At 41.6% G+C, this 72,089-nt stretch overlaps 1 protein-coding gene across 1 annotated transcript; it reads left to right on the top strand.

Moving 5' to 3' along the window:
* Positions 1-297: 297 nt before the first annotated feature.
* On the top strand, positions 298-44,348 carry RAB38 (RAB38, member RAS oncogene family). The gene is made up of 3 exons (XM_075197911.1): positions 298-580; positions 23,627-23,907; positions 44,163-44,348. The coding sequence occupies exons 1-3, from the start codon at positions 379-381 to the stop codon at positions 44,313-44,315; spliced, it is 636 nt and encodes a 211-aa protein (XP_075054012.1). The 5' UTR covers positions 298-378; the 3' UTR covers positions 44,316-44,348.
* Positions 44,349-72,089: the final 27,741 nt, after the last annotated feature.

Here is a 72,089-nt window from a genome sequence, read left to right on the forward strand (position 1 = left end):
GCACAAACATCTGAGCTTGTGGCTTAGGTTGATCTGAGCTGGGAAATCTAAGTTTGCTAATTTCAGACACCCATCTATCTGCCAGTTCAAACTTATCTTGATTTCCTGTAAACCACACATGCATCAGTGTCCTCTGATCTTTACCATTACAAGTGTACTTTTTTTTTTCTTTATATAACATTAAACGTTTATTGTCTCTTCCAAACTCAAGTTGTGTCATTATTTCTGGGTCTTGGATTTTTTTTTTAATTTTTTTTTAACTGTCCCTTTCTTGCTATTTGTGCTGTTCCCTCATCCCTCCCCCTTTCCATCCTCCTGACCCTGGCAAGAATTCACTAGAGAGCATGGGATTAGTCTGCTAGGAGTTTGGGAATCAAGATGCAAAGCCATCACACAGAACACCTCTACAAGATCCTAGTGATCGGTGATCTCGGGGTGGGCAAAACAAGTATCATCAAGCGTTATGTCCACCAGAACTTCTCACCGCATTACCGTGCCACCATCGGGGTAGATTTCGCCTTAAAAGTTCTGAGCTGGGACTCAGACACTGTCGTTCGGTTACAGCTATGGGACATTGCAGGTGAGTGCACCAAGGTCTAGAATTGGTCGTTGTCTAAATCTAATTCACTATAGGTCATGATGCCATTGGTACAGAACGTTGTCTATTATTTTATTTTACCGTAAACATTTCTGTTCAAAATATTTCATTATGTAAGACATCTCAGCAATTGCTTGAATGCCCAGTGCAAGAAAGTGTTCTTTTTCCAGTACTGAGATAGCAAAGTTATATTATAAATAGAAATAGAGTAAGAATGTTTCCACTACTTTTTGGAGAAAAATTGGATTCTAAGAAAAATAGTTGTCCTATGAAGATAAAATGCTTCTAATTACATTATTCATTTAACTTGTCTGAATTTGTTTTCTTCAATTAGTATCAGTAAGTAAATATATTCTGCACTAAGTCTAAGACAGCTGAGTCTGACACAGCTATTTGTAAATAAATTGACATGAATATGTTAAATATCACATGCCAAGTACAAAATTCACTACAGATTGTCCCCATGTCCGTCTTTAATTAGCACATTGACTTTGTGGATTTAAGAGAGAGACTCAATTTTACCATTAGATATTTGAAAGCTTGTGATTATTTCATGTACGCAGATAGAGCAGAGTTTAGTGCAATGAGTGATGTACTATGGCACAGAAAACATTTGTGCACTTAACTTAAATATACAGAGCAAAATCTGAGATAATCACATACCTGTCACAAGATATTACGGATGCACTAATTTATCCTCAGCAATGGTGCATTGCTCAGTGCAACAAACTCTGCTCCATCTGTAGCTAGTAATTAAAGTAATTACTTTCACATCACTTGTGATTTAAAAGTGATGTTTTTTTTAATTTATATTAGTGCTTACATCACTTATCTATTTTATGGCCAAAACCCTTTTTTCGTTTTATGCCAAATCAATGAACATACCCTGTAGGAGAAATTTGAAATTGACTGGGCAGTGGCTGTGATTAGCATATTGACTGGGTTAATTATCATTCTAAACAGCTCACAAATCACAACTTACTTTTGCATCATTTGTTTAAGCGTTTACTTTTTCGCCCTTGAATTATTCCTTGGTTTAGCGTCAGTTAAATAATCACGAGAGTAAGAGGACATTGGGACCGTCTTTCTCACTTTTGGGGGTCTTGATGCCTTATTAATGTGTCTAGTCAAGCGCTATCCTGGAAAAATGCCTTCCATTCCGCTGTAAAGGTGGGCGTACTTCTGCAACTGTAGGTGCATGATCAGAAAAGAGCATTTGCGTTGCAGTTTTGCACTTTTGCAATTCGTAAATTACATTTAGCTTGACAAATTTAATTTGTGTAACTAGATATCCCTTTAGGCATACTGATGGCATAAATGTTCATGTTGGGAATTGAACAGAATCAGTTAATTGTTATACATGGATTGTACACAGTACTGTACACGGGCCCAGTCAAGCTCTATCAGTGTCTAGGACACAGGAAAACAAAGCGTATGTTCAAAGATCACAATAAGCTCACATTGGAATTCCAACGTTTGGTATTGTTATATAATCAGTGTATTGTTTGTGCTAATAACTATTAGTTGCAAAAATTTACCTAGAGAACAATGGCCTGCCTGCCAAAAGTTCCGAATGGAAAATTTGGAAAAATTAGGACACTAAGGGCTAGATTTACTAAGCTGCGGGTTTGAAAAAGTGGGGATGTTGCCTATAGCAACCAATCAGATTCTAGCTGTCATTTTGTGGAAAGTACTAAATAAATGATAGCTAGAATCTGATGGTTGCTATAGGCAACATCCCCACTTTTTCAAACCCGCAGCTTAGTAAATCTAACCCCAAATCTGCCAAATCTAAAGTCCCATTTGACAAGAGGTAGCACCACTTTCTTGACAGACTACACCCCTTTTGTATATATGGCTGTAAACAGGGAGTGCCAAAATATAGCACAAATTACCCAGGATTACCTTGTGAGCCCGGGGGGTTTGTGGTATATATTGGAGGTGGATGGGGGACAGCTTGGGGCTCAGGGTGGTCAATAATTCCAACAATCATCTGCCCCATCTGCATTGGATTATGGGTGGGAGGAAACTGGAGGCAGATGACTGTGTGGTCCAGTAGCATGGTATTGGTCTCGGAGGTAATAACGCAGTATCAGCTTTTCCCTAGCGTACAAACTTATTTACCATACAGACTTAAAAAGACACGTGCTTAAGGCAACACCGTTCAGGAGGAAGTAAGGAAATAGTTGTATGCAAAGTTGCGCTTAGGGGGGTATTCAATTGTTCCTCCGGCAGCGCCCAGAGGAACAATTGAATACCCCCCTTAGAGTCAGAGCACCCTTTGTTGTCACCCTTCATCTTCTACTGTCTGTGTGTCCCCAGTGGACAGGGGTAGAATAACCTGGAGTACATCATATCACATCAGTACAAAGTACTTGTGTAGAGGACAGAGCTGATCATGTGGGGGCAGTGACCTGTCTACGGGTGTCTTTATGTTAGTGAGGATAGGTCTGCATGTGACAGGGGCATTGTCAGGATGTGGGGAGGGGGATGGGGAGGATTGCCAGGAACAGCACAATGTAATGATGTGAGGGTCCTGTGATAAAGTGCTGGAAGATTGTGGGATCATATGGACCTCTAGTTAAAATCTCTTACGTAACTTGTTCCTGTTGGTTCGGTGCCATTCACCCATTCATGTAGGCAAAATAAAGTTGAAATGGGTATGTCTGCGTGCGCAATTATTATTTTAGGGTTATTCATTTACCATATGTATATTGCAGAAATCCTAAATATGCCTCTTAGTGTATTTATTCAGCTGTTTTGTGTAACCAGATAGTAACTGGTGCACATCGTTACGAAGATCAGGAAAAATAAAATTAGATAATATCTTTTCACACAATGTAGACTTGTGTTAGATGCCTCAGGTCATGTGCTGTCTGATCATATGATGCAGCTTCCTGCTCTAACTGCAAAGTAGATAATTAAAAAAAAAAATGCTAAAAATTCTGGGTATTCGATAACAAGTAGAGGGTGATGGCCGTGGAAGGAACATTCCATCCTCAGAGAGAAAAGACGTTCTTCAACAATCTTTTAGGCTTAAAGTGGAACCGAAACACCAGATTGTAAACATTTATTTTAAAACTCCATATAAGTGACCACCATTCACACAGTGGCACATTTGTAATTGTCCTAAGATCTCGACATTTGCTGTTGGGCAGAGTCATGATGTGAACTATGCGGCATAAAGAGGCCTGTTTGTCAAATGGTAAAAAGGGCTTGTTTTCATTTTGCGTATATAGTAATGAGTTTATTGTCGGGAATAACCCTGTTCTCTTCTCCCCGACGAAGGCATGTACTGTAACTAGGGTCCACAGCAGCCCTAAATGTAAAAAATAAGCCATATTTTGCCCAACTGGCCACAAAAAAATGGGACAACGTTATCAGAAGGGGGAAAATATAAGATAGGAAGGTCAGTATCTTTCCCAGTAACGGCAACTCTACCTGTCAGTAAATAAAAGTAAATATAAAGGTCAGCAAAAGAAAAAACGGTCTCCCTCTTGGAACTATAATACTACACACAGTGAACGACTTTCCTCCTTTTGAAAAATCATTTAAGGGAGATTGTACAAGTAACACCTAGGCACTGAAGGGACATGCCCTGCTATGCCCAATGGGCTTATCTATCTCTAGTGGGCATATCTAGTGCTACCCATGGGATCTATGAAAAGTGGAACTATATAAATGTATGAGGCAGGCTCCTCTCACACCTCCCTTCTCCCCCCTAACCCTTCTCGTCATCTTTCCCACACTTTCTATCTCCCCTTCATCCACACACCCTCTCACTCCCAGTTACTCCTCTTTCTTTGTCCCCCACTTTTCTTCCCCCCTGTTTTCTTCCCCTCTTTCACCCCCCGTCTCTCTTCACCTCTACATTCCCTCTCCCTCCACTCTTCCCCTCTCACCTCCTTCCTCTCCCCCACCTTCCCCCTCTCTCTCCCACTGGGGAGAAGAATAATAAATAAGCAATGATTATGCACTGTGCTGGTGAGCATTGGTTCGTGCTATAAAAAAATGTCCGCTGGTCTCCAGCAGTAGGAGGTGTGCTACAAGGAAATGGCCACCGCTCTGCAACACACTCCCCAGTGTTTCCTCTGTGGTGGCACTACCCATCGCTTCTTGAGCATGGCTTCAAGGAGGTTGCCAGATACTCTCAGGAATCTGGGAGATCACCCACTCTTTTGGGAGCTGGCAAGTATGGCTTAAATCAAGGTGCAGTACCTATTATAAATAAGTAAGGAATCTGGACTGGCTTAGAAGTAGGCTATATGAGAGGTTTTAGATCTGACCAGAGTTCAGTGTCGTATTATTAATAATGTGGTTTGTCTGTTACTTTAAGAACAGAACATTTTGAAAAGTGAAGACATGAGATGGCTGCTGTTTTCAGAACATGGTTACCTATAAGGCTCAGTCCCTACAGGTGGGTGGGTGGTTACTTCTAAGACTTGGTGCCTATCGGAGGTGGTGATGCACACAGTACCCCTCTGAGCGCATAAGAATAAAGCACTTTGCAGAGATCCACATCATCTTGCCCCATTGGAGCACACACTATGGTTATTTTTGGCAGAGGCCAAATAGCCTACTAACCCATACTAACATGGGGAGGACACACAAATATCATTCTTACACCAGGGGTGTATTAATACATTTCTTAACAGGCATATCTGCGTATGCATCTAAGCCTACATTGGTCGCATTTACTGGAACAACCCCTATCGTGCCTTGTCTATAATTGCACGCTCCGTGCCTCCCCCAGTCCATATCCATAATGGAGATGGATTACACGACTCCGTATGGAGTATTGTATTGTGTACACAAGATGCAACTTTCAATCATCACTCTCTTTTGTGGACATGCACAGTAGTGAAAGTCCGACTCTACGTGAGGCCTTTTATGTCTAATTTTCGGGACTGTAAAACTTATAAATATATAATAATCATCATTAATGAATAACATGCATAATAATAATGACATGATGAAAAAGAAGAGAAAAGATATGAACTTTTTTATGGGGCCACTAATATGGGGGCTAAAATATGAAATCTTTATTAGTAACTCAGCATAACTTGTCAGATGTTTTTCGATAGGGCAGGCGATAGGTGATGTCAGGATGATAGGCAGAGCCGGAACTAGAAATTTTAAGGCCTGGTACAAAAAAGAAAAAATGACATCACCTAGCCCTAAATTTTGATGAATCCAGTCTAAAATATTCCTTATCTTGCGCCCCCTTCTACGCTGCTCTCTGGGATGCTGCCCCTTGCGCTCAGCCGTAGATACGGCACTGGTGATAAGGGTGGATGTCTTTCTTATCTAATAGAATACTACCTACCACCATAAATTATCAATAATATCTATTCGTGGCAGCTGAGCACGATGATACTGGCTGGGCCCTGACTTTGGCTTTGGCTTTCTGTTCCGTATATATACATATATACATATATATATATATATATATATATATATATATATACATATATATATATATATATATATATATATATATATATATATACATATAAACAGTATATATATATGCATCTATGTGTATCTATCTATCTATCTATCTATCGGTAGTGTCAATATTTAAGATGGCCACAGAGTTTTTTATCTAGAGTGTATGTTGTCATAACAACATCCGGAACACACCATCTGGTCAATGAGATACAATTTCAGATGACTCCATGTGATCTTGTGTTACATGCGCATTAGAAAGTGGGTCCCATTGCGCATGGCATAATGGCGGATTGTATTATAAAACCTGAGCTATTCAATACTGAGTAATCGATGAAGTCTTGATTCAAAAAGACGAAACACATTGACATTGTGCATTATTGTACTCCTGTTCATGGACTTATGTGTAGAGAACTTTTGCTTGGACCATGTGCAGTATCATTTTCCATCTGACTTTTGGATGATCACCAGTACCACAAACTGGCGTGTAAAAGTCCTTGTCAGGACTCTTGATCAATTAACCATCACCGCTCGAAGATTCCGCCTGCCACTATTACCTGCTGTATCCTGTGACCAACAGCTAAGAGCTTACACTCTAATCTGTTCCCCGGTTGTCCTGTGTTGAACCCAGCATCTCTGTGTCAATGCTCTGCCCAGCGCCCTACAGTCCTGATCCATAGTAAGCGGTCAGGAGGTACCAGCCGGCCCACAGCAAAGAAGCTATACCAGCTACCTCAGAAGTAAGCGGTTCTGGAGGCGGCAAAGGACTCCAGTGGTAGCAGCCGAATTCTCTTACAACTAGTGTGCAGTTGGCGAGTGTTTGGTGGTGAGCTGACACAAGTAGGAGTGGTCAGTAACAGTTACTGATGGTGAGAAGGAAACCAAGATAAATTTTCCAGGAAGAACATCAGTATATGGACAAAAGTATTCGGACGCTTGACCATTACACCAGCAGGGACTGTAATAACATTGTATTCAAATACAACATATACTTTAAGATGGAGTTGGTCCCCCTTTTGCAGTGATAACAGCTTCCACTCTTCTTGGAAGGCTTTCCACAAGATGTTGGAATGTTGGAATGTTTCTGTGGGAATCTGAGCCCATTCATTCTGTAGAGCATTTATGAGGTCAGGCACTGATGTTGGACGAGAAGGTCTGGCTCACAATCTCCATTCCAGTTCATCCCAAAGGTGTTTAAAGGGTTGAGGTCAGGGCTCTGTGAGGGCCAGTCAAGTTCTTCCACACCAAACTCATCAAACCATGTCTTTGTAGTCCTTGCTTTGTGCTCTGGGGCACAGTCATGTTGGAATAAAAAAGGGCCTTCCCCAAACTGTTACCACAAAGTTGGAAGCATAACATTGTCCAAAATGACTTGGTATGCTGAAGCATTAAGACTGCCCTTCAATGGAGATAAGGGGCTTAGCTCCAACCATGAAAAACAGCCCAATACCATTATCCCTCCTCCACCAAACTTCACAGTTGGCATAATGCAGTCAGGCAGGTAATGTTCTCCCGGCATCCGCCAAACTTAGACTCGCCCCCATCCAACTGCCAAACAGAGAAGTGTGATTCGTCACCCCACAGAACACATTTCCACTGCTCCACAGTCCAGTGTCGGTGTGCTTTACGCCACTCCATCCTACGCTTGGCATTGGTCTTGGTGATGTGAGGTTTGCATGCAGCTGCTCGGCCATGGAAACCCATTCCATTAAGCTCTCGCGTCACAGTTTTTGTGTTTACAGTAATGCCAGTGGAAGTTCGGAACTCTTCAGCTATGGAATCAGCAGAGCGTTGGTGACCTTTATGCACCATGCCCCTTAGCAGTCGTTGACCCCGCTCTTGGATTTTCCGTGGTCTTCCGCTTCATGGCTGAGTTGCTGTTGTTCCTAAACGCTTCTACTTTCTAATAATATCACTTAAATTTGATCGTGGAATATCCAGCAGGGATGAAATTTCACAAATCGTTTTATTGCAAAGGTGGCATCCTATCACAGTACCACGCTTGAAGTCACTGAGCTCTTCAGAATGGCCCATTTTGTATCACAAATGTTTGCAAATGGAGACTGCATGGCTATGTGCTTGGTTTTATACACCTCTGGCAACTTCTCTCTTTGAAACACTTCAATTAAATAAATAACAGGTGTGGGCAAATACTTTTGTCCATATAGTGTATATATACTGTATATATAAACTTTCATTGGTTTTCTTCTGCTATTGCCTTACAAGAAGTATTGAGGTAGTGCTTGTACCATCATGATCCTTGTTAAATGGAGAAGATCTCGTTGGTGAGACCCGGCTAATATTTTCACCAATGGGGTTACTGCCGCCAATAGCACTGCTTTCACCAGTGGGGACCCTTTGATAGATAGAAGAAAGAAAAATGACTTTTCTATGGTTGATAAATAGAGCCGTTAGAGAGGCACCAACCTGTGTCTCTCTAGCTGTTCCCCTATAGCCAGCGGCAGGCTGGAATGGTGGGCAGGGGGGCATCTACTAATCATCATCATCATTTATTTATATAGCGCCACTTATTCTGCAGCGCTGTACAGAGAACTCATTCACATCAGTCCCTGCCCCATTGGAGCTTACAGTCTAAATTCCCTAATATAGACACACACTCACACACATAGACATACATACAGACAGGTAGAGACTAGGGTCAATTTTTTGATAGCAGCCAATTAACCTACCAGTATGTTGTTTTTGGAGTGTGGGAGGAAACCGGAGCACCCGGAGGAAACCCACGCAAACACAGGGAGAACATACAAACTCCACACAGATAAGGCCATGGTTGGGAATCGAACTCATGACCCCAGTGCTGCGAAGCACAAGTGCTAACAACTAGGCCACTGTGCTGCCCCTAGTGGGCCATAGTGGGCTACATTGGGCTGGGTCCCTGGGCCACCTGCATTTTTTTCCTTTAAAATGTTGCTAATAGGCTACTGAGCAGAGTCTTGTCCCCCCTGGGCTAAAATTTGCCAGCCTTCTCCTGCCTATGGCTTCATAACTGGCAAAAGTGTGACGTGATACCATGGCACATGATTTGGGATTCTGTGATACATTATCCATGAATAGATTATGCAGAATATTGAATATTCCTGCTCTATGTGTAAGTACTGTAATACAGTGTTCTACAATTTATCACATGACTCTCTTTTTCCGTGTTAAATGAATAGAACAGCACATTGATGTGTAAATGGGGAAAAACAAAACATGTTCACATAAGACTGGTATTATTTCACATTTAAAGAAAAAAAAAACCTGTCAGATTTCCAGGACGAGGCGTCGGTAAAACTTGTGAATGAAAATGAATTCCGTTCTGACAGATTAGCACTTTTTTTTTTTCTTTCCCATACTTTGTGAAATTCTCCTGAAGGATTACATTAATTTAAGCAAATAGCTGAAAGTATGTTACACATTTGTTTTGCTACAATGAGTTGTATTAGTCTGAAAGATTAGCAGCTTTTATGGGTTTTTTTTTAAACTGACTTTAAGTACCAATTAGAATGTGCGAGTCGGAGCTGTATACATACCGACGGCCAGGACCCCGAGTGCTCCTTGACCCAGTGAAAGCGTTTACCGTAATTCACAACACAGGATGACCCAATCTGTCCCATTCACTGCATTAAAGCAGAATGTGGCCAGTGATAATTTCATTTTCGGACTGTAAGATAAAGTTTAAAATATAATTTCTTATCCTATAACTTGTATACAATTAAATATGGATATGTGAAATTCCCTTTGCAATTCGGAAGATGATTTGTTACACCGTGGGGCTTATTTAGTAAAATGGTGTCATATACGTAAGTGTGCCGTAACCCGTAACGTCCAACGGCATTCTGTAATTTTTCACTGGCAGTTATAACTTTTATTGAATATGCCTCAGTATGTGAAGAGTACTCAGTGTATAGGGTATGGTACATGGCCAATAAATGTGAGTAATTTTTTTTTTTTTTTAAAACCATTCTGCAAAATATTCACCAAATTCCACATGTGGCATCAAAATTTCACACGTGTGGCAGCAAAATTGGGATCTGAGTGCTCCCAGTCTTATCCCAGCCACACCACGGTGTAGAACTAATTGTCGGTCGTCATCCCCGTTCAATTCATAGACTATAAATTCGGAAAGAGAAAGACCTGATTCATCAAGGAAAGCAAAACAAACGTGTTGTGCGTGTTTTTTTTAAATGCACAAAAACGAGTCATACTCACGTTCATTATCAACAAGGAGTGGATATAAAGATACGTAAAGATACGTCTGCAGATGAATACGGGTCTAGGTCCGCTCTGCTCTAACAGACAATGCACTGTAGGATATGTCCAATACATATGTGGAATATAAAGTCACAAAAGAATGCACAGAAAACAAAACAAAGCCTTTCAATGAATGATGTCAACTAAAATTTACATAAAATGCATTTTTTACAGTTGCTCCTCATTGCAAACACATGTTATAGCATGCATACACAGCTGTCATCTCTAGTAATCAGCACTTACACCAGACCTGTAGCTGGTGCAACGGACATGACAGAAAAACACGTACCTTAGAGATGGCCAAAGCTTGAATCGGACGCTGCTGCGTGCCCTCGAGCTTGGCAAGCCCTTACTGTACATTGGCTACGTGCATACGGCCAGTCCCCTCCCCGTTCCGTCCATGAAATCATAGGCTGTAGTAAGTGTCCTTTGTGCTCCAAGATGTATTGGACGTTGCTGGGTTTTCTGGCGTATGGATTGTTTCTGGTCATACGCAGAGCAATTTTAGGCAAAATGCGGCCTGTATCAGCATTTACAGTCCTTAATGAATCGGGCCCATAGTGCGGAATGGCAAAGCACAAGGAAAAATTGAAGACTCTATAGTCTTCCTGAAACGATTTGTTCAGCCACAAAAACGGATTTGCACATATTTTCACTGCAAGTTCCCTCTTTTTTTCCGGAATCCAGTGGTTTTATTCATTTGGTGGAGAGGTGTAATTAATGAATGACTTATTATTTTAAGTAAGAAATAGAGATGGGCAAATACAATAATAAGTATTTTAGAAGACACCAAAGTCATTTAACAGCAGTCACTGAAGTTCTGCACACTGGACAAGCAGAATGAGGGAATTGCACAGTGAGGTTTTTTTTTACAACCAATCAGATTCTAGCTGCCATTTTCTAGAATATACTAGACAAGTGATAGCTAGAATCTGATTGGTTGCTATGGGCAGCCCCTTTACTTTTCCTTTTTAGAAGATACATTTACTCTCTGCTCTTGTGGATCAGAACAACCCAACACCTCCTCTTGCTAATTATAAATACAACACCAGAGACCGAACCAGTCTGACTGCCATATTTCTGGATTTCACTTGTGATTCTGGGGAATGGTCCTCTCATTTTTATCCATAAATCAAACACTTGGCTTCCATTATACAGTATGTGAAACTTTTCATAAATGGTATTCTTGATAACTGGTAGAAGTAAAATAGAAATTGGATTAATTATTATTCCAATATATTTCACTTGGGTGCAACCAAGTCTATTTCCCAAGTGAGATGCAAGCTTAACTCATTAGGCAGACTTCAGTCCTTCAGCACTGAAAGCTCAACATTCCTATCTAACGCTGGGTACACACTAATGTAGCTATCATTTTCTCGAGAGTACTAGATAAATGACAGCTAGAATCTGATTGGTTGCTATGGGCAACGCCTCCACTTTTCCTTTTCAGAATTCGATAAACTGGTAATTTCCGGCCAAGTTGCACACTCTTCTTGTGTCACGTATTTCAGTTTCCCATCTTGTGATAATAAAACAGAATTGTGCTTTTGTTCTCATGCCTACGTGTCATTTTAAGACGCCAGCAGTCAGGAATATCATCAAAAATCATGTGAGAATAATATCTCATTGGGAGTTCCTAGAGAATCAAATTATTCCAACAGGCTGCCTGCTTTTTATAAGTAGATGTGTATTTGTAGGCTGGATGGAATATTTTACATAATTATGTGTCTTGATTCATAAAGGTTATTATAATTTACGAGGTTCTATATAAAACATGTTAGACAGGAATTTGAACTACGATTGTCAGAGGATTAAAGCGACATGAATGGTAATTTCACACAGGGGAACGGTCCTTTGGCATTTCTTCTTTCCCAAAAGACCCAGAATCTGTCCTACAACCTGCTGCTTCTAACACGCACAGACATACATTATCATAAAACCAATTTCTGTTTATTATTATTATTATTATCTTTGACTTATAAGGCGCCACAAAGGGTCCGCAGCGCCGTACATTACATATACAGAAAACAGAGATCCAAGACACAACGTGCAAAAATATATACAAACACAGGTGACAGGGTAAAGGCAAATCGGATTAATTCTGGTACAGATAGTGAGGGCCCTGCTCATGAGAGCTTACATCCTAAAGGGAAGGGGCAGACACAAATAGGGTGGTACTAACTGGGGGAGAGAGCCAGGACAACGAAGTTATGGGGAGGACTGATAGACTAGAATAAAGAAATGAGTCTTAAGGGCACGCTTAAAGCCTTTGAGAGTAGATGCTAACCTGATGGAACGTGGAAGATCGTTCCACAGCAGGGGAGCAGCCCGGGCAAAGTTCTGAAGACATGAGTGAGAGGAGGTTATCAGTGAAGTAGTGAGGCGGTGGTCACAGGTGGAGTGGAGAGAGCGGCTAGGAGTGTAGGAAGAGATGAGATTGGAGATGTAGGGAGTGGAAGATTGTCTAGGGACTTTAAAGGTGAGGGTGAGGAGTTTAAATTTAATTCTGTAGGGTATGGGGAGCCAATGTAGTGACTATTGGAGGGAGATTTCAGAGACAGAGTGGCGGGAGAGAAAAATGAGGCGGGCAGCAACATTGAGGATAGACTTAAGAGGGTCAAGGCGAGAATCAGTTAGGCCAGAGAGAAGGAGATTAGAGTAGTCAAGGCGAGAGATAACAAGCGAGTGAACCAGGGTTTTCGTAGCTTCCGTTATGAGAAAGGGACGTATCTTAGATATATTCCGTAGGTGGAAGTAGCAGGATTTTGAGAGGGACAGAATGTAAGGCTTGAATGAGAGGGAGGAAACAAGGATGACCCCCAAGGCATCGGACTTGGGGGACAGAAATGAGGGTAGTTTTATTAACAGAAATAGAGAGGGGGGGAGGTGGGAGAGTCCTGGAAGGGGGGAAGACTATAAGCTAGGTCTTGGAAATATTGAGTTTAAGGAAGCGTTGGGACATCAGAGATGAGATGGCCGAGAGACAGGAGGAGACATGAGACAGAAGGGTAGGGGAGAGGTCAGGGGATGAAAGATAAATTTGGGTATCATCAGCATAGAGGTGGTACTGGAGGCCAAAGGAGCGGATGAGGACACCACCGGAGGAGGTGTAGATGGAAAAAAACGGGGGGCCCAGAACGGAGCCTTGAGGAACGCCAACAGGTAGGGGAAGAGGGGGTGATGTAGAATTATGAGTAGAAACTGAGAAGGAGCGGTTGGTGAGGTAAGAGGAAAACCAAGAGAGGACAGTGTTACATAGGCCTATAGATTTGAGAGTTTGCAAAAGGAGCGTGTGGTCAACGGTATAAAAGGCAGTAGAGAGGTCAAGAAGGACAAGAAGGGAGTAGTGTCTATTGGATTTAGCGAGAAGAAGGTTATTAGTGACCTTAGTGAGGGCAGTTTCAGTGGAGTGGAGGGAGCGAAAACCAGATTGGAGAGGGTCAAGGAGTGAGTGAGAGGAGAGAAAGGAGGTGAGACGGTTGTAGGCAACCCGTTTAAGAAATTTGGAGGCAAATGGAAGAAGCAAAATAGGGCGGTAATTAGAGAGAGAGGCGGGATCAAGGGACGGTTTCTTGAGTATGGGGGAGACAAGAGCATGTTTAAAAGAGGAGGGGAAGATTCCAGAGGAGAGGGATAGGTTGAGGAGGTGTGCAAGGTTTATTAGTTATACTGATGACAGAATCACACAAAAGTTCAAGTTCAAGAGATATATTGCTATACAATAATAAATTTATTACATATAGATTAGAGATGCTCGGGCTCGGTTTTCTGAAAACCGAACCCACGTGAACTTAGGGGATCCGAGTAGGCTCGCGAGCCGGCTCGGTACTTTTGCACATCCTCGGATCTGAATCGAAGCAAAACGTCATCATTGCATCGTCGGATCTTGCGGGTTTTGGATTCCATAAGTACCTCCCTCCCCAGGAGATCCAGCGCCATTGTTCACACAGAAACAAGGGTAGCAGTGTTCTTGTCACTTTCCAGTCTCCAGTGACATTGCTCAGTGCCATTGCTCATACAGTAACAGGAGGAGTAGCAGAGTTCTTGTCACTCTCCAGTTTCCAGTGATATTGCTCAGTGCCATTGCTCACACAGAAACATGGATAGCAGTGTTCTTGTCATTCTCCAGTCTCCAGTGACATTGCTCAGTGCCATTGCTTACACAGAAACATGGATAGCAGTGTTCTTGTCACTCTCCAGTGACATTGCTCAGTGCCATTGCTCATACAGTAACAGGAGGAGTAGCAGAGTTCTTGTCACTCTCCAGTTTCCAGTGATATTGCTCAGTGCCATTGCTCACACAGAAACATGGATAGCAGTGTTCTTGTCATTCTCCAGTCTCCAGTGACATTGCTCAGTGCCATTGCTCACACAGAAACATGGGTAGCAGTGTTCTTGTCACTCTCCAGTCTCCAGTGACATTGCTCAGTGCCATTGCTGATACAGTAACAGGAGGGGTATCAGTGTTCTTGTCACTTGACAACAAATGACTGGAAATTAATGTTATTGAGGTTAATAATAATGTAGGAACAAAAAACGGAGCCAAATTATGTGATTTTAGCAAAAAAAATAGGGAAACCAAAAACCAATACCAAAACACCCGAGGGTGGATTTGCCAAAACTAAAACACGCAGTTAATCCAGATAGAAAACCAAAATCAAAACCAAAACACGGGGTCAGTGAACATCTCTAATATAGATATAGGTGGACCCACAATGTTCCTTATCAGTTTGACGACATCTTCATGTAACCTCTTTGTGCTGCTGGAGACCCTGCACCTGTCATGATTATTATTATGATTATTGGGTTATTTATATAGAGCCACTCAGTGGTCAAAGTGGAATTTCAGACAATCAAAGCAGTAGGAGAAGTAAGACTCTGTGGACCTGAGTCATTAAGGAGAGCAAGGCAAAAAAAAGAGTTAGTTTTCTCCTGAACAAACCATGTTACAATGCAAGGGGTGCAAGTTAGTTTATTATTTTGCACATAAGTTAAATATTGGCTGTTTTTCATGTAGCCCACAAATATTTGATGGCTTTAATTTTACACTGAAATTTAAAGTTGACCTAGGACATGCCTTACCCCCACTATAAATCCACATCTTAAATTTACCTTCCCCTCCAATGCAACATGGTTTTTCCCAGCGGCAAAGTTACTCCTTTTTATGCTTTGCTCTCCTTAATGACTCAGGCCCTGTGTGTATTGGAGCAATAATTATCTCTCTATGTATTTCAACCATGGGGCTCACTCTGTGTATTGCAGCAATCAGATGCTACGTATTGCAGCATTATGTTTCTTTCTGTGTATTGCAGCCGTGAGAGTTTCTCTTTGTACAGTCATGGCCAAAAGTTTTGAGAATGACACAAGTATTGGTTTTCACAAAGTTTGCTGCTTCAGTGTTTTTAGACCTATTTGTCAGATGTTGCTGTGGTATACTGAAGTAAAATTACAAGCATTTCATAAGTGTCAAAGGCTTTTATTGACAATTACATTAAGTTTATGCAAAGAGTCAATATTTGCACGTTGACCCTTCTTCTTTTGAAGACCTCTGTAATTCGCTCTGGTATGCTGTCAATCAACTTCTGGGCCACATACTGACTGATGGCCGGACATTCTTGCCTAATAAATGCTTAGGATTTGTGGGCTTTCGTTTGTCCACCCGCCTTTTGAGGATTGACCACAAGTTCTCAATGGGATTAAGTTCTTAGGGAGTTTCCTGGCCATGGACCCAAAATTTCAATGTTTTGATCCCCGAGCCACTTAGTTATCACTTTTGCCTTATGGCAAGGTGCTCCATCATGCTGGAAAAGGCATTGTTCGTCACCAAACTGTTCTTGGATGGTTGGGAGAAGTTGCTCTTGGAGGATGTTTGGGTACTATTCTTTATTCATGGCTGTGTTCTTAGGCAAAATTGTGAGTGAGCCCACTCCCTTGGCTGAGAAGCATGAATGGTCTCAGGATGCTTTACTGTTGGTATGAAACAGGACTGATGGTAGTGCTCACCTTGCCTTTTCCAGGCAAGTGTTTTTTCAGATACCCCAAACAAAATGAAAGGGGATTCATCAGAAAAAAGGACTTCACCCCAGTCCTCAGCAGTCCAATCCCTGTACCTTTTGCAGAATATCAGTCTGTCCCTGATGTTTTTCCTAGAGAGAAGTGGCTTCTTTGCTGGCCTTCTTGACACCAGGCCATCCTCCAAAAGTCTTTGCCTCACTTTGCATGCTGATGCACTCCATATTTTTTCTGGTGCTAAAATCACATATTTTTGCTTTTTTTCCCCACTACATTATTATTAACCTCAATAACACTAATTTCAAGTCATTTGCAGTCAATTTTGACCACCTCACAGGTCACAATATTATTTTCATACACTTTCAAACAAAGACTGCAGATTTAGAAGACCAAGCCTGCCAGACCTATTATTTATATTTCAGCAATGACAATTAGCAATGGAGCAATGGAGCTGTCCTCTTTGTATGTTACCTATATAACATAGTACAATGTGACTACAGATTTAGAAGACCAAGCCTGCCAGACCTAGTATTTGTATTTCAGCAATGACAATTAGCAATGGAGCAATGGAGCTCTCCTGAATGTCACTGGAGACTTTGAAGAACACTGCTACCCCTCCTCTTTCTTTTCTACCTATGATGCTGCCCAACTGCACCTGAGACTGCCAAGAACTGTGCTACCCCTTCTGTGTCCCTCTGTGAAATGGCGCTGGTTCGCCGTGGAGGGCGGTACTTATAGAATCCAAAGAATTGCGAGATCCAATGACGTAACAATGACGTTTTACCTCGTCTTCAATTCCGAGGGCGCGCGAAAGTACCGAGCTGGCTCGGCTTTGTACTCGGATCTGCTAAGTTTGGGTGTGTTCAGTTCTCAGGGAACCGAGCCTGAGCATCTCTAATTAATAATGTGCTCAAGAATACAGAAACATGTAAAACCTTCAGTTTATTACAGATATCATCTCCATGTCTATACGAGATGTCAGAATGAATTGTAAAATGATTCTATAACGAGACCTTTGTTGAACACATGATTCCTGTGCCCATCTGCCCAGTCATGAGACTCACTGATGAACTAGTGACAGTTAAACTTTGCATAGTTCAAGCCTCTTACAGAACCTCTACGCAGAGAAGCTGACATGCTACCCCCCCATGCTCGTACCTTCTTGAACAAAAGACTATAGTGTTTAGTTTCTTACATCATACATAGGGAGCAATGCCGTTTTGATGTGGCCTTTAAATAAGTGACATTTTTGTTACGTTATGCCACAATTCAGGGGAAATCTATTGGATGCACATTCAATAGCTAAATAAAATAATGCTGGCAGGTAAACCCGATATTCACATTAATCGGTCCTTTAAGGGCTCTTGTCCTCTTTATGAACTGTGACTGGACCACATTTCACAGTTTTGTGGTGTGTTAGTTAAACCAAGAAAATTTTTAGTATATTATTATTATATACTGTCTATACACATTTATTTAGAAAATTTGCACATTCGCACATTCCTGGGCCTACTGGGAATGTATATGTTAAAAATGTCACTTCAAGTCCACCATGAACTCACTATTGGGCCAACACTCTCGTTGTTTCAAATAATCTTTTCTATTTTTCTCCTAAGTCACTGTTTGTCTTAGACACACTAGTCTACTCTCCTGGAACGTCCACGAGGCCCCAGAATTCCGGGGAGTCCTCCCAGACACCCGGACGAGCAGGCAGAGCTGGGGCTTAATTAATTATATTATTTACATCATTATTGCCCCGCCCCTGAATCAGGGCTTTGCACAACCTCACCACGCCCCCTCTCTCACTTGGCACTTGACCTCCTTTAGTATGGTTTTAGCTATATGTCTGAAATTAATAAGAGAGGGAGGGGGCATCAGAACTGTCTTAATTACCTGTGGAACTTTTGTGAGTTTGTTATGTTTTTATTACATTGATTAATATGAATAGAGACATGGTTTCTTGAATAAATGTCGACTCGAATGTGCAAAACAACCCCAGTCGTATAGCAACAAAACAGGGTCTTTGTGACCTCCCTCACATTACAGGGAACAACCTCCTGAATGTGCTTTCTTATCCTATTGTCAATTAAATATTGTCTCCAAAATGAAACCTCGTCTTGTGAAAGTTGGTTGCTGCGCTGGAATACCTCTAAGTATCAGTAAAAAAATAGATAGAAACAATTAAACTTTATAAAAACTTCATAGGTCACCAGATGACATTCAAAATAACATTTAATAACAACATAATAATTTAAAATACAAATGTAACTAAATTTGTAACTAAAAGCAATTCACATGAAGGAACAAAAATCAGCCTTGTCAGATGGTAAAAGCGGACTAATGTCAATATTTAGCTTTTCATATGCATATAAATACTCTTGTTTTTGTTTTGTTTTTTTTAAAAAAAGCTCTTAAGATAATATTTAGAGACAAAAGATGTTTTCTATATTATAAATCCATTCCCACTAGAGGATGTTGCTGTTGTTAAAGTAGTATCACACTTAGGGGTATATTTACTAAACTGCGGGTTTGAAAAAGTGGAGATGTTGCCTATAGCAACCAATCAGATTCTAGCTGTCATTCTGTGGAATGTACTAAGTAAATTATAGCTAGAATCTGATTGTTTTTTCAAACCCGCCGGAAAACTCTCAGCTTGATACATTTACCCGTAAGTGTGGAAACTTTGTTGCTACAATCAGTAACGGATATCAATATCACAATTATGTTCCAAACGTAAATTAATTGTATTGAAAAAGCACTATAGCATAGATCGTATTGTTACTGTACAAAGCATATGTAAAAAATACATTCCTACCTATTGTCTCTTATTTTAATCACTACAGTTTATATATATATATTCCCTAAATACACCTAAAAAAACCACGAAGAGGCCATTTCACACCCAATATTGTCCGCTTTCTCCCAAGCAAAACAAGGTCCATTGCACACCTATTGCAAGTTAGGATGTGCCAACATAAACTACAAGGCTGTAGGGTCACCAGCCTATATCCGGATCAAACAGAGATCACCTTGAACCACATTATTATGCAGCTATCCAGGAGCTAAGAACGGGTAAGCATCACATTTACATAAGTTTTTTTCTTTCAAACAAGAAACAGCCGGATGTTGGACACATCCAATAACACGACTGATCTCCAGAACATGTGCCCATACCTCTCTATGGAAAGCAATTGAGTACAGCCTGATCTTCAGAAATGCCCAAATCCCATCTGTGAAGCCAACATGTGACTTATTTTCCTGTCCAATGCACTCACGAACTTCCACATAAGAAAACAGTGACCGGTTTGTATGGCACAATATAACACTACAATACATAAATTGATACCCAGAAATCAGCCTCTACCCTAGGGAAACCTCAGTAGCATAAGGCTGCATATACAATTTTGTAACTGTCCGACTCCCACCTGCCAAGTTTACTGCAATGGGCCCACTAATTCACCCAAGTGCAGAGCTCCTAAAGAAGCCGGCCAAAACACCAAAATAACCAGAAGGCAAATAATAATCGCTCCTGGAAGTTCTGAAGCAAATGGCTGACTGCTGTACAGGTAGAAACTAGGAATCAGCTTCCTGCAACTTAATGCCATCCAACCTTTTTAACTGGAAATAATGACCACCTTCTAATTAGAGATGTTCACTGACCCCCATGTTTTGGTTTTGGTTTTGGATCTGGATTAACGTCTTGTTTTGGTTTTGGCAAAATCGCCCTTGCCTGTTTTGGTTTTGTATCCCGTTTTTTTTCCTAAAATCACGATTTTTTTTTTCTAAAACCACATAATTTGGCTCTTTTTTTATCCCTACATTATTAACCGCAATAACATTAATTTCCAATCATTTCCACTGAGCAATGTCACTGGAGACTGGAGAGTGACAAGAACACTGCTACCCCTGTTTCTGTGTGAGCAATGGCGCTGGATCTCCTGGGGAGGGAGATACTTATGGAATTCAAAACCGGCAAGATCCGACAATTCAACAATGACGTTTTGCCTTGATTTTGATCCGAGGACGCGCGGTGATACCGAGCTGGCTCGCGAGCCTACTCGGATCCCCTAGGTTCGGGTGGGCTCGGTTTTCAGAAAATCGAGCCCGAGCATCTCTACTTCTAATCCAATAATTAGCTGTACAGAGAGATGGAACATTCATAGTGATGTGTCACTCTCAATACTTGAAAATGTTAAAGCAGGCCTGTCCAACCTGCGGCCCTCCAGGTGTTGTGAAACTACAAGCCCCAGCATGCTTTGCTGGTAGACAACCAGTTGATAGCTGGAAGGGCATGCTGGGACTTGTAGTTTCACAACATCTGGAGGGCCGCAGGTTGGACAGGCCTGGGTTAAAGCTTTTGTGGAGCCAAAAGGCTTGTCCAGTCGTGGCCTGAACACATGTGAAGGTAGCTCTTTAAACAGGAGATGTTGTATAACCTTCAAAGAGCAAGTCATCCAAATAATGCTAAACATCTCTGTTGCCAGATTCCGACACCCACTCTAAAATTAATTAACTCAATGCTTTAAAAATTTGATACAAGATTACACAGCCTGTGATGTGTCATTTATGGGCTGACACTAGTATTTAATTTAAACAGTAATAAAATCATGTAAACGGGTATGGGGTTGACCTTTTTTTTGTTTTGCATTGTAGTGCGTTACTTAGACACTGCTTGATATATTTACTGTGTTCACTGCAAGTGGGGTGAGCAGAGTGTTCTCCATTAACCACCACCCCCATTCCCAGAACACCAGTGCTGGTTACCACTGTATGTCCGATTTGATCGCCTTCGACGTGCATTGCCATTACGGTTCTCCTAACGCCATTGGATAACCCCTGTGAGCTGTACAAAGTTTTATTCAGTTGCTCAGTAAGTAGTTGTGAGAAAAGTTTAGTTACCACTTAAAAAATTGAGACAGTTTACAAATTGGAGGACATTTAATTATGAAACTGTTCAGTAACCTATTTCAAGTTTGCCAACAATTAAATGAGTGTCTACTTTTATTCATTGGCATGCATTGATTTCCAAAGAGTTTGTACAGTACATTGTGTGTCAAGGACAATAAAAGATCTGTAATATGAATGGGGAAGCAGCTTGCCATAGATTGCTATCTCATTCCTTCTGGTCAGTGGATTATGTCAATTGTTTTATTGAAGATTTTAAACTAACACCTGTATTTGGCCACCTAACGAGCTTCACGGTGGACTTAGGCAGTGGAGGGCTGGCAAATTCTAGCCCTGGGGGCGCAATACTTGACTCAGCAGCCTATTGGGAACATTTTAAAGAGAAACAAATGCAGGTGGCCCAGTGTCGCAGCCCAAAGTAGCCCACTAGGTGACTTGTCCGGTGGACAGATGCCCCCCTGACCCTTAGCTCTGCCTCCCCCTGGATTTAGGGCTCTTTCACGTTGGAAATGGGCAAAATGCAGAAGTCAATCTCTGGCATGTGACAGCACAAACTAGTACCAGCTCGTTAGGTGACCAAATGCAATAGTATGGGCAGCACGATGGCTAAGTGGTTAGCTCTTCTGCCTTACAGCACTGGAGTCATGAGTTCAATTCCCGACAACGGCCTTATCTGTGAGGAGTTTGTATGTTCTCCCCGTGTTTGTGTGGGTTTCCTTCGGGTGCTCTAGTTACCTCCCACACTTAATTGGCTGCCAACAAATTGACCCTAGTCTGTGTGTGTGTGTGCCTGTGTGTGTGTGTGTTATGGAATTTAGACTCTAAGCCCCAATGGGGCAGGGACTGATGTGAGTGAGTTCTTTGTACAGCGCTGCGGAATTAGTGGCGCTATATAAATAAATGGTAATAATAATAGTACAAGTTCAGGGGACAGAAAGCCTAATGTTGTACTGAATATATACAGTGACAGAGAAGACAAGAAAGGTTATTCAGATTACTACCTCATCATAACCTCACATCAGTGGATTACCCCAGGGTTACACAACTGATTTATTTTCAAAATCTCATGCAACAAGTTTTTCAAGAAATTTACATAGAGCTTCATTCTCCTAATCACATAGTTTGTTACCTGCCTGCTTGGGACAGGCCTCATTCAGGAAGGCACACAAGACGAATGTAATTCGGGCATATACACGTTCGTATTTAACAAGAACGGATCTGAAGTTAACCCTCTTGAATATGAGTGCACGCTCTACATAAACGGCAATTGACATATTGAGACAGACACAACACACTGTACAATATATAGGCTCAATAGCAAGTTCAATCAGGAAGCATAGAGGAAAAAAAAAGTATTCATCATCTATTTATATAGCGCCACTAATTCCGCAGCGCTGTACAGAGAACTCATTCACATCAGTCCCTGCCCCATTGGAGCTTACAGTCTAAATCCCCAAACATACATACACACACTGACTGAGAGAGACTAAGGACAATTTGATAGCAGCCAATTAACCTACCAGTATGTTTTTGGATTGTGGGAGGAAACCGGAGCACCCGGAGGAAACCCACGCAAACATGGGGAGAACATACAAATTCCACACAGATAAGGCCATGGTCGGCAATCGAACTCATGACCCCAGCGCTGTGAGGCCCTATACTCTTATCCATAGACATGACTTGCAGCATGTGGTAGTTCAATACTATAAAGCTATCATGATGTAAAGGTGTCTATCTGCTACATGACTGCAGCTTAGTAAAGACAATGTACCAATATGTACTCATGGGAGTCAATTTATCAAACCTTCTAAAAATGAACAGGTGTTGCCTATAGCAACCAATCAGATTCTAGCTATTCATTTCTAAAACATACCAGATAAATGATAGCTAGAATATGATCGGCTGCTGTGGGCTCATCTCAATTTAGTAAATCTACTCCATGGTCCTTGTTGTCCACAACACAGTTCACCTAATACATTTATGTGGATAATGTATATTTTCTATTCGACAGTACAAGGTCAGCCTTGTTTTGCAGAGCCCAGAAAATGCACCAACGTATTGGTAAAAAAAACCAGGCAAAAGGTTACAATGCTGCCTACCATGTTTTCTCTATACTAGGTTTTTAGGTGTCCTTAAAACAATGTATTTAGTGTTTTAGAATGTTAACAGCAGCACAGAATATTTCAGCTCAGCCATGTGTAGGGAGGTTGGAAGTAGAAGGGACTAGGCCAATGTATACCCAATACAAGCAACTAAACTTTAATAAACGCACTTAGAGGCTTATTTATTGAACACGGAAACATTGTTTCTACTATAAAAACAGGTGTTTTCTGTCTCTAGACGGCAACAGCAGAAGACAATGAAAGACAAGGACAGGATAAATGCTTTATTATTTATTTATTTTTCCAGGTCAAGAACGATTCGGGAACATGACACGGGTCTACTATCGAGAAGCCGTAGGAGCATTCATCGTCTTTGATGTCACAAGGCCAGCAACGTTCGAGGCTGTGACAAAATGGAAAGAGGATTTAGACTCAAAATTGACTCTCTCTAGCGGCTTGCCGGTAGCAGCCGTACTTCTAGCCAACAAATGTGACCAAGGGAAAGATGGATTTGTAAACAACTGCACCAAAATGGACCAGTTCTGCAAGGAACATGGCTTTGTCGGCTGGTTTGAAACGTCAGCAAAGGTACGGTTGCAGTGAATACTGTTTTAAAGAAGTAAAGAGAGTAAACATTATAAACTGTTTTATGTAAGCTTTACAAACTCAAGAGTCACTGATATCACAGGTATAATGTATCTATCAATCTGTATGTGCAGAGTTGTACAAAGCTTAGAAATAATTTACAGCCCAGGCAAAACTAGCATATTTCAGCCTATATGCTGAGGCCACGCGTTTCATGATGAGTCCAACTCTACATCTGCAGCATATGCGCCTGGTTTATGGAACTCTCACTCAGCCAATCAGAAGAGGTTACTTAGCGCTGAATATCGCCATCCTAATCAAGGTGTATTTACATCAACCCCTAGGCTGGTGCAAATAATACGGCTGTAAAAGGCGAAACGCGTCTTGCTCTCTGGTCTGCTTCTCCTTGCAATTCAACAAACACACCCTTACTGTACTCAGCCTGTTAGAACACCCCTTCCCTCCCCCGTCACATTTCTTCAGGCGCAAGTGTGGGTGCGTACAACTCTGTTTTTTTGTGGGAATGCGTAGAGCGAAATCATGCAGTTTATGTTACTTCAACAGGTGTACGTTCAACTCTGCATCAGGCCTGCAAAGTTCACAACATCATCCTTTATAAAAGAGTTGTACAGATGGAGTACAATTTAGTGCAGTGAGAAGTGCTCAGTGGCTACGTATTAAGGGAACAATCTGCGCAATTGTGTGAAAAGTCAGATTACCAGTGAATATCTTGGTATAATCAAGTCAATAGTAGCGCACTGCTATAAACTACAATAAACTCCATCGCTATAGAATTAGAAGTCAATTGACAAAAAGTTGACAAAAAAATGATTATTATGGGTACACAGGAGGTGCTAGCTATCAGGAGTCATCCTATATTTTCAATGGAATGGCTTTAGCAATGTATGTAATGTGGGTAAATGCAATAAATTTAATTATGTTAAGGCTAATCTCATCCACCTCTCATGATGACATTAAGACAGAAATGAGACTGGAGCGAACAGTATTTTATAAGAAAAGTTAAGTTGAAATTGAATGAGATGGCCACAATTTCGGAAACGTTAGTGCACTCCAATTTTTATGGGAGCCTCTCAAAAAGAGAAGTGGTCATGCTAGGTGGGCAAACAGGTCGCCATTGCAATATCTAATTTTTACACTTTTGCAAATTACTTTTAGAGGGTGCTTAATAGTGCAACAACATAGGCCTGTTGTTAAAAAAATTTAAATACTCACTGAATTCAGCTATAACCAGTGGTCAAAGTGGGGGTGTATATGGTGGACGGTGGTATGCTATAATGTCACTTCTCCTACTGCCTTCATTGTAACACTATCACATCCCAGTTACTTACCTTACACATATACATATATATTTATATATATGTATATATATATATATATATATATATATACACACATACACTATATGGACAAAAGTATTTGGCCACACCTGTTCATTATTGAATTGAGGTGTTTGAATCAGACCTGTTGCCAGAGGTGTATAAAATCAAGCATCCAGCCATGCAGTCTCCATTTGCAAACATTTGTGATACAAAGTGGGTCGTTTTGAAGAGCTGAGTGATGCTGTGATAGGATGCCACCTTTGCAATATCTCAGTGGCTTCAAGCGTGCATTGGGGCACAGTCCTGTTGGAATACAAAAGGGCCTTCCCCAAACTGTTGCCACAAAGTTGGAAGCACAGCATTGTCCAAAATGACTTGGTATGCTGAAGCATTAAGATTTCCTTTCAATGGGGATAAGAGGCCTAGCCCAAATCCTGAAAAACAGCCCCATACCATTATTCCTCCTCCACCAAACTTCACAGTTGTCATAGTGCAGTCAGGCAGGTAACGTTTTCCGCCAAGCCCAGACTCGCCCATCTGACTGCCAAACAGAGAAGTATGATTTGTCTCGCCACAGACCATGTTCCCACTGCTCCACAGACCAGTGTCGGTGTACTTTACACCACTCCATCCGATGCTTGGCATTGGTCTTGGTGATGTGAGGTTTTCTTGTAGCTGCTCGGCCATGGAAACCTATTCCATGAAGCTCCCGCCGCACAGTATTTGTGCTTACATTAATGCCAGTGGAAGTTCAGAACTCTTCAGCTATGGAATCAGCAGAGGATTGGCGATTTTTACACACCATGCGCCTTAGCAATTGTTGACCCCACTCTGTGATTTTACATGGTCTTTCGCCTCGTGGCTGTGTTGCTGTTGTTCCTAAATGCTGCCACTTTCTAATAATATCACTTACTGTTGACCGTGGAATATCCAGCAGGGATGAAATTTCACAAACCATCTTATTGCAAAGGTGGCATCATATAGTATCACTCAGCTCTTCAGAAGACCCATTTTGTATCACAAAGTTTTGGAAAATATAGACTGCATGGCTGGGTGGTTGATTTTATACACCTCTGGCCATGGGTCTGATTGAAACACCTCAATTCAATAATTAACAGGTGTGGCCAAATACTTTTGTCCATATAGTGTATATTATCGCAACTATTCCACATAGATTTCTTTCTTTAAATAGCAAGTTAAGTATCATTTAAGCATTTACATAATTTTTCTTAGCTATCCTACTCCAAATCTTTATCTCCTGTTCAAAAGCTCTCAGGTTGGCAAACAGAAATGGCTGACATACACAGTCATATTGCTATACAGACACAGGCTCACAGCTCTGAGCATGTAATGTGATGACAGAGGGGGGAGAAGGAGGATGTCACAGTGCAAGCAGAGATAAGAGGGGCTTTCCAAAGCCTCTCTTCTCACTACATCAAGTACCTTGTGACTGTGGTTGCCATGGGAGTCCAGAATTCTAAATCATTAATAGCAGCCTTAAGGAGAAAAGAAACAAGGGATTATGGTAAATACCAACATTTGTCTTTTAGCCTGCCAAAGAGATTTATGTTAAAAATACACACCTGATTTTTTTCATAGGATTGTTGCTTTAATAAAATAAAAGTGATTTAAAAATGGGTTATAAACTCTCAATATAAGATATAATGTTTTGAGCTATGTTTCCTGGGATCAATTTATCTTTGAAAGCATTTTTCATTTTGACTGGTTTATAAAAGAATTTAATAAAATTGTATTATCTCAATGTGAATGTAAAACAGTATTTTAGATCGTGTTAACGTGGCACAAGGCTGAATTATTAGTGTTTACTTCTCTTAGATGTCGCCTTTTCTGTGGCAGTTTGCTAAAATTAACTGTTCCCACCAGAATGAAATGGGCTAGAGAAGTTCTATCATTTTCAATAAGTCTTTTCCCAGAAACAATTGATGCAGTTGCCGTTGGCAGCAGACTAAGAATTGAGCCCACAGGGATTCCAATCAACTTGCTTATTATTTAACCGTATGCTTTTCATTTTTGACATTTTATACCGGCAACCGACTCGTTTCCTGAAAACTAAACTATAGGAAGGTAAAAAATAATATAAAAGACAATTATGTTTTCACAGTATTTTTTATATAAACATTTAAAATAACATAGTACATTAAACTGATATATAAATGGTATAACATAAAAAAAAAAAAAAAAAAAAAAAAGATTTCTTTTTTCGGGTTTCAGTGTATACTTTGACTTCGATGGGTAGACGAAAGGACAAGAAACGTCTGTTCTTAACTCCACACCTTTGTTTAGAATCCAAACAAAAACCCAACTGAGGACAGGAAGATTATAAAACACCCATAACGACATTCAAACACTGTCAAAGAAATAAATATTTCCACCCTGTCAGCTGCCACTGGTACTGAGATGGGCAGGTCTATAGGCAAGGGTTTGAATGCCAATTGATAATCTCCCTTAGTCACCATGGGTGAAGAGGAAGGAGTGGCTGTGTATGCTGATTGGTGCGGTCCCATTGACAGCATCAAAATGTGAATAACATTTATGCTTTTCAGGATGACAGCAACGTTGAACCTGTAAAATTACGATTATCGTCTTTACAGCTTAATACTTACTCTTGCTGAAATAGTTATAACTATGTGATGTTTGTTTAAACTCATATTTCCTAAATCCACTTAGCAACTTTTCCTCCCAAGTCATCATTTGACTTAAACATCTATACTAGTGTCCCCCTGTATCCTTATCCCTTTCTGTACTCAGGTTGTCTGTGGTGGGGAGCATCAAATCATGTAGAATTTTTGAATGTAAATAAGATAAGATTATAATTATCAATATTATGTTCATTTTACTGATGAGTGTACATTGTACTTACATTTGAATACCAGCGACAAATGTGTAAAATTCTGTGCAGCATTTATTATTTTATTGAATATTTGATACGTTTAATAAGTTGGTCTCCTCTATAAATGTCAAAGTATTAAACATATTCAACTTTTATTAAACTTTTCTGACTTTTTAAGTCAGCTATAACAACTGTTGTGGGGTTTGTTGTGTTAGGTACTGCTTGTGTTAGGGCTCGTTATCATAGGCTTAATGTTGTGTTAGGGCTTGTAATCTTAGACTCGCTGTTTTAGGTACCTACTTTTTGTGTTAGATTCGTTATGTTACGATCCTACCTGTTGTGTTAGGGTTTGTTATCTTTGGCTCATTGTATTAGGTACCAGCCTTTTGTGTTAGGCTCCTTGTGTTGGTTTCCATCTTGTTGTGTTAGGCATGTTGTGTTATCGTGGGTTTGTTGTACTAGGTACTTACTTATAATTATCGTAGGCTTGTTGTGCTAGTCTTGTCCTGTTAGGGCTCATAGTCATAGGTTTGTTGTGTTAGGTACCTACTAGTTTTGTTAGGCTTGTTGTGTTAGGGCTCGTTATCTTAGACTTCTTGTATTAGGCACCTACCTGTTGTGTTAGGCTCGTCCTGTTAGTGCTCATTATCATAGGTTTATTGTGCTAGGTGCCTACTAGTTTTGTTAGGCTTGTTGTGTTAGGGCTCGTTATCTTAGACTTGTTGTATTTGACATCTACTTGTTGTGTTAGGCTCATTGTGTTCAGTACCAACCTATTGTGTTTGTTGTGTTAAAGCTCATTATTGAATAAGTGTGTTGTTAATTTGCTAAAAACTATCATTTGAGGGTAGGAGGCACTAAAAATGTCACTAATGTCACTAATGAGGCAGCACAGTGGCTCAGTGGTTAGCACTTCTGCCTTACAGCACTGGGGTCATGAGTTCAATTCCCGACCATGGCCCTATCTGTGAGGAGTTTGTATGTTCTCCCTGTGTTTGTGTGGGTTTCCTCCGGGTGCTCCGGTTTCCTCCCACACTCCAAAAAAAAACATACTAGTAGGTTTATTGGCTGCTTACAAATTGACCCTAGTCTGTGTGTGTGTGTATGTTAGGGAATTTAGACTGTAAGTCCCAATGGGGCAGGGACTGATGTGAGTGAGTTCTCTGTACAGAGCTGCGGAATTAGTGGCGCTATATAAATTAATGATGATAATAATAATAATAATAATAATAATAATAATAATGTCTATAGTAGTGGCTCAACACATCTCTCTTTCATAAGGAAACACATGTTTCTGGTCCAGTAGGAAGACTAAAACTACAGGGTTTTTTGCCCCATCCCCTGAAACACACACTAGCTGATGTGTTTGACCCATTCAAAAATAATATCAAACTTACGCATCACCATAGTGTGCCCTGGGCTATTGAGCTATTGGTGGCTAGAAAAGTCCTTATGAATCTGTCTCTCACTGGTTATGAAGAATGTCATCCTGCACCAACAAATTCTGTCATTCAGTCTCTCTACCTTCATGAACTTACCAGCCAGACGCAGAGAGTCTTAATCTATCCATTTAGCTATAGGAAATGGATAAGCAACACACTAGCTACCAGAAAAGTGGTAAAATTACGTCCTCTGAATATAAGGACTGACCTCAGGAGCGAGGAGTGGAAGGGATGCTAAGTCCGTGACCACCCATGCTTGCTTCTAGGTTTCTTCTTTAAACTATGATTCAATAGTCAACCCGCTTGATTAGGACAAATGAGAGGCCTCCAATATGTCATATAGTCCCAGTTCTCAGCCATTCTCCTTATAAATAACCGGTGTTCTATTAGGTGTAATAGGAGTTGAAAGGGTATCCCTTCTTAGATGACACCATTGTCTCACTAGTGTGCATTTAATATAATACTGTAAGCCACAGTGTTCAATTTTGTCACAAATATACAACTGATTTCACTATGAGTGGAACCCTTTTGTTGTAATCCACCCTTTCTAACTTCTCTGTCTCTAACTGCCCTGTTTTTAAAGTGCATTTTCAATTAGATCTTGCTTACATGATTTTACTAGAAATTTTCATTCAATGGGCCTGAGTCATTAAGGATAGCAAAGCGTAAAAAAGAAGTAACTTTACACCTGGGTAAAACCATGTTGCACTGGAGGGGGAAGTACATTTAAAATATGAGGATAGATTTATAGTTGGGGTAGAGCATGTCCTAGATCAACTTTAAATTTCAGTGTAAATTTTTTTTATCAATTGTTTGTGTGCTACATGATATAAAAAGTCAGTATTTTGTTTAGTTGCAAAATGGTAAACTAATTTGCATCCCTTGCATTGTAACATGGTTTTGTCCAGGATCACATGTACTCCTTTTTTTGCTTTGCTCTTCTTAATGACTCAGGCCCAATGTATCTGCTTGTGTGTTGAAGTCAATGGGCCTGAGTCATTAAGCAAGAAAAAAGAGTAACTTTGCACCTTGGCAAAACCATGTTGCATTGGAGGGGGAGGTAAATTTAAAATGTGGGGACAGATTTATAGTTGGACTTGGGCATGTCCTACATCATTTTTAAATTTCAGCTATCAAGTATTTGTGTGCTATATGAAAAATCAGCCATCAATTTCCTTCCGTGCAAAATAATAAACTACATGGACAATGGTGAAATACAGGCAACAATCAATAGCAGTGTCCCAAATGCATAAGCAAAGGGTCAAATCCCGGCAGTAATCAATAGCTCAGTCCAGTACACAGGCTAAGGTCAAATTCTGACAGCAATCAATAGCTCAGTCCAAGACAGCAAAACAAGAGAATCTTCCAATGAATAAAAGAGGTCTCAAGGCGGGCAGCAGACAATGACATTCACAACAGGCAAAGTACAGGATCGTAATAAAACCTACACCTTTGAAACTCTCTCTGACTTTTCCTAGATTGTACCAAGTAGAATGTGGAAATCATTCCCACTGTGTACAATGGGCAGGATGCCTCATTACGTATTATTGTGGTCAGTCCTAATAGTAGAACATCGCCAATTCCTCTAAAGTCAGTATTACAGCCATTTCTTTTTGGATTTACATCCAATAGCCTGCAACTGAGAGTGGCTCAATCAAGCCTATATAGTGTCCATGAACAGGAAGTTCTCCCTCTTTTGCCGCACAAAGTCCCTCCATCCTCCAGGTCACCATATGTCTGACTAAGTGCTGTGTTATGGTTTGTGTTGTTAACCTCATTTTTTTCCTGATTCAGACGAGGCATAGTCGGCGGGAAGCAATGCAGTCCGCAGCTAATACATGGCGCAAGAGGTTATGTTTTCCCTCAGGATTCTTCCCAATTTGTCTATTTGTCTCCGCTAGGATCCTTTCTGCGAAGGCACTCGGCATCATTTCAGCGAATGTGTCCTTTGAAGCCAGAGAAGTTATAGTCTCTCTGATGCTGTAGTAAGCGCCTGGCAATCTGGGCCAGTTGGCCATCCCTATGCTTGATTTGTAGTATTAGCTTGGTAGTTGAACTTTATTATTATTAGTAATATTATCATATGATATGTAAGGCGCCACAGTGCCCCACAGCATCGTACAATAGGAAAACAGTACATACAAAAAATAAGGACATAGATGGTAGACAAAATAAATGCAGACATGAAAACAAAGGACCCTGCTCATTAGAGAGCTCACATTCTAAGTGGAAGAGGGCACAGCTGGAACAAGAGCAAATGTGGCTCATATTGGAGATTGGGACAGTTGTGAGGGTGCATTAGTGTGAATAGTGTTATCGGGGATAAGGTCACCTCAAAAAAAGAGATGGGTTTTCATAGAGCGTCTAAAGACTTGAAGGCTGTGGCAAAGCCTGATTAATCGTTGAAGGGAATTCCATAAGAAGGGAGCAGCACGGGAGAAGTCTTGTAGGTGGGAGTGAGAGGTGGTTAACAGAGACGAGACAAGGAAGAGTATTTTTATATGAGATTTTAGATGTATACAGGGGTAGTGTTGTTGAGGGCTTTTATTTGTAGGTAAGGGTGAGTAATTTGAATTTGATTCTTGAGGACACAGGGAGCCAGTGTAGGCATTGCAAAGTGGTGCAGCAGATGAGGAGCAGTGAGAGAGGAAGGTCAGTCTTGCAGCAGCATTTAGGATGGATTGAAGTGGGGATATATGAGTTTCAGGAATGCCAGATAGCAGGAGGTTGCAACAGTCAAGACAGGAGATGATAAGAGAATGGATAGGAGTTTTGGTAGCATGTTGAGTAAGAAAAGGGCATATCCTGGCAATGTTTTTAAGGTGGAGTTGACAGGACTGGGAGAGAGTCTGAAAGTGAGGAATAAAGCAGAAGGTGGAGTTAAGTGTGACACCAAGGCAGTGGGCTTTGTGAGACTGAGGATGTTGTGGTGTTATTGACGTTAAGGGAGATTTGAGGGCAGGTGTTCACTCTGGCAAGAGGAAAGATAATAATCTCTGTTTTTGACATGTCGAGGTTTAGGTAGCGTTGGGACATCCATGTGGAGATAGCAGAGAAGCAGTTGGTTGCCTGAGATAGTACAGAGGGAAGGAGGTCAGGGGAGAGATATAGATTTGGGTATCATCAAGGTAAAGGTGATATTGGAGGATGAATGAGCAAATTAGTGCCCCAAAAGAAGAGGTGCACAATGAGTAAAGGGCCAAGAAGAGAACCCTGTGAGACCCTAACAGATAGTAGGAGGGGAGGGGAGGAAGTGTCAGTGGTAGAAACACTAAAGGAACGGTTTGATAGGTAAGAAATGAGCCAGGAAAGAATTGTGTCACAAAGGCCAATGGAGTGAAGGGTTTGTAGGAGAAGAGGGTGATCAGCAGTAATAATAAGTGTTCAAAATGAATCTAATCTCTTCACAGTGAGGTCCAGGAGAATGAGGATGGAGAAATAACCCTTAGACTTTGCAGTAAGTAGATCATTGATCACTTTTGTGAGAACAGTTTCAGTGGAATGTTGGGGGCGGAAGCCTGATTGCAGAGAGTCGAGAAAGGAATGAGAGGAGAGAAAGTGAAACAGGTGTTTCTACACTAATAGCTTAGGTAGTTTGGAGGCAAAGGGGAGGAGAGAAATAGGGCGGTAGTTGGAGAGAGAGGCTGGAACGAGAGATAGTTTCTTTGGAATTGGTGAGATGAACGCATGTTTAAAGGAGGAAGAAAACATGCCAGTGGAGAGAGACAGGTTTGAAGAGGTGAGATAGAGGCTGGCATGCAGTGGAGGAGAGGGAGCGGAGAAGCTGGGACAAAATAAGGTCGAGGGGACAGGTTGTAGGGTGTGATGACGAGATGAATGAAAAGACTTCGTCTTCAATTACTAGAGAATGAATTAAGGGTGGATTGGGTAGTTTAGGTGAAGGTGGGTAGAGCATTTGTTGACCATTGCATTCTTCGCTAACCATCATTTATACAATGAAAACCGTGACCTTAGTTTGCCAAAATTGAAAACCGTGTCCGTGTTTTATTTCAGGTTATAATTATGTATCTTTATGATATGTTTGGTTATAAGGTGACAATATCAGCCGTTAGGTGTTTATTGGATCTCACTCAAGTTGTAAAGCAAATTATACACGTCCTCATTAGTGGTGTCTCTGATAGCACTCGGGGTTTCCCACTTTTTTAATATAGAGCGAGAGGTCATCTCTTTTCAGAACATAAGTAAAAAATATCAAATGCATCATAATTTATTTATACCGCTCGATTCCCTCTAAAAATATTTATATACCTCGTCAACTCTTAGGAATAGTTTTTCTGGCATTGCTGAGGCTGAAGTTAAACATCAATTTCCACAAGAGTTGGATAATAGTAACGTCCGCAGAGAGTTACTGTATAGTGAAAGCTTATATTTGCTGAGTGCACTTACAGATAGGTGATAATTTGCCGGTGCAGGTTCAGTTGCTCAGGACACAGAATATTTGTTAGTTTAGTGCTGATATAGATTGAGAGCCCTTTCACATGTGCATAAAACAAATGTACTTTGTAAATAGGATATAAAACATTCCCACATAAGGCTTTATGCTCACCTGTCAATGCAACGTAATGTAAAACATGAATTTTTGAGATGTGTCCTTGTAAAAGTTGGATTTGAAAACTAAAATATAGCTTATGTATCAAAATAGTTAAACACTGCACTATGTATCATGCTCTCAGATAAAAGCAAATATTTCTATGCCGAAGTGGTGCAGACAGTCTTTCTTGTGAACTTCTACTGCTACCCTTTACAAACCCATCCTTAGTGGGTATACACCCAGATTGCAGAAACTAGAATACAGAAACAGAAAAAGAAAGGGGGCATATGATATTGACTTGAAAGAAAGGGGATATACGATAATTCATTGAAATTAAGTAATAAGGATTAAAATAACTTACATGAAGCTTAAAAGATATTCATGTATCTAATTCTAGACTAGATGCCACTATCCAAGTGGTGACTTGCTTGGTCTTTGTAATTACCGACTGAGATACAACCCGACAGTTCACTGTATCAAAGTCTCACTTACATCAAGGCCATCTGAGTATTCACCGATCTCGTCAACAACCAACGCGTTTTGTCACCAATAGAAGTTCATCCGGGAAATTGCTTTAGAAATACGCATCAACCCATTCACATACACATTATTTATAAAACATGGGTTTAGGCTAAATCCATGTCTTTCATGCACGTGTTAAAAAGTCACAAATGATAAAGTGTAGCACTGACAGTGGTCCTTAGACGTCCCTTGGATCGACATCTATTGTGGTGTTTGTGACAGAGTAGTTGGGGGTGCAAGACTCTAGATGCTAGGATGGAGATGGTGGAAGTGGAGGTGATATAATAGGTGTAAAAAGGGGCATGTATATTTGGCAAGAACAAACGAGAAGTCTAGTTGTATATGGTATATGAATAAGTCAGGTAGGGATACGATATAAGCGACATAGGGTCTGAATACAGGTTTAGTGTACTCGGCCTGTGTTCGTAGGCCCCGTACTTCCTCCATCCCACTTCTCCAGACGCAGACGGGTGTAAGAGCCAGTATCACGCAAGTCTGCATAGCAGCACATGTGAGCGCCCACTTTCTGGGCATTATTTCACGCAGGATACGCTACACAAACTGGCGTACGCCACACAGTGCATCAGCCCTACAGTCGGCAAATAGAGATGGGAGATATAGAATATGTACGCGTAGTAGTGCATATTGTACGGTTGGGATACAAGTTTTTAATAGTAAGAAGAAGATTCGAAAAGCTTGTAAAAAGTCAAAATGTAGATACAAATATAGAACATAGCAGATAAACCTATAGATGTAATAATCAAACTGTGTAGTAATCCAAATAGGATAATTCTGACTAATAAGCAAAAAGGAGAATTAGGTTGGAATAAAATGGTGTAGTAGTTCTGGGATGGGGAACATACTGGAATTAGTCTAATAAAGAGACAATGTGTACGTGGCAAATGGAGATGTGAATATAGGAATCAGTATTATAGGGTTAGCATACAAGTAATGAACAGTAAGAATAACATTGAAATTTAAAAGACGAGAAAATCCCAATAGTATGTAAAAGGAGGAACACAATATAAATACAGATAAAGAACATATAAATAAATATAATAATCAAACTGTGTAGTAGTCCATGCATGTTACGCCTCCGGTGAGTGGTTCCTCAGTAGCTCAGGCCCTCTTGCCCACTGGGCTGCTATCCATTGGAGAAGTTGGACCCATGCTTGATGTCCCCTGCTTTAGTGAGAACCAGCCCAGGCTGTCTATTATTATTATTATTATTATTATTAATTTTTATTTATAAGGCGCCACTAGGTATCCGTAGCGCCGTACAGGGACATACAGAAACACGATACAGGGTGAGACAGCACGGTACAGTTAACAAAAGCACAGTAACTCAGAAGCTCAAAGTACAGCTAGATGAAAGGTGAGAGCCCCCAGCGGTGAAGCTAGAGGCAGGAGGACCTCACGGAGGAGACAAGGAGCTGGAGAGCAGAGTTAAGGTGGTGGAGAACAGGAGGAGAGGAGGCCCTGCTCAAAGGAGCGTACAATCTAAGGGGAGGGTAGGACGGACAGAGACACAAGGGTGGGAGGAGGAAAGGGGGAGGACGCAGAGAGGGAGAGGGGGGAGAGGAGAATTACGAGGAGGGAGGCAGGAGGAGGGCAGGATAGGGAGGGCGGTAGGTGGGAGGCTGGAAGGAGGTCGGTTAGGTGGGGGACTGGAAGGCTTTGAGGAAGAGGTGGGTTTTTAAGGCCCGTTTGAAGCTGGACAAGTTGGGGGATGTTCTGATGGAGCGGGGGAGCTGGTTCCAGTGAAGGGGGGCAGCGCGGGAGAAGTCTTGGATGCGAGCATGGGAGGAGGTGACCAGGGGGGAGGTGAGGCGACGGTCATTAGCCGAACGCAGTGTTGGGACTGGTTGAGAAATTTTGGGGGGAACGTTGCCCATTTTTATTTATTTTTAATGTACAGGAAAAGCTCCATACTGCTTGCATTCTGGTTGCAACTCAGGAGTCACGCTTGCATCAAGGTGACTACTGATTTCAACTTGTACAAGACACTTCGCTTAAACCTGTGGATTATAATTTACCCCCTTGGGTTCTGTAAATCATAAAGTGAACTAGAAAGCATCTCATCTGAACCACATGGATTACTCCTTGTTGCATCTCTACGGATTTTTGTGTGATAAGTATGATCTGTATATTTGCACTAAAAGTATTGTGATTGACTGGTCTATATTATCTGCTGTCACAGCATTTGGTGTAATGGTCTAAATAACTTCTAGCAACTGGTTGTCTCCTAAAGTATCTATCCAGTGAAATCCATTTCACTGATGCACAGTGCCTAAGTTTAAAATGGGATATATTTATTCAGCGACCTATGTGTTGTGTCGATTTATGTTTGCATATTGTTGAACCAAGATGTTATTTATTTTGTTGCATGTTGATGGTATAGTACTATTATTTTTCTACTGCTACTTATCTGCTGCTGTTTAAGCCCCTTATCACTTTTGTACATTCATTCCTTCCTATCTCACTTAGACAAAGATAGTAGGAAAATAGATTTTGAACATTTCTTATTACATTTTTCAGTAATAAAATCAAACGTCTTAATTTATAAATTGAAACTATAAAATAATTTTGCATGGACCACAGCAAAATATGCACTATTCTCCTATACTGTGGCATTGTTCTTATAAACAGCAGAGTTAGCATATTAGTTAGTACAGAGGTAGACACCTTATGGCTCTCCATCTGTTGTAGAACTGCAAGTTCCAGCATGCCAGGTTGCCTAAGCCTAGGCTTACTATCAGGTCACTAATGAGCATTGAATAATACAAATTCTATTACAAGAGGATTAGTGTCAGCACAAAGCTGTGAACAGTACTGTGTAAATCAATGCCCTGTACTGTAAATGCTTGAACAGTGTGAATAAGACCTAAATCTGCCTCAAATCCACAGAGTTTTATGTTTCTATTAAAAGCAGAAGGAAATGCAATCACATACGGCGGAGGCTACCGATAAATAAAGTCCGCAGCATTTGCAGTAAAGCATTGATTGTTCCTCCACGGCTCTGGTTATTAAGTATTGTAAATATACAGTTCCACGGAACCGCTTCTCGATGAGACGTTTCATCACAATGACCTTGGAAATAACGATGGCTGTAGAAATTCCAGTTAGTCTTTATTACGTAAATGAAATGAAGTGTTTACAAGGAATGTATTTATGGTATAACACAGAAATTAACATGATGTAGTAGAATTCAAGAGTCAGCTAAAACTACCAGACAGGAAAGCTATTTGCTTATTGAGATTTACAAGCAAATAGTCCAATAACTCAGCATTAGGAGAATATCTTAGTGTTTATTTTGCTGCTCACTTTATCTCGCAAACACGCCACTTGCTTTAGATGGTTTGCCCATCTTAGGACCTTTTTATGTCCTGTCCTCAATCAGGGCACCAGTCATGACTTGCAGCCAGGAGCTTTACCACACTGCCGATGTAACTGCTGCATCTCACACCACAAGAGGACTCTATTGTCCTAACCAATGTACTCCTGCCCCGTAGTGTCCACCCTTATATTAACAGCAGGTCCCTGGGCGTGAGACCCTCCCCTATTCGCTACATGATGGGGGCTGAGCATAATTTGAGGAACTTGTCTAAAAGTGGACGACCACTTTAACATGACATAGTTCAAAGGAAGCAATATTATTATTATCATTTATTTATATAGCGCCACTAATTCCGCATCGCTGTACAGAGAACTCACATCAGTCCCTGCCCCATTGGAGCTTACAGTCTAAATTCCCCAACATACACACACAGACTAGGGTAAATTTTGCTAGCAGCCAATTAACCTTCCTGTATGTTTTTTGGAGTGTGGGAGGAAACCAGAGCACCCGGAGGAAACCCACGCAAACACGGGGAGAACATACAATCTCCACACATATAAGGCCATGGTCGGGAATTGAACTCATGACCCCAGTGCTGTAAGGCAGAAGTGCTAACCACTTAGCCACCGTGCTGCCAATTGGTAAATAATTCTACCAGACAGCTTGGATGGAAGACGTAAAGCTACTGAGATGTATTATTATTGTTTATATATGTATATATATATATGTATTTATAATGCGACGCAAAACTTTGCACTGCCGTGTATAAGGGGGAATATAGAGTATAGTACATAAAACTTAGAGGTCTAACCAAGCAAAATATAGAGCAAGCAAAGGCAAAATGCAAAAAATTCAAGGAGCATAAGTCAAATACCAAAATATTAATCATAATACATAGGAGGCAATAGGAGGCAATAATACATAGGGGGCAGAGAACAAACATAAAGCATGGTACATAGCAGGCAAGAGGAATAATAAAAGAAGCACAGGGTGAAAAAATAAGAGCAGGCAAAAAGTCGGGAGGAGAAAGGGTCCTGCTTGTGAGCGCTTACAATCTAGTCATGAGATATAAGAAGAGTACCCACTGGGTCTAGGAATTACCCACTGCCTGATCTCCACATGACTCAGTGACCAATCTGGCCACACAAGCTGAAGACCAAATTACGCAGAAGATGTTTGGGTATTGGGTCAAATGATTGCAATGTTAAATTCCTTTCCCTGCTTTCCTAGGGATCTTCTGCTGACTACATTTAGTGCTCTGTCTGATCACATCCAATCTGTTGTCTGGTTATACACAATGGAATGTTGGATCAATTTAGTCCAAAATGACACAACTGTCTGGCTAGATCTAAATTTGTGTTACCAGCATAGAACGTCGGCACCAGTAATACATTCTAAGGCACCATCTGACTCTCTTGTTTGTGGCGAGCTTCCCACTCTATTGATCCACATCTTTAGATAAGCAAGTGGGCAGGAGAGACAGCTGCTTTGGCCACACAACACTTAGAACAATAGAATTATATAATTAAGGTCATATGGCTGTAGTATTTTACCATGTGATGATGTATATTGTTCCTCTTTTTAGATGTCAGAATACCTGTTCTACTCATTTTTCAACACAGGACAGACAGAAATGCAGAAGATGAAGTGGGTGGGGCTAGAACAACTTATAGCCAATCAAAGCATTAGAATATTAGTAACAGTACAGAGTATTCCGCTCAAGTTACTCCTGCATGTCCATATGCAAGAATGGGGGACTATGCTAACATGTAGTTAATCCTAGCATTTCAATTTGAGCAAGAGCACAGAATAATGAGGTGAGTCTCCTGTTAAACTGGTGCAGCAAGATTGTGCCGTCAGCCACACATTTACACCATACTCGCCTACCAGCCTGGAATGTCTGGAAGACTTACAAATTTCGGGGTTGTCCACCTGAACCGATATCAGAGTTGACTGGGTCTTAATGGAGCGAGCTGATGCAAATCACATCATTACGGCTTGGCCCCAACCGCTCAGTGATACAAATTATCATTGCGGGACTGTGACGATGCAAATCGCCACATCGCTCCCCACAACACTTGTCCCTTGGACCTCTGCTCCAAGACCTCTCAGGGGGAGGTACAAAGAGTAGTTAAGTATGCTTTATATATATATATAAAGTTTATAGATCCATCTTGGTTGCCTATTGTCCCTATTTTCTACCAAATGTTTTGTTTTGTTGTCTGATGTGTTTCTATGAATAAACATCACCTATAGCTCCCAAAAGATCATACTTGCCAACTCTCCCGGAATGTCCGGGAGACTCCCGAAATTCGGTTCAGTCTCCCGGGCTCCCGGGCTCGTTGGCATTTCTCCCGCATCCTGGATTTCGCCGAGAATCGCGTCAAATGATGCGATTCTTGGTGATTGACGCCATTTTGGAGGACGGGAGAGGACGGGACGAGGCCAATCGCGTCATTTTGAACCCGCCCCCCACGACGTAAATTACGTTTTCGCGGGGGGCAGGACCAAAATGACACGTTTGGCCTCGTCCCGCCCCCTCCTGCCCTCCAGTCACGCCCCCTCTCCCGGAAACTTGTTTCCGAGAGTTGGCAAGTATGCAAAAGATGCGTTCGGCTCTATAACAGTATCCATCCTGTGTATTAATAATTGCTTTAGTGATTTGCTGGGGAGTGTAGCTGTGCAAACTGTGTCTTGTGATAAAAGATAATTCCACCTAGGGAAGAGGTTAAGTTTAAACACAGCGCTAGCAATGTCAGCACCCGCGTTGGAAACTAACACAGCGCAGTTTAAGTAGGAACTGTTCCTGGCTGCTAAGGTGGGGGCGAGAATCTGCTGTTGCAGTGGGCAAAAGTGGGCTATCTCATATTGTGGAGACCCCTGGAAAATAACCAAACTACGTTTTTTTTCATGCGAGGCCGTCAGACTTTCCTGCCTGTCTGTGCCCTTGGGCCATGCTTGCCTACTCTCCAGGAATTTCCAGGAGACTCCCGAAGTTCGGGGGAGACCTCTCGGACTCCTGAAATATTAAGCATCCTCCTGGATGCCGGAAGGGGTGGGTCTTAATGACGCAATTCACACATATAGCTCCGCCTCCTGCTATGCAATGCCGTAAATCTCAGCATTTCATAACAGTTGGCGGGCCACGGTGACAGCCCCCTCCCGCTCTTGTCAAATGACCTACCCTCCGAGAGCTCCCGGAGGGCAGGTTGTAAGACTTGGCAAGTAGGGTCCGACTCCTGACTGTCTCACAATCATTGGGACTATTGGCAAGTTTATTAGCTAAAAAAATACATTGTAGTTGGAATTATTCTTCAGTTTGTAGGAGGAAACTCATCTTTGGACACCTGAAATGTTGAGAGGTGCTGTACAGTATGGGTGGGGCTTTGGGGGGAATTTTGCTGGTTTTACCTTGGTCCCAGAATGCTCTGCTCTGACAAAGCATGCTGGGAATTGTAGTTGATTGTGAGAAACTAGGTCACACTAGCTAGTACTAAACCAATGTATTAGATCTGAGAGGCAGCACTACACGAAAGGCAGCTGGAACAGAGGAATCCCTCCTTTAATCTCCCAGGTCTACCTAAACCCTTGTGATGTTTCAGGAAACTAAAAATATTTTCAGCTGCATTCCTAATCTCCTGTTAGGCATATAACCCGCTGTGACGTTCCTGCATTCCGATTGGCTCCTAGCACTGATTAGATGTTCACACCACGCTGAAAATGATGTTATATAGCTGTGGAATCTGGGAACCTGGCCGCAAAGTACCCTCCTGTGATTTATTAATAGTTTTCAGGACTTGAGCTATATTCAGCAATGGCTATTACTCACAGGCAGGGTAGAAAATGAGTTCATTTTTAACTTTCCTTCATTTTTTGTCACTGTTTTAGACACATTGCAGAATATTTACTGTACTTCTGGGAACATGTAATTGTACATTAGGTGGGCTGTAATATTACTCTTAGGTTGCTCTAAATTCAGTATTTTTATTATTTGTATCTATTTACGCTGCATTATCAGTTTCTTGCCTGCCAACCTGATCCCTTGTCACTTTGTGATGTTCGTCTATTTCTGCTTCTCCCACTAATGTTCCCACCTCGTTGGGATTTGCTACGTTGAAATAAAGGCAATTTTAACTTGTAACATAGCAGAAGCACATTGTATGCACGTGTAGGGTCATTTCCAAATAGCAAAAGATGTGGATCACAATTAGCTCAAATGCATCTGTTTTGCTGTCAATTGCACTTCAGAGTGCATGCATGGTGGCTCAGTGGTTAGCACCTCTGTCTCACAGCGTTGGTGTCATGAGTTCAATTCCCGACCAGGGCCTTATCTGTGTGGAGTTTGCATGTTCTTCCTGGGTCTGCTCCAGTTTCCTCCCACACTCCAAAAACATTCTAGTAGGTTACTTGGCTGTTATTAAATTGACCTTAGTCTCTCTTGGTGTGTATGTTAGGGAATCTAGACTGTAAGCTCCAATGGGGCAGGGACTGATGTCAGTGAGTTCTCTGTACAGCGCTGCAGAATTAGTGGCGCTATATAAATAGCTGATGATGATTTCCTTGTTCTCAAAACTGCCTATATAAAAGTTGAATTATCATACTTACCTACTCTCCCGGAATGTCTGGGAGACTCCCAAATTTGTGCATACTTGCCAACTCTCCCGGAATGTCCGGGAGACTCTGGAAATCTCCCGGGAGAGCAGGCATGTATCCCACATACTGGAATTTACTTTGCAAAATTGCGCGATTCGCTGTGAATCGCATCATTTTGGCCCTGCCCCGCAACAAAATGATGTTTCCGTTGCGGGGGTGGGACCAAAATGATGTGATTGACCGTGCCCCGCCCCCTCCAGCCCTCCAACGAAGCCCCCTGACCGGGATCTCCCGGAATTCTCTTTTCAAAGGTTGGCAAGAATGAATTTGTGTCTCCCTAGAGTACTGTGCACTCTGCCCACTTCTCTAGCGAATGGGGACTAGATGTTGTGGCCCCTCCTCACAATGCTGTGAATCGCAGCATGCCATGATGATGTGATTGGGCGATTGTTACACCCACCCAGAGCTCCGCTCCGCGATGTTAAATATTGGAAAGTATGATGCATGTATTTTCGCAAGTCCATTGGAAGACATACATGTGCAAACACATAACTTCAAATCACCCAGTTCATTCATTTAAACTGTTACATTGTCTATACCTCTTCGCCCTACACATAGGCGTGCTGTGACGTAAAAACAAGTGCATTTACTGAAAAAACACGCATGATATTGTCGAATCTAAATCAGATTGTTCACCTGTAAGTGTCAGTTTATCAGTTATGAACTCATCAGCTGGAGAGAATTAAATACACTGCATGGTTTGAGTGTACAATAAACTCTGCTTTATTAGTTACAAGTCCCTATCTATATAGCAAAAATCACGTATTACAGAAAACTACGCCCCAAAAGGTTTTAACCACTCATGTTCCCTTCACACAGATGTTAGTATATTCTCTCATTATCCACACTAGAACTCCCCAGGAGGGGGGCTGGCTTATCTCCTGTCTGGTATTTCCAAGGTTATAAGCATAGCCTTGCAAATAATGAATTACTCCTACAAAACAGGTGCATCTAATTTGTATTTAAGCTATAAGAGAACAAAATGGCTATAAGGCAACAAGATGGCGTCAGGTTAGCAAAATCACATTTCTCAATATCACACAACTCAATTTGTGCTTTGTGCTTTCATAAATAACCCTTCCAGTGCAAAAATTCAGGTAGTAGATATGTCTGATTTAAGTTCAGCTACAAGTAAATTGTACTTCTATCTGTCTTCAGCATCAATGCTTCTTGCTAGTGTTTTTTGAAAAGGATAATAGCAGTACTGACCAACCAACAAAATCAGATTTTTTTCATAAATAATTAGAAATAAATACTCTATATTCCCATAATATTTTCTGGCAGAGCAATCTGTCACAATAGGCCAATATACATTAACATCATAATCTATTTCAGGACTGTCTATTGTGAGCCTGGACAACCTGCGGCTCTCCAGCTGATAGCTGGCAAAGCATGCTGGGACTTGTAGTTTTACAACACCTGGAGAGACACAGGTTGTACAGGCCTGATCTATTGTATTTCAAAGACTGTCAGTGAACCTCATCTGTATCATTGGTTCTCAAATACTCATAAAGATGAAATGGCTATTCTCATTTTAATGGCAATTTTTTTTTTTCTACAGGAAAATATCAACATCGACGAAGCCTCCAGGTGTCTGGTGAAACATATTATTGCCAGTGAGAGCGATTTCATGCAGTCCGTGGAACAGGACGTTGTAAAACCCCAAATGAATTCTTCCAAAATAGCTAGTTGTTCTGCTTGCGTTAAATTCTAATATTTTTTTTTTCCTTGGCACAGTTGTTCAATAAAATCCAATAAAAATGTTGTAGTTACAATAACCATTCTGACTGATGATTTATCCCTACGCTATGTATGAAGCTCGTGTTTCGAATTTATGTACCTGGGTCAAATAAGAAAGGAAAGTAATTTATAGGTTCTTTAAGCGCCATCTTCAGGGCTTAATGAGGTACTGCACTACATGGTAGAAAACCAAAATGAAATAAAACATAACATACATCTCTTAGTAACTAGAGTTTTCTTTTGTTAACATGAAAAATTGCACAATTCAAGTTTTCAAGATATTGGCATAATGGCTAAGATCATATATTTATTTTCCTAGTTTTCAATCTAGCATTTTGTTTGAATATATTGAATATTTGCCACAAAAGATGATCATTTGACCACATACTCATAGTTAATACTATAGATTAGTTAAATATTTTGCCAAATGTCATCTTTCTATGAACCACTGGGCTTCATCAGAAGTAGATGATGGTCTCACCGGAAATAAATAAATCACAATTTGGACATGTTGCAAATCATTCCACAAACCAAGCTGCATTTGAGCATTTCTAGTTAGGACAAAGTGCAGATTGAATGGACTGTATTGGTTTGTACCTGTCATAACCCCTGGTCAGTAAAAACTACCTGATTATATAAATACATAGCTGAAAAGCACAGAAGATAAGTTAAGAAATCAATGTAAGTAGTAAAAATTGTCATCACCTTCAGTTGACCACATTTAGATGTTGGAAGACCAATAAAACACGTCCACCCCTTGGTTCGGTGATTGTGCCATCACATCCCTGCTACTCGGGGGTCCCTGAGGTTGTCTGGCTTAAGAACATAACCACCCACCTACTCTGTTCCTACTTTGCTGAAGGATCTCCTAGAAGCAAAAGTAGTACGTTATATATGAAAAGTGTCCAAGTCTAAAAAAATCTTTATTATTTTATTTTGTTCAGCTACTTAAGCCATCATACTACGTTGTGGATTTCTGGGGTGAAGTATATCCACTATCTTTTCCTGACAAAGAGTCTAAGGGCTAGATTTACTTAGCTGCGGGTTTGAAAAAGTGGGGATGTTGCCTATAGCAACCAATCAGATTCTAGCTTTCATTTATTTAGTACCTTCTACAAAATGACAGCTAGAATCTGATTGGTTGCTATAGGCAACATCCCCACTTTTTCCAACCCGCAGCTTAGTAAATCTAGCCCTAAGAGTTGTACCAAACGCCAATGTGCTTAAGATTGCATTTGTAAGGACTTTCCTTCCTCATCAGTGTAGGCTCATCGTTTTTTGACCCTTTGGGGTAAATGTATCAAGCTGCAAGTTTCCGATGGGTTTGAAAAGTGGAGATGTTGCCTATAGCAACCAATCAGATTCTAGTTATGATTTATTTAGTACACTCTACAAAATGATAGTTAGAATCTGATTGGTTGCTATAGGCAACAACTCTTTTCAACCCTCCGGAAACTCGCAGCTTGATACATTTAACCCCTTTGTATACAGTACCCTGTAAAAACAATGACATTTTTAGCTTGCATCCAGTACACTGATAAATTTCCTTGAGATTCCTAATTGACTGTACTGTGCTCAAGAGAACAGCGGCAGTCTTATAGTAATGCAGTACCAGGGTTGCCAAACTTTGAACATCTTCTTTACTAACCATTTTAGAAACATTTACTGACAGCTATTTTGTTTACTGACACATTCTTAAATTATCCACAACTGATGAATACAGAATCTTGTAGGGAGAAAAAAAAAGATTCCATTGACTAAAAAATATGGTATGGAACCAACATACCGCACTGTGAAATCAATTGGCTTCACGTTAGCATGAAAAATCAAAATTGCCAATAAAAGTAAAGATGTGAATATCTCTGCATTATGTATCATCATCGTTTACTTATATATAGAAAATAATTGCATTGCGTGTTAAAACACACTAACTTACTGCTCAAACCATATCTAAATAGGTGCACAATGGTCTATAAACATCTCATATCACATGAATAGGCAGCAATACTAAACTGAGTTCAACAATCCTTATCGCAGTTAAGATATTGCTGTCGCTTGTTGTACACTTTCTGTGACAGGTTTAATAGTCCTCTAATAAAATAAGGATCTCTTTCCTCCCAAATAAATATGGAATCTTTCACTTTCTTAAAATTAACATCTCTAAAACTGAACTCATTGTCTTTCCCCCGTCCAGACCAAAACCCATCATGACCTCTCTATTATGTTAACAACTCCACCATCTCCTCTGTCACCCAACTCCGCTGCCTGGGTGTCACTCTTGACACCTCTCTCTCTTTTGCCCCCCCCCACATTCATTCCCTCGCCCAAACCTGTCGCTTCCAACTCCGCAACATCGCCCGCATCCGTCCCTTCCTCTCTCAAGATGCCACCAAAACTATCATCCATGCTCTCATCATCTCCCGCCTTACTGCAACCTCCTCCTTACTGGCCTCCCCTCCGCTCTATACTCAATGCGGCTGCAAGACTCATCTTCCTCTTACGCCGCTCCTCTTTTGCCTCCCCTCTCTGCCTCGCCTTACACTGGCTCCCTTTCCCCTACAGAATCCTTTTCAAACTCCTCACCACCACTTAGAAAGCTATCTCCCAGTCTACTGCCCCTTATATCTCTAACCTCCTCTCCATTCACACTCCCGCCCGCTCCCTGCGCTCGTCCAATGACTGTCGCCTCTCCTCCACTCTGATCACCTCTTCCCACTCCAGAATCCAAGACTTCTCCCGCGCGGCCCCCCTTCACTGGAACGACCTCCCTCGCTCCATCCGTCTCTCTCCTAACCTGTGCTCCTTCAAACGAGCACTCAAAACTCACCTTTTCCTCAAAGCCTACCAATCATCCACCTAACCCCCTCATCTTCTCTACTCATTTTCCCCTCTCTCCTCCCGGCCCCCCTTTTTCTCCCCCATACTTAAACTTCCTCCCCTTGTGTCTGTTTGTTTACCCTCCCTTAGGATGTAAGCTCCTATGAGCAGGGCCCTCTTCCCTCTTGTCTCCACTCCTGTTCTTTTGCTCTGCCTCTACTGCATTAGCCTGCCAGAGTTTCTGAAGTATTGGTATTTTTTGTTTATTGTTCTGTACTGTCTCTCCTTGTATAGTCTACTGTTTGCGCTGCGGAAATCTTGTGGCGCCTAACAAATAAACGATAATAATAATAATATCCCACAAATAGTTCAATAATGTAAGACTATAACCCGTGGCCACAATGCTGCGATGGCTGCACACTTCTACCCAAAGCCAATTTTAGGATCTAACAATCACACAAGTAACAAGTAACTTTTCTGTGGAGTAGATTATAAGGAACACCCTTCTCCTTAATAAGGGGGTGGAGGGGTCCCAGTCATCTCCAAACATTGACAGTGATAGTGAAAAGTGTACAGTCCAGTTGTATAAAGCAACCTAAAGAATGGGCTAATTGCATACTTACCAACTCTCCCAGAATGTCCCGAAGACTGCCGCATTTCGCGTGATTTTCTCGGACTCCCGGGAGAGTGTGGCAATCTCCTGGATCTGCCCACTTCACTGCCCACTAGGTCCAAAATGCCATGATTCACCGGGAATTGCCGCATTTTTGCCCCGCCCCCGCTGTAAAATGACGCGTTTTGCGACATTATGTCACGGAGCTGGACCAAAAATGACGCGATATTCGGAGCACCGCCCCCTGCATGCCCACCTTTCCCAGCAGGCTCCCGGATCATACTTGCCATAAGTTGGCAAGTATGATAATTGCTTTCTGCAGGGAGGAAGGAGTTAATGGGATTACAGTAACTCAAATTTAGATTGAAAGGATGTTGCATAGAACTGTTTCAGTTAGATTGATTTAAGTGCCTGATATACTGTATAACACTGAGAAAAGATAGATAAGAAATGCTGAGACTGTTGTGAGAGTTTCAGGGGGGTGATAAATACTGTTAAAAAGTATATTTTATGACTCATTACTTAGTGCACTTTGTATCACATGGCTGCACTAACCACGACTCCTGTGGTGTTGATATTGACACCGATAAAGTTTTGTTCATGCACTGTTCATACATAGTAAATGCCACCAGAATATGTAACACTTATCAGTAACTTATTGGATACATGTAAATAAATAGATGTCTCTTATGGAAAGAATATATAAAACTATAGCAGCCAATGACCTGCGGACCTCTTCTTGGGCAGATTGGGTTTCTGTGTCGGGACTTTCCCCTCTCAGCTGTGCCCGGGGTCTCACCTGGAAAAATAAGCTGAAGGATGTTGACCATAAATGAAACACTAAATAGGTTTGTTACTAACTGAAGGTAATTCAATTATAGTGTTCTTCAAATATGTTTCTGGTAATAAACCAGTTGTAAAATTGCAGATCTGTGTCTGTCTCTGATTGCTGAATATAAAGTAGTGGAGCCCTTTAAAAGACCCTTTAGCGTGTGGAGTTTATACTACACAGTGCTAGAGGTAGTCAAAAGGAACAACTAGGTGATCACAAGTTCATTGTTACTGAGACAGTGTAACAGCTGAAAGTCTGATCCGCTTGCAATCTAACCTATCAGCCATGACGAAGAACGATTGCAATTGGCATTGCTATAGGCCACACACTCTAACAGTCTAACTATCGGCCTTTGTAACGCCACTGTGCACGGTGAGCATTTAATCCCTCAGTATAATTAACCAGCTCTCCAATCCGTACAACGTCAAGGAGGCAGAATACAAGTACACTTGTACACTGTGGGCCTGATTCATTATCAAACGCAAAACGAATGTAATGTGCGCATTTTTTAATAAAAAAAAACGCACGTACATCGGGCATACGCACATCCGTATTCAACAAGGAGCGGATGTGAACTTACGTCTGTTGATGAACACGGGTCTAGATCCGCTCTGCTCTAACAGACAATACGCTGCAGGATACGTCCGTATCATATGTGGAATATGAAGTCACAAAAGGCACAGAAAAAGCATTCAATGATCCTCACCTGGGAATAATATAATCATTAATGTCAAAATATTAAAAAATAAAAAATAAAACATTTTGTGGGGGTTCCCCCCCCCCCACCCCCCACATAAAATACAGTTCTTAGGATGTTAGGAATGTCTACTGTACATTGTTACAGCTGCTTCTGATTGCAAACACATGTTCTAGCATGTATACACAGTTGTCATCACTTGTAATAGGAAATTGTACCCGATCTGTAGTTGGTGCAAGTGATATGACTGAAAATTTCCTATCTTAGAGATGCCCAAAGCTTGAATCAGACGCTGGTGTGTACGCTCAAACTTGGCACACCCTCATTGTACACTGACTATGGGCATACGTCCCTTCCATGCACCGTTCCCATGAAAACGGTAGGCTGTGATAAGAGTTCTTTGTACTCAAAGATGAACTGAATGTTGCTGCGTTCTCTGGCATGTCTTTTGTTTCTGGACACATATCAACATTTACACTCCTCATTGAATCAGTCCCTGTGGGACTTGCATATTGTTGTTTAAGAAAGAGAAGTTGCACCTGAAACATTGTTTTTTTTTGACTGTTCTGTGTTACCACAGCTATATGCTATGTTTGTTCAAAACAAAGTATTTTTCATTATCAAAATTTTGAATTCTGCTCAATTTGTTCGCTGCCTTATATAGCATACTGGTTTGCCCTACTACCAATTGCATTCTATCTATTCTAATTTATTTTTCTCTAAATAACAGACAAGGAAGCCTTTTCACTGTGCAATATACCAATACACACAAAAAATAATAGTGACACATTTGCAACCAGGGGCGGGCTGGACCAGGGCCGCTCAGTCTAACGGCTGTTCGGGCCGGCCGCCCCCACTCCCCCCCCTGTGGATGCAATATTGGGTTAATATTACCGGCGGCCGCATCACTTGTCACACGATGCGGCGGCGTCAGCGCACAGGCAGCCGCATCCCATGACGCACGATGTGGCCCCCGTGCTGAAACCTGCCAGCCCGCGCCTGTTTGCAACAACTTTGCCTGGATCCCAGTCTAGCCTATATTACAACACAACAATGTCCAGATTCCGAAAGGGCCCATCCACTTCAGAGGCTGGGAAAGTCCCACCACAGTAAGGAGCATTGGGAGGCATGCCACTGATATCACTTAGGAACTTACACACAATTGTTCTCTCCTCTGTGCTCACTGAGAACAAAAGCCTCTTGAAAATTATGCCAAGATATATTTTATTCAATTTTCTTACAAAAGATACAAGGCAGTGCAATTCGAACAAGTGAACGTGTAAAATCTCATTTTTGCTGATTAGTAGAGGTCTTTCAATGAAGTGTCTGCCAGGCGATGTCATTTTCCATTTGCAGGTGATGACACATGTTCTATTGCCATAGAAAATTGCAATAGTTTATTTCTGTCCTTAACAGATAATCATCCAAACTTTTTTTCATGTAAACTTACCACTGCTTTAAATCCAGATCAAAAAGCAAAGAGAAAACCTAAAAATGGATTGGATTTTTTTTTCTAAATACATTTTTTAAAAGCATTTAGACTTTTGTATAATTTGATATGATTGTTTTTTTCTTTTAATTTAAATGCGTATAATATTTGTGGTAATCAGTATCCCGATGCTCAGGATACCGACAACCACTATTCCTACAAGAAAAAACTGATGGATGACAATATACACTTATCTTCACAGCGACGGCATGGATTTCCGAAGACTTGGTTTTCCGAAGACTCTGCTATGCGACGCTTGGCAATTACGAAAATGATGTGTGCCGGCATTGGATTGTGACGTCGCCGAACACATTTAAAGAGGTGCGTTAATTATACCATTAGGGTTCCGATACTCACCTGATGTCACAATCCAACGCCTGCATGCAGCATCTTCGGAATTACCACGCTGTCACTGACAAGGTAAGTGTATATTTTCATCATGTCGTTATTTAACAAATTGCTTTTTTTTGTAGAAAAACTGGTAGTCGGTATCCCGATCATCGGGATACCGTACCCCACCCTATAATATACCCTTTGTATATTGGTTCCATGGGTTATCTGTAATCATTGGTTAAATAATTTTCTAGTTGAGGGTATTTAGCAGGTACTTGTTAGTTCTTGCCCGAACCTTCATAGGGAGAATATATTCAGTCCAACACTGTATGTCATGCAAATAGGTTTTGTGCCCAGATGGATCTCCTATGCCACGCAGTCCGTTGTTGCTGGGGACGGGCTGGGCTTGCTTTGCCACCATCCCAGATATTTTGGTCACTCAGCGATGAAAAAGTCTAATTAAACATGAGGTTACCTGTCTCCAGACAGTTTCAAAACCCAAACATGACATACTGTTTCAGAAGTCGATACATTTCCACACATACCAATATAAAAAGATAAGTACATTTGCAATGATATACAGAGGTGCACTGCACTCCTAAGTAAAATAAATATCTACAATAAGTTATTTCTACGTGGTGCCGCCACAGGTTTAACCTCACCAGCACAGATATTTATCCTCTCTGTTGCTTTTGATTCTGGGCAGATAATGCATCGGTGGGTACTGAATGTATGCAGAGGACTACATAAGCCAAGCTTCCTGTAGATGAAGTCCCCGCACAAACAAGTAACTATTAGGGTAGTGCCAGGTCAGTGCTTTAGAACACACCCTCACTGCCCATGATTTTGCCAGCTACTTCAAAGTCAAAATTGAGGCCATTAGCAATATATTTCTTCATGCCAAATCCAGGACACCCCACCCACCTTCCCCTACATATATATCCAGAAGAGAGCTTGTCATCTTCCCTCCTCCCTGATTTATCCCTTCCCCCAAACCTTCCTCCCCCCATCAAGAACACCACAACTTCCTCAGTCTCCCAAGCCCACTGCCCTAGTGTCACACTTCACTTCATTCTCTTCCTAACATCAATGGCTAAATTTACTAAAGGGCGGTTTGCTCAAACCGCTGCTTTTTGGCTATTTTTCCTTCAGTTTTGAAACCGCCAGATTTACTAAAGCCCAAACCGCCGTTAAAACGGTCATTTTTTCAAAACCACCACTTTACAACTTGCCATCCCGATATTAACAATGATGAACATACAAACAGCCGGATTTACTAAGCGGGAGTTTGCAAAACCGCCGCCAAACCGGCATTCAAATAGCCAAAATAAAAGAGGTGGTTGTGAGTGGCGAGATTGACCAAACTGCTGCTGTCTGAGCAATTTGGCCATTCAGAACATAAGAGGAAGCACCATTGACATTTAAATTATTTGGGCAATCATTATTTTTTAATTGGGGCAAAATGAATTTAATATTAACTTATAAAAGGATTGATAGGCTCAATAGCCAAGTCCGGTACACAGGCTAAGGTCAAATCTAGCACAGTGGCTCAGTGGTTAGCACTTTTGTCTCACAGCAGCTGGGGTCATGGGTTCAATTCCCGACCATGGCCTTATCTGTGTGGAGTTTGTATGTTCTCGCCGTGTTTGCGTGGGTTTCCTCTGGGTGCTTCGATTTCCTCCCCCACTCCTAAAACATGGTAGGTTAATTGGCTGCTATCAAAATTGACCCTAGTCTGTCTCTCTCTGTGTGGCTATGTTAGGGAATTTAGACTGTAAGCCCCAATGGGGCTGGGACTGATGTGAATGAGTTCTCTGTACAGCGCTGTGGAATCAGTGGCGCTATATAAATAAATGGTGATAATGATACTAATAATATAGTGGTTTCGTAGGCAGAAAATCTTCGTGTTCTAAAATGTGACACTAGCCCTAGACACACTCTATAAAGAGGACATATGACCAACAATTAAAGACTGGCTTAGAAATTCAATTTACAAACCCTTTGAGTCTATGATCCGCCTTTATGTAATAAAAATAAATGCCCACAAATGTGGACTTATTTTTTAAGCCTTTCTTACATCTGGATGCATTATAATTGTGCACAGCAGAAATAATGCAGCGAGGGTACTGGTAAGAGTTAATCCTACTGGAGACACATTAAATTCTTGTTGGCTTGTTACTGCAGTAAAATAGTTCTGATTGCCAGACTAGAGTATGCACAGGCTTCAAAAATGAAAATCGTGACCGTGTGGAGCGATGTACTGTGGCAGGAGCTTATCGTATTATGAGAACAGTATTCTAAGCTCTGTCACTCATCGACAATTCTGCATATAAATATGGAAATGGACTAGGTTTATCTGTTACAATTATATTGTAAACCGGCCTTAGGTAATTTGTGGCTCGCTAACTGTTGTGCAACTTAAAGTCCCATCATGCCCTGGCTGTGACTTTTATATCCAACTGCCACATGTTGTCAGCCTCTGCTGAAAGTTATTCATAGTTAGCGTTGCCTGAAAGGGCAAGCTGATACTTGTAGTTCCTCGGTCGGTGGCTAGCTACAGGTTTCCTACCTCTGCTCTAAACCTTTTCTATTAAACAAGCTCCGCAATAACCTGTGTAGTTTTTTGGGTGTTAACATTGACCTGATTAAAATGTACACAAACACCGCATTGGCCAATTTTGAATGTGGAAACAAATGGGATGAAACTGAGGACACTCTCCTTGAAGGGGATTCATGGTTTCCGAAGAGATACAGAGCAAACTCGACCTATAAGATCCCAACCGTTAAACTCACTCGGTCAATATAGGATGAAATAAACAGGCTTCTGGGACTTATAGTGCATCTCTCACTGCAATGTGGAGCGACCGTTTGTGCCCCCAGGGAACTTAGACAACCTTAGACAAAAGTCATTCTTAGAAGGTTCCTCAACATTATAGGTAGTTTCATCCCATCTTCCTCTGCTGAGCTATGAGACAAATATTCATATTCATACGTGTCCAATTAAAAAGCTTGATTCAGAATCAGCTTAAAACAACAAACGTACCCAGTTTGAACACATTTTGTACGCAATGACGGGTAGAAGATGGTCAATATAGATTTTGTATACCTCTGTACCTCTGTTCTACTCTCTGAATCTCAACCCTTTGAAGCACATGAAGTCCTATGAAAATGATAACTGAGCATGGAGCTAGAAGCTGAAGAGTAGGATATCATCAGGTAAAGGGTAGCTAAAGCTTCTATCCATATAGCAAATAGAGAAAATGCTGGCAAAATATACAGCAGATGGTACTAAGTCCCTTCTACACGTCCAAACTCTGTTCGAAAAAATTAGCACCTTTATGCACATCTGGTGGGAATGTCTCTGAAAAGTTTAATTTTTGTCACATGGTCCTCGATTTAATAAATTCAATACGGGGTAATATAAAATAAAAATAACATTTTATCTTGCAGGACAAGATATCTAAGTGAGTTTCAAGGGATGGAGAGGGGGCTTTTTTCTCTCAAGAAGATAGATAATTAGGAGGGGACAGAACTTACTGCACTGAGAAAGAAAAGGCAGACATAGGAGAAATGACTAATGATAAAGTGTGGTCAGGACAGAAGAGATGGCGTTCAGGCCTCAATGCATCAACTTCTTGCCCATCTTGGGAAAAATGGTGCTATGTGCACAGGCCAGGGGTGTGTAAGTCACAAGATGTTTGCTACTGGTCTGCACAGCTGTCTGTGCCCATACCCCAGGGTTGCTGCCTCTGTTCCCCTTACCTGTCATTTAGGACTGCTGAGCAGCCCAAGGCAGGCCTGGGTTCATGTACTTTGTACCCTTACCCTCTTCCTCTTGGTGTCCCTGGGTTTGGTATTTACTAGAGATGCTCACTGACCCCCGTGTTTTGGTTTTGGTTTTGGTTTTGGATCTGGATTACCGTTGTGTTTTGCCAAACCGCCCTTGTGTGTTTTGGTTTTGGTTTTGTTTGGTTTTGTTTTGCAATTTTCTTTAAAAATCAATGTTTTTGGCATAAAATAACCTAATTTAGTGCTCCACCTGTTTCGTGGATAAGTAACGTAATTCTAAAGCTAATAAATTAGGAAGAAAACCGTTTAATCCCTGGTAGGCCGTTCTTAATTCTCCACACAAACCTGGTTGTCTTCCTCTTCATCTTTGCCTATTGGCAATGCAGCCATCGTCTTTGGGTGTATATTACATCCTCCACTTGTAGTTGAATAGAAAAAAAGCAGCCTGCATAGACTGTGGAATTAGAAAGTAAAAATAAATGGACCACGGTAGTTTGGTATCTGTCTGCATCAGACCCCCTCTCCACTAGGAGTAAAATAGAAAACTATTCAGCCGTTATAGAGTCTAGAATATAAATAGAAATTGAGAAAGGCAATTTGGTATCTGTCTGCATCATAATCATCAACATCATCATTAGCGCCCTCGTCGCCTACACAAATCTCCCCCTCATCCTCTTCTAATTCCAAAGTGGCATCCTCAATTTGTGTATCACCGACTACACTCGGGCTGTGAAGGCACACATCAGCAGAACTGCTGAAAGGAACCTTCTTTATGGGTACACTAACAGAATGCTCACGATTACACATACCACTGGTGGATGGACTCTCCACAGGTATTGGTGTCATTTCTGATTCAGAGCATACATTATCCTCTAATGCCTTACTGTTTTCTTGCAGCTCGGCTTTCACACGTAACAGTAGTTGTGCACCACTTTTAGACTCCAAGGGGTAAATTTATCAAGCTGAGAGTTTTCCGGCGGGTTTGAAAAACCAATCAGATTCTAGCTGTCATTTATTTAGTACATTCTAAAAAATGATAGCTAGAATCTGATTGGTTGCTATAGGCGACATCTACACTTTTCAAACTAGCCGGACAACTCTCAGCTTGATACACTTACCCCCAAATTACTTGGTTTTGCTTTGTCACGAGTGTCCGTACAAGAAAAAGGCTCAGTAACATTTTTTGATCTGCCACTAATAGAGAAAGGCGAAGGCCTCTTTCTTTCTTTGCCACTGCGGGTGTAGAATAGCATGTTGGCAATTTTTTTTTTATCGGCACTTAACTTTTCCTCAGTTACACTTCTTTTGCGCTTCAACACGGTAAATTTTTTTTTGCTGTGTGTGCTTTTTTGACTGATTTCAAAAGACTGTGTAGTTTGACATCGCCTTTCCCAGATGACGTACTGGGAACACTACCATCAGGACTGGTGCAGGGCCGGTGCAAGGATTCTCTGCGCCCTAGGCAAAGCTTCAACCAACCACCCTCCTCCAATATACACTTCCTCAAACACTTGACTTTTGTAAAAACATATAATAACTCTTACCTCCTCCTGGTTGGCAGGTAAGTCTGCAGTCCAGATGCGCCGATGTCTGATGCAGAACGCTGTCCCAGGGGCAAACACTGGATATCTAGAGGTGGGTTTCCAAATGTTAGATTTAAAATAAAAAATATAACATATAGCAATAAGCTGGCAAGTGCCCCACTATCCCCACTATTCTCCCCACACATTACTCCAATACCACCCCCCAGAGGCCCAGATGAGGAGACAGAGGGACGGAGACTGGCACAGAAAGAGGAAGGGGAGAAACTGGCACAGGCAGGAGAAGGGGAGACAGATGGGGCACAGACAGTAGAAGGAGAGACAGATGGGGCACAAACAGTAGAAGGAGAGGCTGGCACACACAGAGGAGGGGGTGGCGCAGACAGGGTAAGGGCAGAGAAGCTGGCACAGATGGGGAAAGGGCAGAGTGGGTGGCGCAGATGAGGGTAGAGCAGAGAGGCTGGCAAAGTCAGGGGAAGGGTAGAAAGGCAAGGGGAAGGGCAGAAAGAATGTATGGAACTGACAGGACAGAGGGTAAGAAGGACTAAACATACTGAAAAGCCTGATACTCCATTGTTTACAAAGACATACTTACTTTCATTCCCTGGCTGCCAGCATCATGTGCAGGGGCAAGGAGGAGAGGTGCTTAGCACTACCGTCCAGCAGAGGAGAAATGCAGATGAGGGTCAGAGCGGGGAGCCTAGCAAATCATGTGGTGCTGGATGACCCCTGTTCCCCCTTCAGATTAAGTACATGCCGAGAGAGACTCTTTACCCCCCCCCTCCCCTGTCATACGCGCACCTGCTGCCGCTCCTGCAATAGTTTCAGCTCACACTATCCACACACACTATGTTGCAGCAGCTGACAAAGCTGTCCCTGCTCCGTGGCACCTCCCGAATCCATCGCTGATTGAACGGCCGCGCTGAGATCAGAGGGGTCATGAGCGGCAAGTTTACAGGCCAATCACAGGTCACCAATGCCCTGACAGTACGAGCTACAGCCAATCACAGTGAGAACTGCCGGACACACCCGACCGCCGGCAGCGACTTTGTATCATCCTCCAGGTGAAGTGCGCCTGAATAATGGCGCCGGCGCGAAACCCAGCAAAGCAGTGCCGGCATCTGTGTAACTTAATATTTTTTAAAATGTTATTATATGCTTGTGCCATCATTGGTTAGGGGGTGGGAGGCGCCCTCAAAGGTCCGGCGCCCTAGGCAGCTGCCTAACTCTGCCTAATGGTAGCGCCGGGCCTGGACTGGTGACAGAACCTGGTTGCTGATTCTGCTCATATGTGGACTGCTTTGAATCCATTATGAGCCAAACGCACTTGTAGTGCTATAAATTGTTTTAGATACTGCTGACAAATATGACTTTTGACAGCCACAAAAATTAATGCAAAAGAATAGGGGAAACCCCAAAAGCACTTGAGTGATAAAAATTATTTTTCAATTGCTGACAAACAGGACTTTTGACAGCCAGAATTATTAATGCAAAAGAATGGGGGATACCTCAAAAGCATTTGGGAGTGCTAAATATTATATTTTTAGTCTGCTGAAAAACAGTACTTTTGACAGCCACAAAAATTAATGCAAAAGAATGGGGGACACCCCAAAAGCACTTGAGTGCTAAAAATTATTTTTCAATTGCTGACAAACAGGACTTTTGACAGCCAGAAATATTAATGCAAAAGAATGGGGGACACCTCAAAAGCACTTGGGAGTGCTAAATATTATATTTTTAGTCTGCTGACAAATAGGACTTTTGACAGCCAGAAATATTAATGCAAAAGAATGGGGGACACCCCAAAAGCACTTGGAGTGCTAAATATAATATTTTTAGTCTGCTGAAAAATAGTACTTTTGACAGCCAGAAATATTAATGCAAAAGAATGGGGGACACCCCAAAAGCACTTGGAGTGCTAAATATTATATTTTTAGTCTGCTGACAAATAGGACTTTTGACAGCCAGAAATATCAATGCAAAAGAATGGGGGACACCCCAAAAGCACTTGGAGTGCTAAATATTATATTTTTAGCCTGCTGAAAAATAGTACTTTTGACAGCCAGAAATATTAATGCAAAAGAATGGGGGACACCCCAAAGCACTTGAAGTGCCAAATATTGAAAAAAAAGACTCCTCTATCCTCCTCTCTTCTCTATCAGTTGTTATCAGAATTGTAATCAGAATTGTAATCAGAATTGTTATCAGAATTGTATTCTCTGTCCCTGCTCTAATCAGCCTGTGACTACACCCTGCTCTCTCCCTCTGTCAAATAGCGATGGATTGCTGTGGAGGCAGGTATTTATAATTTTCAAATATCGCGAGAACCGAGTCCTGAGATCCGACGACGTCACGATGACGTTCGGCCTCAATTTGGAATCCGAGCGGGCGGGAGAGTACCGAGCCTGCTTGGCTCGGTACTCGGATAGGCAAAGTTCGGGCGGGTTCGGTTCTCGGGGAACTGAGCCCGCCCATCTCTAGTATTTACAGAGGAGGGGTAGAATTTTGGAAAAACAAAAGACATTTGTGGGCATCATCTCACCAGTGTCACATCACGAATAGTATACATATAATATAAACACAAGTATGGAATATATGGATCCTGTACTAGTATAGTCTACAAACTACACGATAATACATAATTGGATTGTTGATCAAAATGTTGCACTTTTAATTCCTTTGCATTTTTTGCATGTGCCAAGGGAGGTTTGCTATAAATATGTCAGTTCTGTGTGTGCTTTATATGGGTGTGTTAGTCTGTGAGTAAAGCTGGGTACACACTACACTGTTTTCGTCCAATAATCAGCTAAATCAGCCGACATACGACCGCTCGTTCAAAAGTTGGGTCAGTGTGTGCAGTGACACGATGGTCGAAAGTCTGCCCAAATGGACGATTATCGCCTCATTTGGTTGGTCGTACCATTTAATATTTTTGGTCTAATCTTGTTTCCGCTGTGTATAAACTTCCGACCGTTCCACAACAGTGAGTACGAAATTACAGTCATTGTTCACGACAACATGGCTGTAAAAAGTCGCTAAAGGGACATCCGTTCTTCCCTTTATCGTCCTAAACAAGGCAAGTGTGTATGCAGTCCATGGACCGAGCGATCGGACCATCGGTCGCATGTAAAATCGCTCAGCATAAAAAGTTGGTCGAAATTTCTGTAGTGTGTACCCAGCTTTAGGCATTAGAGGTAGGGAATTAGGTATTGTAGCAGGATGTGTAAAGGGGGCCTCTGGCTGGATAGCTAAATAAATATACCAGTTATAGTAACTGCACATGAACAGCAAAAAATGTAACACATACGTCCATAACCCCAGGTTTGTGAATCCTGACAGTTGGAGATGCAGTATGGGGAGGGAGGGTAACAATGATACAAATAACAGCGCTTGGAGCTAATATGTTGAATATGTTCGTTGAAATAAACCTTCAACATCCTGGACGTCCTACCTATATAATATAGACTGCAGTTGGACCTCAATAAATACATTGCAAAACAGGTTAATAAAACCATGTATTTTATGCTCCTTTGTTTCGGGCTGTGGTGGAATTCTGTGAACTTTGTTCTTAATGTGTTTACACGTAACACCGCTTGTCACCTCACATTTATAACACCCTTCTGGAATTTTGGGAAGCCAATTGGGCTCCCCATTTATCCCCTTGTCTATCTGCTGTATAGGGAGGGATTTTAAAAAGCTGGGAGCCAACAGATTTTTAAAATAATTTCCTTTCTTAAAACTTATGACTGGAATAAGTTCTTTAAGTATAGGGTCCTATTTCAGGTGGAGGGAAGGTACGAGCAAGCAGTAAGGGCATGTTCACATAATTTCAACTCATTCAGACGTGAATGGACGCAGACAGGAGGTGAATCTTTTGTGGATGCTGAAGGACTAATCCCGGAGGTGATAATGTTTATCACCGGCCCTATGTAGCTGTTGTTGATTGACTGCATACGGTTTGACGGCTCCAGCTGAGAGCAATGAAAACGTTAGCAACGCAGCTATTTTATTTTTAATCTGTATGGTAAATGCCGATTTGACTTTTATTATGGTCAGATAGACAAGACATTTTTCTGTCTTGTGTATTTGACCACATTACCCTATTTGTTCACAACATAGTAATGTGTAATAAGTTGTTTTTATTACATTATTAGGTTGTGTACAGATAGGATAATGCCACATCAGCATTGAGCACTAACACATATGCCAAACACTTCATCTTGTGTGTGTCTTTTCCTACATAAGTCAAAGGCCCCTCTGGGAGTAAAGTATGCCTTACCAAGGTGCCTGGCCAATAAGCCCTTACCCAGTGCCAGATCATCCATTAGGCAACCTAGGTTCCTGCCTCAGGCCCAATGGGCATTGAATTGGCCATATTACGCCAACTGGTTTTTATGTGTGTGTTTATTGACAAACAGAAGGGTGAAGGAGTCAAAACTAGTATCCTGCATGGGGACCCATGTGGTCTTAATCAGACTCAGACCCTTTCCCTGTAACCAAGACTAGACTCCCTTAAGGAGTCTCACGGTCGGCACATTTGACCCGGCTTGTGGGATGTTGGTGAGCTAGTGCCATTACATGTACTGGCCAGAAATCCATACAACAGAAATTTACCCGATAATAATACATCTGCCAGTGGAGCTATCATTAAGGCTGCAAAACCCTTACAATGTCAGTTACTATCTTATCTTATTGACCCAGCAAACTGTCTTCTCCGCTATGACAAGCTGCAGGATGATGTCTTTTGTAAACAGCAGCAGAAAGTCACAGTACAACTGGACACTGCATTAACCACGCTTCATGTATGAAAATTACATTTTTGGAGTTTTATTGCCTTTTGAAGGTTATATTGATGAATGGATAAGATAAACAGACAAGTTATAGCAATTTTGCAAGATAATTTAAGTTTCAAACAAGTGACTTCCATTAAATATATTAGGCACAAACATATATATTTTCTGCTGCAACACTGTCCCTATGAGCTTTGGGTTAGATGATATAGCCATGTCTAGTCACTGGTGGAGTAACATTATTTATTTTTTTTGTGCTGGGTAACAGACACTGGTATGCAGCCTTCTCCCTGTCTTGATTACCTCATACCACCTAAGATTTCATGTGTCCAAGTTTGGACATGGATACACCTCCTCAAAAAGGACACGTGGGCACATCACAGTGGCCATGGTGGCACCGCAGGGGGCATGTTTAAAGATTCTCCAGTGCTAGGCTGTACCAACGACCCTACCTTCTCCAAAAAAAGCCCTCTTGAATTGCTGCATACACCAATTGGTACAAATTTGCCAGCTGCGAAATGGCGCGGCAGTCCCTTTAAATTGGGACAGTTGGGAGCTCTATTACCCTGTCAAATTTCAAACTCTATTTTTTTCAGGTGATACCTCTCAAACGCTAGTTGATGCAGCCCTGTTGCCAACAGCTTTGTGATAACGTCACAGGAAAGAGAAAAATACAGTCTAGTACTGCTGTAATGTTTCCAAAATTGCAGTGGATATTGAGATATGTACTTTATTGCAAACAGTTTTGTTATGTAACTGTAGACTGCCCTCCACCCCAGCTCTGGGGAGCACATGGAGTTCACAATAATCAATTTCTTTCTAAAGTGGTTCATTAATCTGAGGCAAATTTTCATCATTGATCAAAGCAAAGGTCGTGTAGGTCAACGCACTAATTTCATCCAATAACTAGCAGAGGGCAGTCATGTTATACTACAAAGGAGTGACGAGAGCCAGGAATTCCTCAGCGTTAATCCTTTTTCCTCCCCGTAATTATTATGTAAATATAGTTACACAATGTTTGAAACTGCTACAGCTTCTCTAACTGTACAGATAGCAAAACCTTCTCACCAGTCCATAGAAAATGTTACTAAATGACTCGCTCACTAAAAGCGCTTTTTCCCTAAATAGAATTATGCCAGGCTACTATCTTCTCTTTCGGCTATACAATTTCTTTCCTTTAAAGCATGCTGAACTTGGTTATTTTCTTTACTTCTGTTGTGTGCAGGATACTGTGTCCAGTATCACCGACAGCAGCACACCCACACGCTCATTCCATCTATGGTGCTTTGGGCAGAGTTCTCATACCAGCTAAGTACTCTGCTGCTTTCACAAAGGGAACCAACTACACTGGGTCGCGACCTGGTTCCAAACTGAGCGTAGTCCATATCCTCTTGCGAGGATCCCTGGTGAAGTCCGGTGGGGGTCTTAGACTCTGTGCCAGTATATTTGGTTGTGCCTATCCCACCTGCTACTTACTGTCATCTGGGTGTGTGTACTCTGCTACACTTGCTGTCTATCTTTGTTCTACAGGGTCACGGCAATACACTGTTGTATCCATCTGTTCAACCAGTGCCAACACATCTGGGTACATAATTACAAGCTACACACTAGTCAAATGGAGCCAACACATCTGTGTACATCATTACATGCTACTACGCACTGTTCAACCACTGCCAACACATCTGTGTACCTCAGTACATACTACTTGCTATTCAGCCAGTGGCAACACCTCCATATACCTTATTGCACACTATGTACTGTTCAAATAGTGCCAACACATCCGTGTACCTCATTACACGCTACGCAATGTCCAACCAGAGACAACGTTTTTGCGTAGTTTAGTACACACCAGCCAGTGCCTACAATCTCTGTGTACTCCGTTGCATGTCATGTCACCAACCCCTCACACTTCATGTACTCAGCTGCACCCTCAGCCTTTTACCTACAGTGTCAAACAACTCAGTGTATTCTGGTGAAACAACCTCTCTTTGTATAGCATCCTCACATCTTCTGGTGTGTTCCACCATAGATACAAAATCCCAGGTTCGGTCACAGTGAGGTATTAGTATAATGTGTGTGTGTGTGTGTTTGTGAGGGGGGGGGGGGGGGGGGGTAGTAATGTAATGTTGTGTGTATGGGTATGAATGTGATATGTTTGTGTGTGGTAGGATCCTGTGTTCCTCCCTGCAGCATTTACTTTGGGCTACATGTCAGCATGTTTGGAGTTAAGATCCTACAATACCTTTGCACTTGGCTCTGCAATCAGGGACTTTATGGAATCTGTTTGAGCCTTACACTCCCTGCCAGATTATTCTACTCTGGCCCAGGTACAGGCTAGTTTCTATCCTACTGCTGAGTTCCCTGATCTTATACTTTGCCGGCCATGGACTTTGTTGTCTTCTTTGAGACCTCTGTTTATCTGTGGAAGATTCTCTTGTTCTGCTGTATTAGACTCTGCTATAGATTGCTGTCTGGATTTGACCTTAGCCTGTGTACCAGATTTGGCTATTGATTGCTGTTTGGATTTGACTCTTTGCCCAAGTACTGGACTTTGCTGTATGGGAGTATCTGCCTAGCATTGCAAGTAGTTGTAATTTTTAGTTATGTGCACACTACACTGCATTATGGTTTTTTTTTACACTTATATCCATTTGTCTCATATTGCTTGTTGTGAATTAATATATATAAAACATTTATTCACTTTTCTTGTCGTGTCAGATGCTTACAGTGGGGGTATTAATGTAATGTGTGTATTAATGTATGTGGGTGGGTGTGTGTGAAAGGGTAGTAATGTAATGTGTGTGCCTGAGTGTGGGATTTTTAATGTACTGTGTGTGTGGGGTGGGGGGCAATGCACTCATTCCAAGCATGGTGTACTTAATGAGTCCATGGTGAACTTCATAGTTGGGAAAAAAATGCAAGAGATAATTCAGGTGCTTTTTCCAAATGAAACACATTAACCTATACAACAAATCATAAACATATACAGCCATGACAAAAAGTTTTGAGAATGACACAATTATTGGTTTCCACAAAGTTTGCTGCTTCAGCATTTTTAGACCTTTTTGTCAGATGTTGCTATGGTATACTGAAGTAAAATTACAAGCATTTCATAAGTGTCAAAGGGTTTTATTGACAATTACATTAAGTTTATGCAGAGTCAATATTTGCAGTGCTGACACTTCCTTTTGAAGACCTCTGCAATTCGCCCTGGTATGCTGTCAATCAACTTCTGGGCCACATACTAACTGATGGCCGCCCATTTTTGCCTAATCAATGCTTGGAGTTTGTCAGAATTTGTGGGTTTTTATTTGTCCATCCACCTCTTGAGGATTGACCACAAATTCTCACAGGGATTAAGGTCTGGGGAGTTTCTTGGCCACGGACCTAAAATTTTGATGTTTTCATTTACTGAGGAGTCAGATTTGCATGGCGATGACCATCACGTTCGCCTTCTCTTTGGTCATAGTTTGTCTTCGGGCTTTATCCCGCTCCGCCCTTCGTCTTTTTGCTGCTCCTTGCTAAATCAACTGCTGACTAAAATGGACCCTAGTGTGTATTTGTGTGTAATAGGGAATGTAGACTGTAAGGTACTGATGTGAATGGTGTAATATTTTCTGGAAAGTTTTGCATAGTTTGGTGGTGCCTACTGTAACCGCATTAGTGGAACAAGTGCCATCTCCTGGGATAGACGGTCGTGAGCAGCAGAAGAGAAGTCACACAAGTTCAGCGCTTTCGGTACAACTGACTTCATACAATTTTATTAAACAGAAAAAAACAAAGAAAACTTCAAAATAAACACCTAATTAAACACACAAGAAGACCCTCTCTCCTGTGAAGGACCTTGTGTCCTGCACACATACAAAACCTAGAAGTAATTGCTCATCATTTGCCCAGTATCTCAGGAGGCATCCAACCTCCTCCCCAGGTCTGAGAGACTGCATATCCAGCCTGACTGCTTTTTAAACACCCACACACAGGTGCAGTTGCAAATCAGCCTACACTTAGGCTGGAGGCCAAGAAGACCTGGAAAGGGTCTGATCAATGGAGCCTGCCCTCTCTCTCCATTTATAACCCCAGGGACCCTTACCATAATTTCCTACAACTGAGAAACACACTTTGGGAAGCTCCAACACACATAAACAATCTCTCTAGAGATTTAATGTACACAAGGCAGAAAGCTCGGGACATTCACCTCTGCCATTCAGTACTTTCCCAATGCTTATTTCACAAAGTCTGCTGCCTCAGTTTTTATGATGGCCATTTGCATATACTCCAGAATGTCATGAAGAGTGATCAGATGAATTGCAATTAATTTCAAAGTCCCTATTTGCCAAGACAATTAACTTTATCCCAAAACAACGTTTCCACTACATTTCAGCCCTGCCACTAAAGGACCAGCTAACATCAGGTCAGTGATTCTCTCGTTAACACAGATGAGAGCGTTGATGAGGACAAGGCTGGAGATCACTCTGTCATGCTGATTGAGTTAGACTATTATTATTATTATTAATTTTTATTTATAGGGCGCCACAGAGTGTCCGTAGCGCCGTACAGGGACAAACAAGTACAATACAAGGTGGGACAGCACGGTACAGTAAACAATAAGCACAGTAACTCAGTAAGCTCAAAGCACAGCTAGAGAGAGGGGGAGGGAAGACCAGCAAGCGCTTGAGCCCAAGAGGAAGGGCATGGATGATGGGGAGACCCCCAGAGGGGTGGGGGGAAAGGTAGCTGGAGAGCAGAGTTAGAAGTGAAGGAAACAGGAGGAGAGATGGCCCTGCTCAAGGGAGCGTACAATCTAAGGGGAGGGGTAGACAGACAGAGAGACACAGGGATGAGAGGGAGAGAAGGGGGAACGGGGGCAGAGTCAGGGGAGGGGGAAGAGGCAGAAAAAGGTAGGAAGTTAAGTGGGAGACTGGAAGGCTTTGAGAAAGAGGTGGGTTTTTAGAGCCCGTTTGAAACTGACTAACAGACTGGAAGCTTTAAAAGGAGGGTGGTGCTTGAAATCATTGTTCTTCCTCTGTTAACCATGGTTATCTGCAAGGGAACACATGCAGTCATCATTGATTTGCACAAAAAGGACTTTGCAGGCAAGAATATTGCTGCTAGTGAGATTGCACCTAAATCAACCATTTATCGGATCATCAAGAACTTCGAGGAGAGAGATTCAATAGTTGTGAACAAGGTTCTAGGGCGCCCAAGAACGTCCAATAAGTGCTAGGACCGTATCCTAAAGTTGATTCAGCTGTGGGATCAGGGCACCACCAGTGCAGAGCTTGCTCAGGAATGGCGGCAGGCAGGTGTGAATGCAGTCCGGAGAGAAAGGATAACAGTCAGTGACTACAAATACAGCTATATGTTTATTCCATCAATGCCAGCGCATTGTGGGCCTGATTCATTAAGGAAAGTAAAGCACAAAAATGAGTAACTTTGAACCGTGGCAAAACCATGTTGTATTGGAGGGGGAGGTAAATTTAAAATGTGAGGACAGACTTGTTGTTGCTGTAAAGCATGTCCTAGATCAACTTTAAATTTCAGGGTACTTGTGTACTTTACGGACTCATTACCTTATTATATACAAATAGTCTATCAAATATTTGTGTAAACTTGCCTGATGAAGGGGCCTTTATGCTCTGAAAGCTAGCAAATATAATACTTTTTTTTGGTTAGCCAATGAAGGTATCACTCCTATAATACTGTTGCCTTTTTTGACACGAAAGTATTTAACATCACATGTGCTATATGATAAAACAGCCAGTATTTAACTTATGTGCAAAATAATAAACTAATTTGCACCCCTTGCATTGTAACATGGTTTTGTCCAGGAGAAAAACCTATTATTTTTTTGCCTTACTTTCCTTAATGAATCAGGTCTAGTGTGTTTACAACCTGCTGCATTTTTCAGTACACACACATGATTTTTAATTAATTTAAAGTATTAGAATCTAAACGAGTGCAAGAAAAAGTGTCCATTGCTTCGTTTGTTTTTGGCACTTCAGATAAAAGACACCGAATGCTAAGAACTTTGAAAAAGCCTTTAGCTGTCTAAACCGATCCGACTCTTCAACAACCAAAACCCTGTCATGAAAAAAGTGCAAACAGCGCCACCTACAGGTTCCAGGCTGCAAAGGAACATTGGATTCTCCGTCATTTTGGAAGTAAGTAAGGTTCCATTACACTCATGTTTTGTTTTTGAGTATTACAAAGTGGTTTCTTAAATAGAATTACACTGTTGTTTTAGTTACTAATCTTCTGTTGAAAAGACACAGCCATAGCAAATTCTGTTATTTATTCTAAAACAAAATTAAAGCCTCCAGTTTTCTATGACAAACGTATGAACAGTATGGAACTGTTATCTTGGCTGCTGGCTGAATAGGCTGAATAAATGTTTTATGATTGTGTTCTTTTATTCTATCACATTTCATTCACTCCAAGACAATAGGACATTTGACGTGTATTTCAAACACTTTCTGGCAACGTTTAATGTGAAAAGCACTTGCAATCTTCATTTTTTTCCCCTACTCAAGCCCACCACTTTTCTTATCAGCAAAGACAGCACCATTTATCAATGCCAAGAAATGATTACAATCTGAGATACATCATTTTCTTCCATCTCCTCCTAATTTATTCAGCAGAATCTATTTCCCTTGAAGCCATGCCCTTGCTGTAACAGTGGGCTTTGCCAAATGGCGATAAAGCAAAACACGGAGAAGTAGTGCACATAGATAACCTATAGATACATACATTATTCTAGCAATGTATTGCAGACTGTAAAGGTGATTTTACAGTCATGGGGAATTTGTCCACAAAATTAAAAATAGTTTTGAATCCACACAGCTTTATTAAATCATCGTTTTCATTTTAGATGCATTTCCTAAGGTTTGATTAATTTTTATCTTTTGCTTATCTGGGATGTTCCCATCTGTAAAGTTTTTTGGTAATAGAACAACCTGTAGCTGATCAGCTCATCAGAATGCTCACAGCAGTACAGATTATTTCAGGAGACGAGTGATGTGTTAGTGAGGACAGGGCTGCATGTGACAGGGCAGTGTCATGATGTGAGGAGGGGAATGGAGGAAGCAGGAAGCCACAGACTGTGCGTTATATAGTGAAAGGAGCGGGGTCCACAGCAGCACATAGTATATCAGGAGATGAGTGATGTGTTAGTGAGGACAGGGCTGCATAAGACAGGGGCAGTGTCATGATGAGAGGAGGGGAATGGAGGCAGCAGGAAGCCACAGACTGAGAGTTATATAGTGGAAGGAGCAGGGTTACCAGCAGCACAGAGTATATCAGAAGATGAGCGATGTGTTAGTGAGGACAGGGCTGCATGTGACAGGAGCAGTGTCATGATGTGAGGAGGGGAATGGAGGCAGCAGGAAGCCACAGACTGAGAGTTATATAGTGGAACAAGCAGGATCCACAACAGCACAGAGTATATCAGGAGATGAGTGATGTGTTAGTGAGGACAGGGCTGCATGTGACCGGGGCAGTGTCATGATGTGAGGAGGGGAATGGAGGCAGCAGGAAGATACAGACTGAGAGTTATATAGTGGAAGAAGCAGGGTCCCCCAGCAGTACAGTGTATATCAGTAGATGAGTGATGTGTTAGTGAGGACAGGACTGCATGTGACCGGGGCAGTGTCATGATGTGAGGAGGGGAATGGAGGCAGCAGGAAGCCACAGACTGAGAGTTATATAGTGGAAGGGTCTCCCATCATCACACAGCGACGTGGGATTCAGGTCAAACTGACGCAGGAAGATTATGGTGGCATACGCTCCTTTACATAAAACAATCTTCCTATAGGCAACACCCACATACCACCCACCTTCTCCCACTGGCCAGTGCAAATGTCTCGCACCTCTGAAACTGTTGTCTGTCAGGATTCCCAATAAAAACCACAGAAAGATCGTAGTGAAATGAAGTGGTTTTTATTAACACCGGTTACACAGGTTTCAGGTTGCAGTACAGTAGGGTATGGCAGAAATTGCTAATGAACACAGTGGATAACAGACGCCGAATGCGGTGGTCCGCAGGACTTTACCACGAAGTAATGGAGATGGCACAGAAGGTGCGATGGTCTGCGGAGCAAAGCACTGAAGATTCAGAGAACAGGTAGCAATAATCTGCAGAGTGTTACCACAGGATACTGGAGTAGACACAGTGGCTGCGATGATCTGTGGATAGATGTGCTGGAAACTCAGAGAACAGGCAGCAAACAGGAGCCAGGGAACAGGCACAGCTACACAGGTAATTGCAACAGATGATCTGGCAAAGGTTGCTTGGGACAGGCAGGCTTATATAGGCCAGAAGCAGGGGTTTAAGCTTCCAGCAAAAACAAGAACAAGGCAGGTAAGAGCAGTCTAAGTACCACAGTGGCCCCTTTGGTGGACAGTGGTACTACAGGCGGGATATAAATATATACAAAGGTCCAACAAAGTACCTGCAGACAGGAGCTGCAGGATGCAGGACGTGACACTGTCATCTTGCTAGGCTGGGCCATGGTCAAACAGAAAAAGTTTGAAAATAGTCCTTGCTGCACTCAGTCTTCTTGCAAGCCAATTTTCATGAAGGAAGCGGTCTCCCTCTGCCTGCAGTTAGACTAGGTGCCCTGAGGCCAGTACCTAGCACCCTGTGACAATGACTGGCATTCCAGCATCCCTCGAGGGCTGACTGACAATTGTGAATATCTCTGAAACAGTTCCAGAGTAAGGCAGAGTTTATTCTAGGCTCCTGGTACACTCACTACACAACAACAGAGAATGCTTGAAAACATCATGATACTACCCATATTCTGCCCTACATCTCTGATGATACTCAGTGATAAAGTTGACAGAATTGATCCACCCAAAGTTAAAATCCATCCAGCCATTTCTCAAATTCAGGCAAACCCAACAATTTTGCAAATCGCTCCTGGTGCAGACAACATTCACCAATGAAAATCACCCACTGCAGACCAATCACTGCCAAGCAAATGAAACCAACCAGCCAACTGCACACTGCTGCAGTCACCGTCACTTAATTATAACATTATAAAAGTACAGTGAAGCCAGCTTCACACTCTTTCTGGTTATTTGTGTTAAAGTAATTCTATCGTTTTAAAATAAGCATTGCCGAATCAATTGTATGTGTTTCCAAAGAACAAAGTGATTTATTTTAGCAGATGTAAATAGTCAACAATTCAATAAATTATTATATTATGATACAGTACAGTACAGCCAATACCAAAAGATAAGTACATACCAATGCTATCGCATGCGCTCGCTGCGTACCCACGGGACCCGGTGGACAGTATATCTGTTAGAATACTGTGTCAGAGTTGACTGAGAGCCAGGGAGTGTGCAGCTATGATTATATACAGTACAGTTACACAGTAAACAATAGAGATGACGTAGATTGTTTCTATAGGTCCAGACGTTGGGTGGGTCCAGGGTAAACAGATCATAGGTTGATTCAATCTAAGGAATCCAAAGGTGGGGGTAGTCTCTCCAGGGGGTCTGCTCCTTTCATAGCCAGCACCATACAAAGGATTATTCCCTAATATCAATAACTAAAGTATGCAATGTGCGATCTCTTCGCCGACTGCACCGGACAGCTGCTGATGAATAGGGTTTCAGTATGATACCAGACATGCCACCTTTCCCACAACCTGAACCATATATATCACTGAAGCGTACGTATAATCATTATATATATATATATATATATATATATATATATATATATATATATGTATATATATACTACTAATAAACCAATTATTATCTGCTCATAAATTACAGTGTAACGGTACCAATATGAATACGAATTATATAGATAGCTAAATGTTGTAATGCGAGTGTGTGCGTGCGTATTTTACCGTGCGATCGCACCACGCCACATGTTACGTGGCGTACGCTTCGCAATCGCACGGCAAACCAATATTAAACCAATATACTTTCGTTCATCCAATTATACGACTTTGACATTTGAGATGACAAATATCTTTGAGTCCGTTAAGGCAGTTGATAGTAAAATTACTTCCAAAATTATTTTCTTTTGTTTTCTGCTGCCATCTGTTAGAAAACTAATTGTATCAATCCAGTTTCAAAAGATGTAAGTCTGAGCTCTCACAAGCCCCCCCCCCCCCCTCCCCTCCCCTATTCACTACAATAGAACCTGTCTGGGAGCCAAGAATACTCAATGTTTTATATTTTTAATTCTCTGCAAAGCAGGTAACCCTTCCCTCTTTACATAAGCTGATGATTTCAATTATGATTTCCACTTTAAAATAGCAAAATAAGAAATGTTTATAAATCATCTTAATTTTAGGTGGCGACTACTAACATATACATCAATATTTGAGTGCATATCACCTTTAAATGAACGTTGAGTCATGAACAACTATGCGTATTAAACAATTTAGCTCATACACTCACATATATTGCTATAGATCAATGTACAATAGTATGGATGTCCAGTCACTAAAGGATGACACCCATGTTAGTCATGCTTGCCAACTCTCCCGGAATGTCCGGGAGACTCCCAAAATTCGGGTCGATCTCACGGACTCCCGGGAGAGCTGGCAAATCTCCCACATCCCGCAACTGGCACCTCAAAATGACACAATTTGCGGTGAATTGCCTCATTTTGGCCCCGCCCCCGCGACAAAACGGCATTTCCATCGCGGGGCGGGGCCAAAATGATGCCTTAGACCGCACCCTTGCCCCTCCCGCCCTCCAGTCACGCCCCTCTCCCGGAAAGAGCTATGAGAAAGTAGGCAAGTATGATGTTAGTACAACATCAGATCTAAAAATGTCCAAGATATATATACATTCATTCAAATTCGCGTATGTGTGCGAAT

Source organism: Mixophyes fleayi, chromosome 2, assembly GCF_038048845.1.
Source record: "Mixophyes fleayi isolate aMixFle1 chromosome 2, aMixFle1.hap1, whole genome shotgun sequence".
NCBI classification, from domain to species: Eukaryota; Metazoa; Chordata; class Amphibia; order Anura; family Limnodynastidae; genus Mixophyes; species Mixophyes fleayi.

What these genes read in the sequence shown, in the direction of transcription:
- RAB38 (XM_075197911.1), top strand. Translation starts at nt 379, where the DNA reads ATGCAAAGCCATCACACAGAACACCTCTACAAGATCCTAGTGATCGGT. An exon ending in ACAGCTATGGGACATTGCAG is followed by an intron (nt 581 to 23,626) that starts GTGAGTGCACCA and finishes TTATTTTTCCAG; the next exon opens with GTCAAGAACGATTCGGGAAC. An exon ending in GGTTTGAAACGTCAGCAAAG is followed by an intron (nt 23,908 to 44,162) that starts GTACGGTTGCAG and finishes TTTTTTCTACAG; the next exon opens with GAAAATATCAACATCGACGA.